Source organism: Crinia signifera, chromosome 19, assembly GCF_055691185.1.
Source record: "Crinia signifera chromosome 19, ASM5569118v1, whole genome shotgun sequence".
NCBI lineage: Eukaryota > Metazoa > Chordata > Amphibia > Anura > Myobatrachidae > Crinia > Crinia signifera.
The window spans coordinates 90,472,710-90,544,798 of NC_139226.1; the positions used below are offsets into that span (position 1 = coordinate 90,472,710).

At 44.2% G+C, this 72,089-nt stretch overlaps 1 protein-coding gene across 1 annotated transcript; it reads left to right on the top strand.

Annotated features, from left to right (window-relative positions):
- Positions 1 to 24,195: 24,195 nt before the first annotated feature.
- On the top strand, positions 24,196 to 53,705 carry LOC146041583 (nicotinamide N-methyltransferase-like). The gene is made up of 3 exons (XM_083161531.1): positions 24,196 to 24,346; positions 50,965 to 51,172; positions 53,276 to 53,705. The coding sequence occupies exons 1-3, from the start codon at positions 24,196 to 24,198 to the stop codon at positions 53,703 to 53,705; spliced, it is 789 nt and encodes a 262-aa protein (XP_083017657.1).
- The last annotated feature ends 18,384 nt before the right edge of the window (positions 53,706 to 72,089 follow it).

Genomic DNA, 72,089 nt, shown 5'->3' on the forward strand with positions numbered 1-72,089 from the left:
CGAATCGTCGGTAGTACCCGCAAAAACCCAGAAAAGACCTCAGTTCTCTGAGCTTAGTGGGTCTTGGCCAGGCTCTAACAGCTTCCACCTTTTCAGGGTCTGTGGCTATCCCTTCTCGACTCACCACATGACCTAGGTACTTTACCGATGCTTGACACAGAATACACTTGTCTATTGATAATTTCAGGCCTCCCTCAATAAGTCGGTCAATCACTTTCAAAAGGCGGTCATTGTGCTCTGGCAAGGTCTTCCCAAAAACAATTATGTCGTCAAGATACACCAGTACCTCCCGATAGTTCATGTCACCTATAGCTTTCTCCATCGTCCTTTGGAACGTAGCTGGTGCTCCTTTAATCCCCTGAGGCATTTTCAAAAATTCGAAAAAACCCAAAGGACATATAAACGCCGTTTTCTCTTGATCTTCCTTCCTCATAGGGATCTGATAAAACCCATTCCTTAAATCTAAAACAGAAAACCAACCACTCCCCTGCAAGCAGTCTAGGGCTTCATCAATCCGGGGCACGGTGTACTGATCAGGTACGGTGCGAGAATTCAAGGTTCTATAATCTACGCACATCCTTATCTTCCCCGTCTTCTTCCTAGCTACCACTATGGGGGAAGCGTACGGACTTCTGGACTCAACAATCATTTGATTTTCCAATAGTCCTTTAAGGTGTAACCTGACGTCTTCAAAATCAGCGGGGGCTATCCTTCGAGAACGCTCCCTGAAAGGACTATTGTCAGTGAGATTGATCTGGTGCTCTACCCCTATGGCTACCCCCAGGTCAGTGGCAAACGCAGGATTTTCAGAAGGGGGTTTCCAGAGGGGCAGAGCAAAGCACAGAGATGGACACTTAGGTGACCCAGTATATGCCGGGTCAGTTAAAGTATTATAGATAGACCAAATGTATATAAATAATAATTATATATATATATATATATATATATATATATACACACACACACACACACACACACACACACACACATATTTATATATATATATATATATATATACATACAGGGGCGTCAACAGCAGTGTAGACCCCTTGGCATAGCAATGTATTGGGGCACTTACCGATCCTCCAGCGGTAGGGGTGGGGGAAGCTTTGATGTCCCCTGGGTGGTAGGGGGTATTATATCAACCCCTCAGCATGTAGGGTCTGGATCAGTAATTTCCACTAATTACCCCTTTACTGCACAGATGGTGGGAGATGGGGTGGGAGAAGGGGGCATTGGGCTTAATGAAGGGGCCTGATACATAACTTCCAGGGTGGTAGAGGATGTTTAATATGCAGAGGAGGGGTGTATAGTGGAGTGGGCTTATTATTCATAATTTTCTGGTAGGAGGACAGCTTGCTTGACTGCAGATATCTCTAGTTCCCAGAAATAGATTTCTTAGATTTTAATGGAATTAAAAACAAGAGAATCCCACCTACCAAATGCTATTGGGGACTAGGGGATCAGAGTTCAGGAGGCAGAGCAATCTGCCAACGAGTATATAAACTACATACCAGGTGTGTGGAGCTGGAGCAGTAACCAGCTGCTGGAAGGCTGATATCTCTGGTTTTGGGAACAGTAGAGACAAGCTACTAGTGTCCCTCAAAGGGGGAGAGTCCCAGCTTTTGGAATATACCCTCAGAAAAACTGTAAGTCAGACAGAACCTGAAATATCTGACTGGGAAGAGCAATTAACAGGCTTGGATGGGGACCACTGCTTTGAAGTCAGATATCTCCAGTTCCCAAGGGCCGATTTTTAAAATTCTTGTACCCATGGAAAGAGGGGACCCTCAGCTTTCAGCCTAGTGCCCTTACACTCCTGGGGGGGTTTCTGGGTACTCAGAAACCCCCCCTGCGTGCGCTACTGCCAGGTCCCACTCTCCTTTGGAAAAACCCGACTCCTTTCCTTTTAATGCTTTTATGAGTACTTTCTTTTCCTCTCCGGTAATATCACTTCCGGTGAAACACGACTCAAATTGGCTTTGGTCTATTTCTCTTACAGCCACATTGAGTGACCTACTACATTCATGGCTGTCATATGTCTGCGTCTGTGCCTTACTGTCCTCCTCCGCCAAACACCACTTAGATAATTCCCTATACAGTCTGGTATTGGTACCTATAATAATAGGTAGTTCATTGGCATCTCTTCCCATCTCTGGACATATAAGGGCGATGAAAGGGACTGTTAAACCGTTCTCTCCGTCCCCTCCTAACTTTATCTCCACCTCCACATATCCTAAGTAAGGGTATTTTTCTACACTTAACCCCCATATAACTAATCCATTTAAAGGTCTTATGGGAACCTCGGGTATATATTTCTGATACCATGGTTCAAATATAATGGATACCTGCGATCCACTATCCAACAGTACCATACATCCCACCCCATTTATTTCTGCGGTTACCGATGGTATGGGTCCTAAGAGCCCTTCTGGGATCAAACTACTTCCATTCCACCAAATTTTCCCCATTACTTCTACTTCATTCCTGGGGGGGACTGAGAGGGGTTCACAGTCCTCCCTTATTCGTTTCCCTGATTCAATTCAGGGTTAGCCTGGCCACCATTATCACTGTCAGTGGTGGTTGGGACATTTCTACTTCTGTCAAACTGACCATTGATACACTCAAACGCCCGATGCCCTAGTCTGCCACATTCAAAACATCTCCTATTCGCACCCCTATAACCTCTCCCCATGCCTCTGACAGTTAATTCAGAATCCCGTCTCACATTGTTATTTTGTACAGTCAACACTTGTTCTATCTTTTTGTTTTGATCTTCTATCAACTTCAATATTTTGTCCTCAAAAGCATCCTTCTCTATTATAGTAGGCTTTATCACTTTTACTTTTTTTATCGTCCTGTCTCTCATTTCTATCAATACCTCCTCCTGTTTAATCTCTTTGAGCAACTCGTTGAATGTGGGCGGGGTGTCTTTCAATACCGAACACCTTAATTTCTGTGCTACAAAGTCAGTTGTCTGAGCCCCTCGCAGCAATTGTCTTATTCTGCTCTTGTCTACATCTCCTCTTTCTATCCCACTCTTTTCAACTATCTTATACAACAACTTATCTAGTCTTATTACATAAGTACTGAGTTTTTCCCCAGCTTCTTGAAAAGTATGATGAAACCTAGACAATAGTTCCCCCACATCTTCTAGTGTACCATATGCATAGTCTAAAGCCTCTAAATATGTTTCAAGGGTGGCTTGTGGGTTGCTTCTCCTAGCGGCTTGTACCACCCCCATCGCTGGTCCCCTTAGACTTTCTACTATTCTCTGTCGTTTAATTTTATCAGGGCACTGCCATTCCTCCGCTTGCTGTACCGCGGCTTCCTTCCAAGCCTCGTACGTTTCTTCCCCAACAGGAACGGGACTTATACCAGAGAATAATCTCAGTCTCCTATAACTCCCCTCATAATGCCATCTCTCTAACTGGGAAACCACTCTATCTATTATAGTCTCAAACTGGGTTCCTTTGGTACTGGCTTCAGCGTCTTCAGCGGCATCCCCATCTCTATCTCCCCTCGGTCCCCTATCATTACTGTCTTCTGTAAATATGGGAAAGCTTGCCGTCTCCCCGTCTAGGTCAACATTTATCGGCCATATGACCTGCCACCTTCTTCCTGTTTCCTCATCAGCTACCACCATGGACGGGAGTAAACAGCTATCCAGGTCTTTTTCATTCTCAATAAGAAAAGCGACCACCTTCCCCATGTCTCCTCTCCACCTATCTATGATCTTAGGTCGTACTATTCCATACAACTTATCAAGACACGCAACGACATCTCGATCTAGAAATTCTGCGAAGTTTCCCCCTATAGCTAAACACCTCTTCACACTCCTTCCCTTCCTAATGCACCACTCATATATGTCTTTTTCCGACAAAATGCCCCTATGCTCCATCTCAGCAGTGCCTCCACTTGTAACCCTCAGTAGTGGGTAACGATATTCTATTAGCGAAGTGCCTCCACCTAAACTTGTTTATAGTGTAGCTTAGGAAATCACTATTGACCTATTATGGTACTCGGACTGACTCTACCTTTCTCTCTTCTTTACAGCTTTAAAGGATCTATATCCCTCGGATTCACTGTCAAAGTAAGTATGCTGACAAGGGTTCAATAACATCCAAATTCATATACACATTTCATATATTATACATACACATTAAAAGCATTACAAAGATTCAGATACATAGGTTACAAATACAAACACCTACTTACACTTTAATCAATTATAGTCTAACTATTAACCTCCCTACTCAGAGTACCTATGCCCTTTTTCCTTCCTAGTTATTATATTCCCCAATAATACCCAATTCCCCACAACATAGCCTTATACTGTATGCAAATATCCTACTCTCTATATATTATATCTGGCCAGATATATACTCAATTGCACAGTTCAGTAAGTATGAGCTCTTATGTTGGCGCGCGTTGGGGCCCGTGTTCAATATTGCTAGTGAAAGTTATTCTGACTCTTGTTAGATAGTCAAAGTCATAGGGTGGATAGTTCCTGAGTAGTCACCACTATGGGTAGGTAGTATATGGGTTAAACGCTTATCCTTAGCGCGGGCGTATAAGGTAGATGGGAGAAATATAATAAATGTATATAATAGGCTCTCACCAGTTAGGTGTCCAATCTCTCAATCTGGAGTTCACGGCCAGGCTGCGAGGGGTTAACCGTCAGCTGTTTCTTCAGCGGTGTTTCCCAGCGCTGCTCTGTGATTGGGCGCACCCCTGTCAGCTCTGTCAGCTTGGTTGCCTTCTGGCTCTGAACTACGTGTGGCAGTGTGCGCTTCAGGCAGAGTGGCACCGCTGCGACGTCCTCCTCCGGCAGCTTGGGCACGTGAACAGCTCACCCCAGCCTCTCGCCGCTGTCTGATTACAGTAGCGCCGCTCTGCTCGGTTCTTCTCCGGCTGGGGCGCGTGGGTGAAGCAGCTGCGCTCCGGCGTGATGCTGATGCAGCTGGGCTCCGGCCTGTCGCTTTCACTGGGCTCCGCTTCCCCCACGATGGGAGGGTAAGCTTACCAGCCTCGGGTCTAAGCGGCTCCCAGTCCCTCGCCTATAGGGAAGTTCCGCTAGAGACCTAGCCTCTGCCGCCGCTGCTGCCTGCTACTCTTGCCGCTGTTTACCCTTTCCGTGCCGGCCGCTGCTGTCTCCGCTGCCGCTATACTGCCGCTGTCTCCGCTCTGGTACAGGTGAGATGAGCTGGTGAGAAGTTGTGTTTGCTCCGCTGTTTCTCCCCCTTTTATACCCGCTGTCCCAGTCCAGTATTTCCGCGTGTATTAACGGCAGGCATCCTCTCCTTCACGAGTCAGTACTATCCCTGACTGACTCGTGCATTATGCACCAGGTAAACTAAGCGACTCCAACGCTCCTATCTTCACCATAAACGCGCTCACATTGCATTACACATTACAAGTTAACACTTATAATAATGGACATAAGGTTACATGCACATGCAAAAAAATGTGCAAGGTTCATTGTCACCATTTGTCACAAAAAAATGTTGAGATGATTGTATTCGTTAAGGCCTTTAGGGGCCACGGACTCAAGGGTGTGAATCCAGCGAGATTCTTTCTTTAGAAGTTGCAAATGTCTGTCACCCCCTCTACGCAGTGGGGGGACCCAGTCTATGATCATATATTTAAGCATAGTGACCTGGTGACCATGTGCCACAAAATGTGCCGCCACAGGTTTGTCAGTGGAACCTTTCTCATAGGCCAAACGAATATCTGAGCGGTGTTGGGCCATACGCTCACGAAACGTCCTCTTCGTCTTCCCCACGTAGATTAAACTACAGGGGCACTGTAGAATATAAATGACGAAGTCCAACTGACAATGTAGTTTAAACTGTAGTTGTATCCTCTTTCCTGTTTGGGGATGCGGAAAGGAACTCCCCACCATCAGTGATCTGCACGTGGTGCAGCCGAGGCACCTATAGCACCCGTTTTTACGGGACAGCCACTCACTCTTCGCATGTTGTTTCACATCATCTGAGTTGGCATTAGTGCGGTAAAGTAGGTCTTTAAGATTTGACCCTCTCCTGATACCTAGGAGCGGTGGGCCTTTTTTGACCCTAGTTAGATCGGGCTCAGTTTTTAGAATGTCCCATTTTTTCTTAATTGACCTCTGTACTGTATTCAATTTTGTGTCACATTTGACACTGAAGAGCATCCTTTCGGAATTGGCTTCTTTCTTTTTTGTGCTTTCTCCACGAAAAAGAGCTGATGCCCTGGTGAGGCATTTATCAATGGACTGTTTCTCATAACCTCTTTCGCGGAATCTCGATTTAACCTCGTCGATCTGGATAGCCGCCAGGTCAGTCTCAGAATTATTTCGCAGGACCCGCATAAATTGCGACACTGGCAGGTTACTTTTAAGGGCCTCAGGGTGGTGGCTCGTTGCTGACAGCAATGTGTTTCTATCAGTCGGCTTCCGATAGAGTGTATGTGCCAACCTGTTGTCCTTTTTAAATATCAATACATCGAGGAAGTTCATCTCCTGAAAGTCAATAGACGCTGTGAATTTTATAGGCGTCTCAAGGCAGTTCAGGGCCTCAACCATCGATAAGAATGACTCTTTAGTGTTCTGCCAGACGATAAAGACGTCATCAATGAATCTACGGTAGTATCGAATACTAGAACCATATACCGGGAGAATATGTTTCTGCTCGTAGTCGTCCATATAAATGTTGGCATAGCCAGGTGCTAAGTTAGAGCCCATGGCTGTGCCTGAGCGTTGAAAGAAAAATTCTTTATCATACAGAAAGTGGTTACGTTCCAAAACGATCCTCAATAAAGATAATACAAACTCTATTGGCGGGCCTGAATAGGGACCTTTACATAAGCATTTCTTAACCGCCTCTACACCGCCATCATGGGGGATGACGGTGTAGAGGGAGCTGACATCCATGGTTGCCAGGAAGCAATTATCTGGAATGTCACCCAGGCTTTTGAGGCCCTCCAGGAAGTGTCCAGTATCACGCAGATAACTATCAATTCTGCAAACACATTCTTGCAGATAGAAATCGACCAACTGGGCCAATGGCTGTAAAACCGACCCGCGGGCCGAAATAATCGGCCGCCCGGGTGGTTCCGTAAGGCTTTTATGAACCTTGGGTAGCGTATATAGGACCGGACAGACAGGATGCTCAACGGTCAAAAAACCCGCCAACACCCTGTCTATCCAGCCCGCCACCAAGGCCATAGATAATAATGCATCCACCTCCTTTTTTACGCCCATCATTGGATTTGATGGCATTCTCTCATAGGTGGTGTCATCGCTGAGTTGTCTCCTAATTTCTTGGTCGTACTTAGACACATCCTGAAGGACCACTGCCCCTCCTTTATCCGCCTTTCTCACAACCAACGTATAGTCAGATCTTAAAGACTTCAAAGCGATTCTCTCATCGCCTGTTAGATTATCGAAAGGCACAATGTCAGTACAACCATGGGTTACATCCTCATCAACAAGTCTGAGAAAGGTTTTGATACTTGCATTATTTGAAACAGGGTCAAAGGTGCTCGGAGTCCTGAACTGCCTTTGCCCTGTATCAATAGTCAATTTGTCTTTTTTAGAAAAGTACTCATTTAATCTGAGCTTCCTGCCAATTTTGTAATGGTCAACAGTCCAATTGAACTTGTCAAACCTACAGGTGGGCACGAAGCTCAAACCTTTAGAAAGCAGAGATGACTCAGCCGGGGTTAATTGATGACTCGACAGGTTAAAGATTAACTCTTGTTCCCCCCTCTCCGGCCTCTTTGGGTGGCCTTTTTTGCCGCCCCTCCTCGGGTGCGGTCTGTTTTGTCTGGGTCTAGCTTTTGGGCTCTGGTTTTCACCCCTAAAAAAGCCCCAGATGGTGGTCTAGAACCAGCGGCTTCAGAATCTGAAGCTGAGTTTGAGGTGGTGGTGTCAAACTGAAACTCGCGTGGTGGCCTTCTCTGCCGGAGTCTTACGGGGCCTCCCCTTCTCTGATTACCGTCACCGGACAACCACTTGTATACAGTGTGGTTTTTATAGTCCTGCTCAACAATGTCAAGCTTCTTTCTTTTAAACAAAATTAATTCAGCCTGATACTTCTCTACTTGAGACCCGAGCTTAGTCAGCCAAGGTTCTGTTTTATCAGCAGCAAGAATAGATGAAAATTCAGAATCAAAAACCCTCATCTCTTCCCTAATTTTAGCGAGCTCAGTGCCTACCTCTTCAACCACAAGCAAAAGTAGATCTAACGAGCATTTATTAAGAATGCTACACCACTTACTACAAAAGGTCGGATTCCTCCTACCAATTGTGGGGATATTAGCAATCCTAAACCCTCTTGGGATTTTTTTAGAGCGAAAATACTTTAACCTGTCGAGTCATCAATTAACCCCGGCTGAGTCATCTCTGCTTTCTAAAGGTTTGAGCTTCGTGCCCACCTGTAGGTTTGACAAGTTCAATTGGACTGTTGACCATTACAAAATGGGCAGGAAGCTCAGATTAAATGAGTACTTTTCTAAAAAAGACAAATTGACTATTGATACAGGGCAAAGGCAGTTCAGGACTCCGAGCACCTTTGACCCTGTTTCAAATAATGCAAGTATCAAAACCTTTCTCAGACTTGTTGATGAGGATGTAACCCATGGTTGTACTGACATTGTGCCTTTCGATAATCTAACAGGCGATGAGAGAATCGCTTTGAAGTCTTTAAGATCTGACTATACGTTGGTTGTGAGAAAGGCGGATAAAGGAGGGGCAGTGGTCCTTCAGGATGTGTCTAAGTACGACCAAGAAATTAGGAGACAACTCAGCGATGACACCACCTATGAGAGAATGCCATCAAATCCAATGATGGGCGTAAAAAAGGAGGTGGATGCATTATTATCTATGGCCTTGGTGGCGGGCTGGATAGACAGGGTGTTGGCGGGTTTTTTGACCGTTGAGCATCCTGTCTGTCCGGTCCTATATACGCTACCCAAGGTTCATAAAAGCCTTACGGAACCACCCGGGCGGCCGATTATTTCGGCCCGCGGGTCGGTTTTACAGCCATTGGCCCAGTTGGTCGATTTCTATCTGCAAGAATGTGTTTGCAGAATTGATAGTTATCTGCGTGATACTGGACACTTCCTGGAGGGCCTCAAAAGCCTGGGTGACATTCCAGATAATTGCTTCCTGGCAACCATGGATGTCAGCTCCCTCTACACCGTCATCCCCCATGATGGCGGTGTAGAGGCGGTTAAGAAATGCTTATGTAAAGGTCCCTATTCAGGCCCGCCAATAGAGTTTGTATTATCTTTATTGAGGATCGTTTTGGAACGTAACCACTTTCTGTATGATAAAGAATTTTTCTTTCAACGCTCAGGCACAGCCATGGGCTCTAACTTAGCACCTGGCTATGCCAACATTTATATGGACGACTACGAGCAGAAACATATTCTCCCGGTATATGGTTTTAGTATTCGATACTACCGTAGATTCATTGATGACGTCTTTATCGTCTGGCAGAACACGAAAGAGTCATTCTTATCGATGGTTGAGGCCCTGAACTGCCTTGAGACGCCTATAAAATTCACAGCGTCTATTGACTTTCAGGAGATGAACTTCCTCGATGTATTGATATTTAAAAAGGACAACAGGTTGGCACATACACTCTATCGGAAGCCGACTGATAGAACACATTGCTGTCAGCAACGAGCCACCACCCTGAGGCCCTTAAAAGTAACCTGCCAGTGTCGCAATTTATGCGGGTCCTGCGAAATAATTCTGAGACTGACCTGGCGGCTATCCAGATCGACGAGGTTAAATCGAGATTCTGCGAAAGAGGTTATGAGAAACAGTCCATTGATAAATGCCTCACCAGGGCATCAGCTCTTTTTCGTGGAGAAAGCACAAAAAAGAAAGAAGCCAATTCCGAAAGGATGCTCTTCAGTGTCAAATGTGACACAAAATTGAATACAGTACAGAGGTCAATTAAGAAAAAATGGGACATTCTAAAAACTGAGCCCGATCTAACTAGGGTCAAAAAAGGCCCACCGCTCCTAGGTATCAGGAGAGGGTCAAATCTTAAAGACCTACTTTACCGCACTAATGCCAACTCAGATGATGTGAAACAACATGCGAAGAGTGAGTGGCTGTCCCGTAAAAACGGGTGCTATAGGTGCCTCGGCTGCACCACGTGCAGATCACTGATGGTGGGGAGTTCCTTTCCGCATCCCCAAACAGGAAAGAGGATACAACTACAGTTTAAACTACATTGTCAGTTGGACTTCGTCATTTATATTCTACAGTGCCCCTGTAGTTTAATCTACGTGGGGAAGACGAAGAGGACGTTTCGTGAGCGTATGGCCCAACACCGCTCAGATATTCGTTTGGCCTATGAGAAAGGTTCCACTGACAAACCTGTGGCGGCACATTTTGTGGCACATGGTCACCAGGTCACTATGCTTAAATATATGATCATAGACTTGGTCCCCCCACTGCGTAGAGGGGGTGACAGACATTTGCAACTTCTAAAGAAAGAATCTCGCTGGATTCACACCCTTGAGTCCGTGGCCCCTAAAGGCCTTAACGAATACAATCATCTCAACATTTTTTTGTGACAAATGGTGACAATGAACCTTGCACATTTTTTTTGCATGTGCAGAAGGTGAAAAAAATTTTTTTGGGCTTGAATTTAGCTTAATTATTTACCTTATAAGACCGGAGGTCCTGAACACATGTGTTTGTATTGTTTACCAATGTGGTATGATATATACTTGGAATGGGGGGCTGCGCCGCGGCTGCTGGTGGGGAACCCATCCTTTGATTACTGCATTTGGTTCTTTTGATTATTTTGTTTTTCTTGATTATGTTTTTTGTTTTATGTTTTTATGTATTTAATGTTTTTTAATTTAGTGGTCCACCTGATTGCCTGTCGTTCGTTGACCCCTATGGGTAAAACTTGTTAGTGCACTAATTGATGTGGCTGTGCGCACCACGTTAATGTGAATTGAGGTGTAATATGCATATCTCTTTAAGCAGGTACATAGGTCAAGATGGCCGTGCGTTCCACGCGTTGCGTGGGTGGAACGCACAGATCATAATGTCAATAGCAGCCGGAAATGGAGCGCATGATGACGCGCTTCCTGGCTTTGGAGCGCACGGAGACTGATTTCCTGTCTCTGTGCACCGCACGCCGGACCTAATGGCGGGGGTTACACGCTACATTGAGCGGCTGATCCCTGTAAGTACTTATGCTAATAAGGTTTTGAAAAGCCTACCAATCGGTATTGTGTGTGATTATAATAATGTATAGTGATTTGTTTGACGCTTGTGGGTGGCAACGGAGGTGGGTATATCTGGTGGTCCACTATTAGGGAATTGTGTGTCTGTCTCTGATGTGGTCATGATTAAGGCCACGTTCTGTGGCCGAAACGTCGACCTGACTTATCTGTACTAATGTATACCCTGCTGATGGAATAAAGACAGCAGTGAGAAATTGACAAAAGCCCTGGTGAGTGCTATTTTTTTTGTGGATATATTGTATGGCTCCGACGTGGGACCATTAGATTGTCACCCCAGGCATTTACACCTATACAAGAGAGTGCCAACCTGTTCCAGGATATATATATATATATATATATATATATATATATATACATACACATACTGTACACACACACTTAAGGGAGGCACACAACTTTATCACATGCAGCAACTTATACGCACTTACAATTGTGAAGAGACCCCCTTCAACCCCCCTGCATAACAGCATATAGAACCCCCATCCCAGATATAGATTTTTTTTTAATGGAGCCCACAAACCTCCATATAAATTAAACACATATAAAAAAAACATGCCAGTCCCTTACATTTTATGCCACTTCCCCCACTTCAGCGAGTCTGCCAATAGCCGCTCAGTCTTCCCATCCATGCTGCGGCCGTTCACACTTCTTAGTAGACGCTCTGCCTTTTTAGTGGGTGGGTGCGCGGTGACGCCACCTGCGCACCCGCGATCGACGATCTGCACTAAAAGAGCCGCGGGAGGAGCTGGGCAAATCTGAGGCCATCTTGACATCTGTGAAAGCCGCAGCTAGCCATGGCCATATTTGTTTTGGGCAGGTGCTGGATGCTGCGGCCGCTAATGGCTGTAGTCGCGCGGTCCGCGGACCAGCCATGGGGGAAACCGGCCAGTGACGTCATCACTGTGCTCCCACACCAGTACAAAAAAAACTTTATTGACTGCAACAAAGAAGCACAACATGAACAATGTGCTAGAGTATGGAGAGATATAGTAATGAAAAAACATATTCAAATGTATGCCAAACTGTGGCTGCTTGTTTATATATAAACTATAATCATCTCGTATATGTTATCAAGTTATTTTAGCTCAAGGGAATAAAGTGCAAATAATGAATCATAAAAAGCAATGCAAACCAAGAGTTTCATTAAGACCCTGAGGACTTAGTGGGTTATTCTAGTTCATTCTTTCTGACAAAATCCTTCTTAGATGGACAAAACCATGTGCACTGCGGGTGGGGCAGATGTAACTTGTGCAGAGAGAATTAGATTTGGGTGGGGTTTTACTTCAAAGTGAGATCTATATTGCAGTGTAAAATCATGCAGTCAGTATTTTCCCTGCACAGAAACAAAATAATTCACCCAAATCTAATTCTCTCTGCACATGTTACATCTGCCACCCCTGCAGTGCACATGGTTTTGTCCATGTAAGAAGGATTTTGTCAGAAAGAATGAACTAGAATAAACCCCTTAATGTCCCCAACCTAAAAATCCACTCCGCCTCGCGCTGTAATAAAAGCTTTGATCTGTCTCCGCCTCTAATGGAAGGAGGGACATGATCGATAATGCAATGTTTGAATGCTGTGGGGGAATGTCCCATCACAGCGTAATGTCTCGCAACTGGCTGTTCGCTTGCCCCTTTCAGGACAGCGGTGCGAATTGCCATGCGATGCTGGGCCATACGAGTTTTGAACTGACAGTCAGTCTTGCCTATGTAATACTTGCCGCAAGGACAAACTATTACATAGACAACGTACATGGTGGAAAAAGTCAGTCTAAATTTAATGGGAAAAGTGACATTACTGTGGGGGTGTTTGATGTTGTCCCCAACCCACATATAGCTGCACGTCACACACCCTGTACATTTGACACATCCAAGTTTGGGACTGCCAAGGAAGGACGTGTTACTTTGTTTGGTAAAGTTGGTAATATCACTATGTACCAACAGGTCACGTAGGTTTTTACCCCATGAGTAGTTAGTAACTAGTTTTTTGTTGCGCAAGCTGGGCAATTCTTTGTCAGTGGTGACAATGGGCCAGTATGTCCTGACCGCAGTATTAGCTTTTGAATTAGCTGTGTTAAATCTATTTGGCCAAAATATCCTGTCAGCTGAGGTTTTATGTGATTTGCGTTTGAGAGTTTTACTTCTAGGGAGAGCTAAAACACGTTTCTTGGTGAGTATTAGTTGATCATAATTATAACCTCTCTCAAGAAATTTATGAACCATCTGGTCCAGCTGAATATGCAAATCTTCATCACTGCTGCAGATTCTGCGAACCAGCAGCATTTGGGAATACTGTAACCCCTTAGTGACTGAGGCGGGATGAAAACTACCTGGGGATAACAGCATATTTCTATCCGTTGGTTTTGTGAATAAAGATGTTTTAAGCTGACCATCAATAAGACTGATGCGCACATCCAAAAAGTCAATCTGACTGAATGAATGTGCGCATGTCAACTTGACAGGACTATCACTTTGATTATTTCGGTCAATAAGGTTCTCAAGGGCCGACACAGATCCGTTCCACAACAGTATCATGTCATCTATATATCTTGCGTAATAAAATACATTATTGGAGATGACTGGATCTGAAAAGAAAATGTCGTTCTCAACCGCCATCATAAAGGCATTCGTGTACGATGGGGCCACAGAGGACCCCATCGCACAGCACGATCGCTGTAAAAAGAATTGGCCATTAAAGAAAAAATAATTTTTGGTTAAAACTAGCTCCAATAAATCACAAAAAAATCCCACATCGGGACCAAGATATTTAGGGCTGTTGGAAATCAGGCGTTTGGTAGCAGCTATGCCCTGGGTATGGGGTATGCAAGTGTAGAGTGAAGTTACATCTATACTGCATAACACACAACCAGATGGAATGTCACCTAGACCATCTAAAGCAAGTAAAAGTGCAGTGGTGTCCTGCAGGTAAAATTTTGACTCCTGAATGACCGGCTGAAGGTAGATGTCCAGATAGGCCGACACTGGTTGAAAGATGGACCCCCTGGCAGAGATGATGGGTCTGTCAGGGGGATTGACCAGACTTTTATGTATTTTAGGGAGGGTATATAAAAGTGGCCTCCGGGGAAAATCACAAGTAAGAATTTTTTTGATACGGTTGGAAATGACACCAGTGTCGGCAGCAATGGACAAGTACCCATCCAGCTCCTTTTTAAACAGGTTGGTTGGATCAGTGTTCAGCAACTGGTAAGTAGAAATATCGGCTAACTGGCGCTCGATCTCTGATCTATACGCCACCACATCTTGAATAACAATCGAGCCGCCTTTGTCAGCGGCTCGAATAACGATATCATGTCTGCTGCTAAGTGATTTTAATGCATGATATTCATCTTTGTTCAAGTTAGAATGTCTCATGGTGGCTGCCTCCTCCAAAGGATTGATGGATGCCTCAACCAGCCGTACAAACGACTTAATGGAGGCATTGAAGGATTGGGGGTCAAAGTTAGATTTAGGGGCCAGTTTGTAAAGTTCCGGTGGTAAAGGGTCCACGATAGCTAGACAGTCTTTCTTGCCAAAGTGTTCTTGCAATTTAAGTTGGCGGTGCAGTTTAAAAGTCTCTACTTTCCAGGTGAAAGGGTCAAACCGGGTGGTCGGGACAAAACTCAGACCTTTATGTAGCAGTGATTCTTCGCTAGCGGTCAGAGGGGTGGAAGATAGGTTGAAGATCACCTCTTGTTGCTGGGCGGCCCAGCATCGCATGGCAATTCGCACAGCTGTCCTTAAAGGGACAAGCGAACAGCCAGTTGCGAGACATTACCCTGTGATGGGACATTCCCCCACAGCGTTCAAACATCGCATTATCGATCATGTCCCTCCTTCCATTAGAGGCGGAGACAGATCAAAGCTTTTATTACAGCGTGAGGCGGAGTGGATTTTTAGGTTGGGGACATTAAGTCCTCAGGGTCTTAATGAAACTTTTGGTTTGCATTGCTTTTTATGATTCATTATTTGCACTTTATTCCCTTGAGCTAAAATAACTTGGGGCCTTATTTTGGTTCACTCTTTCTGACAAAATCCTTCTTAGATGAACAAAACCATGTGCACTGCAGAGAGAGTTAGATTTGGGTGGGGTTTTACTTCAAAGTGAGATCTATATTGAAGTGTAAAAATAAAGCAGCCAGTATTTTCCCTGCACAGAAACAAAATTACTCACCCAAATCTAATTCTCTCTGCACATGTTACATCTGCCTCCCTGCAGTGCACATGGTTTTGTCCAACTAAGAAGTATTTTGTCAGAAAGAGTGAACCAAAATAAGGCCCATGATAACATGTACGAGATGATTATAGTTTATATATAAACAAGCAGCCACAGTTTGGCATACATTTGAATATGTTTTTTCTTTACTATATCTCTCCATACTCTAGCACATTGTTCATGTTGTGCTTCTTTGTTGCAGTCAATAAAGTTTTTTTTGTACTGGTGTGGGAGCACAGTGATGACGTCATCGCCTGAGTCTGCAGCATGGCTCTGACAGCATCACTCGATGAAGGTTGTGCACATAAATGGTGAGTTAATTTTCATTTACTTGTATGCCCTGATGAAAATAAGATAAACTTATTGAAACGTTGGCTTAAGAGCGCCTGAGGCTGTGTCCTTCTTTCAAGTTCCTGAGTGCCGCCGGACATTGTCTATTTGTGGGGAGCGAGTGCTCCTAATTGCGGAGGGCAACAGGACCAGGATTGTGTTTATAGCGAGTGCCATTATCCATTTGGACTATATATATATATATATATATATATATATACATACACATACTGTACACACACACTTAAGGGAGGCACACAACTTTATCACATGCAGCAACTTATACGCACTTACAATTGTGAAGAGACCCCCTTCAACCCCCCTGCATAACAGCATATAGAACCCCCCTCCCAGATATAGATTTTTTTTTAATGGAGCCCACAAACCTCCATATAAATTAAACACATATAAAAAAAACATGCCAGTCCCTTACATTTTATGCCACTTCCCCCACTTCAGCGAGTCTGCCAATAGCCGCTCAGTCTTCCCATCCATGCTGCGGCCGTTCACACTTCTTAGTAGACGCTCTGCCTTTTTAGTGGGTGGGTGCGCGGTGACGCCACCTGCGCACCCGCGATCGACGATCTGCACTAAAGGAGCCGCGGGAGGAGCTGGGCAAATCTGAGGCCATCTTGACATCTGTGAAAGCCGCAGCTAGCCATGGCCATATTTGTTTTGGGCAGGTGCTGGATGCTGCGGCCGCTAATGGCTGTAGTCGCGCGGTCCGCGGACCAGCCATGGGGGAAAACGGCCAGTTCTAGTCAATTATGGACCGGCCCACCAGGAAATGGCCCGATTTCCCGCCAGGGCCAATCCGCCCCTGAAGGAATGGTAAAACTATGGCAAGGAATGCTACGATGTGTAGTTTCACCACAGCTGGAAGGCAGCAGATTGGACATGCCTGCTTTAAGGAAACTTACTAACATTTTCATTCAAATTATTTTTCCTCTGTTCGTAAGGAGAAGTAAGCCAAGACTTATTATTCTGATGGATGCTTCCCGATGAATTCAGCTTGGCCGCTGACATCATGTGACATCATCCTCCAGCCCCGAACAGGCATAGGTACACCTGCACTCACAGGGTTACGCCCAGTATTTCTATGGGCATGGACCCCAGCGATCATCGCTCCCTGGCTACCAAACATTTTGCGAACACGCCGGCGAGTGAAAAACTCACTGTAGCCGTTCACTCTGGGGGAAGTTCCCTGAACAATGTACAGGCAGCGGGTATTCTGGTGTACGGCCATCGTGACCTGCGGTCATCCAGCACCACCTATCCTCTCACTCTGGCACTTATCCTGACACTGTCCTAATGTGTCCATTTCCTTTGCCAAACCTGCAGATCACAGCCACGCTTACACCATGCCGATCCGGAAACTCCAATTCTGATATCACTTCTTCCCAGCCTATCAGCAACATCCTGACACTATAAGGGTGCTGGGAGAAGACATTATAGAAAAAATGACAAAAAAAATTATATCGGGTGTAATGGAGGAAAGGGGATACTAAAATGTCTACTTACCGCTCTGCATCCGAATAATAATCAGGTATACATGCACACTAATTGCATGTACTCCTGATTACTGCAAAAATTAGATTGTATTGTACAAAATGGAGAATTCTACTGAGATTATGTAGATCGCAGGTTCTAAAAGTCGGTCCTCAGGACCCCACACAGTGCATGTTTTGCAGGTCTCCTCATAGAATCAAGTGAAATAATTAGCGCAACCTGTGAATCTTTGAAAATGTGTCACTCAATAATGAGTGCACCATTTGGGTGACCTGGAAAATGTGGGTACTTGTTTCCTAGCACGGCGCCAGCGATTAAAATTGTATCCATCGGGTCCTAAAAAATCGCGTTGATTGCATCGCATGCAACCAAATCGCATGCGATGCGATCAACGCGATTTTTACCCAATGTAAAATGGTCCCTGAGACCCGATTTTACATTAGGCCCAATGTTAAATGCCCCCCAGACCCCAATTTTAATTGTATTCCCACCCTGATGGGTCAAATGCCCCCTCCATTGTTAACGCCACCCCACGATGAACGCCAACCCGAAGCGTGGCGAGCGTAGCGAGCCCCATGAGGGGCGGCGGTACGCGTCCTCCGACCTTTTCATACTAGTTAGTAACTAGTTTTTTGTTGCGCAAGCTGGGCAATTCTTTGTCAGTGGTGACAATGGGCCAGTATGTCCTGACCGCAGTATTAGCTTTTGAATTAGCTGTGTTAAATCTATTTGGCCAAAATATCCTGTCAGCTGAGGTTTTATGTGATTTGCGTTTGAGAGTTTTACTTCTAGGGAGAGCTAAAACACGTTTCTTGGTGAGTATTAGTTGATCATAATTATAACCTCTCTCAAGAAATTTATGAACCATCTGGTCCAGCTGAATATGCAAATCTTCATCACTGCTGCAGATTCTGCGAACCAGCAGCATTTGGGAATACTGTAACCCCTTAGTGACTGAGGCGGGATGAAAACTACCTGGGGATAACAGCATATTTCTATCCGTTGGTTTTGTGAATAAAGATGTTTTAAGCTGACCATCAATAAGACTGATGCGCACATCCAAAAAGTCAATCTGACTGAATGAATGTGCGCATGTCAACTTGACAGGACTATCACTTTGATTATTTCGGTCAATAAGGTTCTCAAGGGCCGACACAGATCCGTTCCACAACAGTATCATGTCATCTATATATCTTGCGTAATAAAATACATTATTGGAGATGACTGGATCTGAAAAGAAAATGTCGTTCTCAACCGCCATCATAAAGGCATTCGTGTACGATGGGGCCACAGAGGACCCCATCGCACAGCACGATCGCTGTAAAAAGAATTGGCCATTAAAGAAAAAATAATTTTTGGTTAAAACTAGCTCCAATAAATCACAAAAAAATCCCACATCGGGACCAAGATATTTAGGGCTGTTGGAAATCAGGCGTTTGGTAGCAGCTATGCCCTGGGTATGGGGTATGCAAGTGTAGAGTGAAGTTACATCTATACTGCATAACACACAACCAGATGGAATGTCACCTAGACCATCTAAAGCAAGTAAAAGTGCAGTGGTGTCCTGCAGGTAAAATTTTGACTCCTGAATGACCGGCTGAAGGTAGATGTCCAGATAGGCCGACACTGGTTGAAAGATGGACCCCCTGGCAGAGATGATGGGTCTGTCAGGGGGATTGACCAGACTTTTATGTATTTTAGGGAGGGTATATAAAAGTGGCCTCCGGGGAAAATCACAAGTAAGAATTTTTTTGATACGGTTGGAAATGACACCAGTGTCGGCAGCAATGGACAAGTACCCATCCAGCTCCTTTTTAAACAGGTTGGTTGGATCAGTGTTCAGCAACTGGTAAGTAGAAATATCGGCTAACTGGCGCTCGATCTCTGATCTATACGCCACCACATCTTGAATAACAATCGAGCCGCCTTTGTCAGCGGCTCGAATAACGATATCATGTCTGCTGCTAAGTGATTTTAATGCATGATATTCATCTTTGTTCAAGTTAGAATGTCTCATGGTGGCTGCCTCCTCCAAAGGATTGATGGATGCCTCAACCAGCCGTACAAACGACTTAATGGAGGCATTGAAGGATTGGGGGTCAAAGTTAGATTTAGGGGCCAGTTTGTAAAGTTCCGGTGGTAAAGGGTCCACGATAGCTAGACAGTCTTTCTTGCCAAAGTGTTCTTGCAATTTAAGTTGGCGGTGCAGTTTAAAAGTCTCTACTTTCCAGGTGAAAGGGTCAAACCGGGTGGTCGGGACAAAACTCAGACCTTTATGTAGCAGTGATTCTTCGCTAGCGGTCAGAGGGGTGGAAGATAGGTTGAAGATCACCTCTTGTTGCTGGGCGGCCCAGCATCGCATGGCAATTCGCACAGCTGTCCTTAAAGGGACAAGCGAACAGCCAGTTGCGAGACATTACCCTGTGATGGGACATTCCCCCACAGCGTTCAAACATCGCATTATCGATCATGTCCCTCCTTCCATTAGAGGCGGAGACAGATCAAAGCTTTTATTACAGCGTGAGGCGGAGTGGATTTTTAGGTTGGGGACATTAAGTCCTCAGGGTCTTAATGAAACTTTTGGTTTGCATTGCTTTTTATGATTCATTATTTGCACTTTATTCCCTTGAGCTAAAATAACTTGGGGCCTTATTTTGGTTCACTCTTTCTGACAAAATCCTTCTTAGATGAACAAAACCATGTGCACTGCAGAGAGAGTTAGATTTGGGTGGGGTTTTACTTCAAAGTGAGATCTATATTGAAGTGTAAAAATAAAGCAGCCAGTATTTTCCCTGCACAGAAACAAAATTACTCACCCAAATCTAATTCTCTCTGCACATGTTACATCTGCCTCCCTGCAGTGCACATGGTTTTGTCCAACTAAGAAGTATTTTGTCAGAAAGAGTGAACCAAAATAAGGCCCATGATAACATGTACGAGATGATTATAGTTTATATATAAACAAGCAGCCACAGTTTGGCATACATTTGAATATGTTTTTTCTTTACTATATCTCTCCATACTCTAGCACATTGTTCATGTTGTGCTTCTTTGTTGCAGTCAATAAAGTTTTTTTTGTACTGGTGTGGGAGCACAGTGATGACGTCATCGCCTGAGTCTGCAGCATGGCTCTGACAGCATCACTCGATGAAGGTTGTGCACATAAATGGTGAGTTAATTTTCATTTACTTGTATGCCCTGATGAAAATAAGATAAACTTATTGAAACGTTGGCTTAAGAGCGCCTGAGGCTGTGTCCTTCTTTCAAGTTCCTGAGTGCCGCCGGACATTGTCTATTTGTGGGGAGCGAGTGCTCCTAATTGCGGAGGGCAACAGGACCAGGATTGTGTTTATAGCGAGTGCCATTATCCATTTGGACTATATATATATATATATATATATATATATATATACATACACATACTGTACACACACACTTAAGGGAGGCACACAACTTTATCACATGCAGCAACTTATACGCACTTACAATTGTGAAGAGACCCCCTTCAACCCCCCTGCATAACAGCATATAGAACCCCCCTCCCAGATATAGATTTTTTTTTAATGGAGCCCACAAACCTCCATATAAATTAAACACATATAAAAAAAACATGCCAGTCCCTTACATTTTATGCCACTTCCCCCACTTCAGCGAGTCTGCCAATAGCCGCTCAGTCTTCCCATCCATGCTGCGGCCGTTCACACTTCTTAGTAGACGCTCTGCCTTTTTAGTGGGTGGGTGCGCGGTGACGCCACCTGCGCACCCGCGATCGACGATCTGCACTAAAGGAGCCGCGGGAGGAGCTGGGCAAATCTGAGGCCATCTTGACATCTGTGAAAGCCGCAGCTAGCCATGGCCATATTTGTTTTGGGCAGGTGCTGGATGCTGCGGCCGCTAATGGCTGTAGTCGCGCGGTCCGCGGACCAGCCATGGGGGAAAACGGCCAGTTCTAGTCAATTATGGACCGGCCCACCAGGAAATGGCCCGATTTCCCGCCAGGGCCAATCCGCCCCTGAAGGAATGGTAAAACTATGGCAAGGAATGCTACGATGTGTAGTTTCACCACAGCTGGAAGGCAGCAGATTGGACATGCCTGCTTTAAGGAAACTTACTAACATTTTCATTCAAATTATTTTTCCTCTGTTCGTAAGGAGAAGTAAGCCAAGACTTATTATTCTGATGGATGCTTCCCGATGAATTCAGCTTGGCCGCTGACATCATGTGACATCATCCTCCAGCCCCGAACAGGCATAGGTACACCTGCACTCACAGGGTTACGCCCAGTATTTCTATGGGCATGGACCCCAGCGATCATCGCTCCCTGGCTACCAAACATTTTGCGAACACGCCGGCGAGTGAAAAACTCACTGTAGCCGTTCACTCTGGGGGAAGTTCCCTGAACAATGTACAGGCAGCGGGTATTCTGGTGTACGGCCATCGTGACCTGCGGTCATCCAGCACCACCTATCCTCTCACTCTGGCACTTATCCTGACACTGTCCTAATGTGTCCATTTCCTTTGCCAAACCTGCAGATCACAGCCACGCTTACACCATGCCGATCCGGAAACTCCAATTCTGATATCACTTCTTCCCAGCCTATCAGCAACATCCTGACACTATAAGGGTGCTGGGAGAAGACATTATAGAAAAAATGACAAAAAAAATTATATCGGGTGTAATGGAGGAAAGGGGATACTAAAATGTCTACTTACCGCTCTGCATCCGAATAATAATCAGGTATACATGCACACTAATTGCATGTACTCCTGATTACTGCAAAAATTAGATTGTATTGTACAAAATGGAGAATTCTACTGAGATTATGTAGATCGCAGGTTCTAAAAGTCGGTCCTCAGGACCCCACACAGTGCATGTTTTGCAGGTCTCCTCATAGAATCAAGTGAAATAATTAGCGCAACCTGTGAATCTTTGAAAATGTGTCACTCAATAATGAGTGCACCATTTGGGTGACCTGGAAAATGTGGGTACTTGTTTCCTAGCACGGCGCCAGCGATTAAAATTGTATCCATCGGGTCCTAAAAAATCGCGTTGATTGCATCGCATGCAACCAAATCGCATGCGATGCGATCGACGCGATTTTTACCCAATGTAAAATGGTCCCTGAGACCCGATTTTACATTAGGCCCAATGTTAAATGCCCCCCAGACCCCAATTTTAATTGTATTCCCACCCTGATGGGTCAAATGCCCCCTCCATTGTTAACGCCACCCCACGATGAACGCCAACCCGAAGCGTGGCGAGCGTAGCGAGCCCCATGAGGGGCGGCGGTACGCGTCCTCCGACCTTTTCATACCCCCACTATCCATGTCGGCGTGGAGTTGATTTTATATAGTGTGGTGAGCGCATCGAGCCACCGAGCCCGAAGCGGACTCGCTGCGTTCGCCACACTTCGGGTTGGTGTTCATCGTGGGGTGGCGTTAACAATGGGGGGTCATTTGACATACAAATTACCCATCAGGGTGGGTATACAATCAGAAATCGGGTCCATTGGCCCATTTACATTGTTCCCTATGTAAAATCGGGTCCATTGCATCGGTCACATTGTATGCCATTATAATGGCATAGGAATTTAACATTGAATACAATGCATTCAATGTTAAATCGCGTCGGTCGCATCGCATGCCATTATAATGGCATGCGATGGACGCGATGGACGTGATTTTTTTAATCATCAGAAAAAGGCTAAAAATAGCCCAAAAATCGCATTGGTCGCGTCCATCGCATACCTTAACTTAAGGTATGCGATGACCCACCATGGGCGCCGTGCTAGGAAACAAGTACCAAAATGTGTACTGTGTAGGGTCCTGAGGACTGAGTTTGAGAACCACTAATGTAGATGATGCATCTTGTGTTGATTGTAAGGTTATACTGTCATTAGGTCGACACACCTAAGGTTGACATGCATTTGGTCAACCACTGAAGGTTGACATGGCTTAGGTTGACACCTGAAATAGGTTGACATGCTTAAGGTCCACATGGATGTAAGGTCGAAACAAGCATTAGGTCAACAGCCAAAAGGTCGACATGGGTTTTTCATTATTATTTTTTAGCCAACATGTACCGACAGGCGGTATTTGATGCCCTACCATCCACTAGGGCATGGAGGGAGAATAGAATAGTGCCCAAAGCATGGGGAGCACAGCAAGCCATGTGAGCCAAGTGATGTCAGAATTGGAGTTTCCGGATCGGCCACTGAAAGTCATGTGACGGCAGGCAAGATGGCACACCCATGTTTGGAAACTGGAGGGAAACTTGGCATGGTGTAAGCGTGCCTGTGATCTGCAGGTTTGGCAAAGGAAATGGACACATTAGGACAGTGTCAGGATAAGCAGAGTGCCAGAGTGACAGGATAGGTGGTGCTGGATGACCGCAGGTCGCGATGGCCGTACACCAGAATACCCGCTGCCTGTACATTGTTCAGAGCACAGCAAGCCATTACAACCTTTTGACTGTCAACCCAGCCATTGTCAACCTAATGCTTGTGTCCACCTTCCATCCATGTAGGCCTTGTCGATCTACCTAAGTCACGACAACAATGCATGTCGACCCATATCCAGTGAAAGTGAGCAGTACCGTTAGAACTTTTTCTCTGTTTTGGTCACAGGCAAAGCTTATTTTAAAATAAATATTTAAATGTTAAAAATGTAAAACATGTGAGAAAAAAAAGTTTGTTTTTGGAGATCACCATCCCATCACCTGCATTCATGTGACCAGCACCTGAAGGATGATACTCATCTTGTGATAATATTTATTAGCCGGTTCCTGATGAATATAAATTCCAGGGAATACAAACAGAATTCCTATGCCAGCAGAAGAAAAGAGGAACAAAGACGTGAGAGTCTGTGACACAATAATAAAAGATGGATTCCTGCTCCACTAAATACTACCATGTACATGGCTTTGATTCTAGAGAGCATCTGGAAACATATTTCACTACTAATTCAGAACTGGACTTCGAAGATGATTTATTAAAATTTCCAATGAAGACTTTACACAAATTTTTCAATGAGGGTATGTAACTATAATAGCAGAAAGCAAAAGACCTGCGCTATAAAGAATAAAGAGATATTAATAGGATTAGTGATAAAATATCAAATAAATGGCGGTATTCCTAACAGTGCTGCTGTCTTGTTTGGGGCTGCTCAATGTCCCAATACAGAGGAAAAAACAGAAGAAAGATACAAAACTGCGCAGAGTAGGAATACTTTAAAATAACATATTTAATAAAATAAAAAATAAAAAATGAAATATACAAAATACTAAATAATAAGCTAAATAGGTGGCCACTCTATTATATGCTGTTAATGCAATACAATTTAAAATACAGATAAAATAAAGCAATTAGTACAGAATAATAATGCCTAATTAGATAGAGGCCTTTAAGCAGATAATTAATAGTGTTTCTATATGGCAATTAATTCAGAAAATTGCACTAGGATTAGCATTTTATGATTAATAATACGCCTTTGCCAAAGATTATATACATGCAGTTCTTATGGGTGCGTATGCGTGTTAACTTAATCCTCTATGAAGTTTGTTATGAGTTAGTAGGTTGAGGCAGTTATTTGTTAGTAAAAAGCCTTAGGTTACCTTTGTTGATCATTCATTTTAAAGTCCTGACTTGCCAGACACAAAGTGTTAAAAGGTACCTTGTAACATCTAGAATGAGACAGATGCCTGTGGTTTTTTATCTCTTACGCGTTTTCCCGCCTGCTGTCAGCTTCAGCGGCTTTTTCAGAGAGAAATTGTATGCAGTGCAGTAAGCATTAACTGCCATCTTCCATGTATAAATACTGTCAGCGCTAATTCGCGTGTGTGCGTTTGCCATCAACGCACTTCCGGTTTCTGCTAATGTCCATTCCATTGTATTACATTGATGTTGAGATATTATGGGTGAGATTTAATAGGACTAGAGTTTCAGAAAGTGAGAGATTTGGTGAGAAATCTCCAGTTTTTTTTTAAGTGGCAATCATTTACATGGCAAAATCAAACTGGTTTAGCAGTGTAAATGATTGCCACTTTAAAAAACTGGAGATTTCTTACCAAATCTCTCACTTTCTGAATCTCTCATCCTATTAAATCTCACCCTTTCTGTGGGCTTGCAACATTTGTCCCCCGGTAACTCCGGCAATGTACCTCGGGTTCCGGAAGAGGTGTATCTTTAGATCTTCCCGGTCTTATGTTTATCTTTGATTTTATTCAATCTTAGGTGCCGGACATCTGAGGCTCGCGGCGCCATTTTGATTACTAGAAAACCGGCAATTTTATCTTATTAGAAGCATTTATATGGTACTTATGTACTAACTGGGCTGCCGATTTTGAAATCGGGTCCATCGCATCGCATCGCATCCGACCATATCGCATGCGATGCGATGCGATGGACCCGATTTTTCCATAGGATTCAATGTTAAAATGGACTGAGTCCATTTTAACATGGAATTCAATGGGAAAAGGGGTCCTTTTCATACCCCTACTATCCAAGTGGGCATGGAGTTGGATATAAACCTGTGGCGAGCGTAGCGAGCCACCGAGTCCGAAGCGTGGCGAGCGTAGCGAGCCCCGCGAGGGGACACAGAATATCGTCCCCTCGTGGGGCTCGCTTCGCTCGCCACGCTTCGCTCGCCACGCTTCGGGTTCGGTGGCTCGCTACACTTGCCACAGGTTTATATCCAACTCCATGCCCACTTGGATAGTAGGGGTATGAAAAGTTCCCCTTTTTCCCATTGAATTCCATGTTAAAATGGACTCAGTCCATTTTAACATTGAATCCTATTGAAAAATCGGGTCATCGCATCGCATCGCATGCGATATGGTCGTATGCGATGCGATGCGATATCGCATCACATCTAATTGTATGCCTTAAGTTAAGGCATACAATCAAAAAAATCGGCAGCCCAGATAATACATAAGTACCATTTATATTTAAGGGCTCGTTTTTGTACCATAATAAGATATATTAGAAGGTCATAAATATATTAAATGCTCTTATACGACCATATATCATTAAGTCTGTTGCTTCACAGTCAAAACTTAGTTTAAAGGATAAGTATAAAAACATGTATTTAGGCAGTTATATTTAATATGTACAAATATCAAACAGCTTTTTATTTGGAGAAGTCTGTAACTTTGAGTTATATATATGTTTTTTTTTTTTTTTAATATTTTAATTAATCACATCGTGATATAAATATATTTTTATCTTTAAATATAGTAATAGTTGTCAGTAATTTATTATAGAATATTTTATTGAGAATTTTGTTAAGAATTTTGATAAAAGATATCGACATGCATAGGATTTATTTTATTAGTTACAATATTGGCTACATCAATGTACCCAATCAACTAAACCACCAGTTCATATATGGATCACCGACTTTTCTTATTATTTGTCATTTTATCACTTTGGTATGTACCTTTTACACTGTATATTTTTGCGTATTCAGTGTTTAAGAACCGGGATACAAGACAGACTATAAATGTGTACAAAAAAGAAATTCAGCTTATATACTCAACAAAGAACATACAAAAAATATGACATATACCAAGAGAGGAGAGGATTGTTGTTAATTAATTTATTTTTGTTTATTTAAATTTATTATTCCGATACTATAATTTTTTCATATCTTATAACTATAACTTACTATAATAGCAAACCAGTTAGAAAAAAAAATGAAGAAAATCTATATTTTACTTAAACTTTAGAAATCTTCAGCCAGACCGGACGGGTTGAGAACCCATGGTTTGTTTGTTTTTTATTATATTTATTGAAGATTTTTCATATTAAACATGAACATAAACAATGTTGAGCATAACGGATACAGTGTTTGTGTTTCAAAATAATATACAATAATTGCCATCTCATCCAATGTTGCATATAATATAATCAGTTAGGGTATAACCCAATTAACTAGAGATGGAAGAACTTAATCAAATATTGGGTAACAATACTTATTTCAAGTAAAAGGAAAACCATCCCAAAACATTATCCGGTACTTGTTTCCTAGCACGGCGCCCACGATATTCAGTCGTATGGCATCTTATGCATTGTATCGATTCGCATTCCATATACCCGCATGCGATGCGATGTGATGCGATTTTAAATTGTATAAGCACCCTAATGGGTTTTTTCAATGTTAAATGCACCCCCACACCACCCCCACTATCAACGCCAACCTGAAGCGTGGCAAGCGCAGCGAGCCCACGAGGGGCGGCGGTACGCATCCTCCGACCTTTTCATACCTCCACTTCGGGCTTGGTGGCTCGCTGCGCTTGCCACACTATTTAAAATCAACTCCACGCCGACGTGGATGGTGGGGGTATGAAAAGGTCGGAGGACGCGTACTTTAGGCTGACGTTGATATAGGGGGAGGCGTGGGGGTGCTTTTAACATTGCAAGCACCCATTACCTTGCTTATACAATTAATAATCTTATAGGAGGACCATTTAACATTGAAAAAACCCATTAGGGTGCTTATACAATTTTAAATCGTATACCATTGTATATGGCATACAATGGCATACAATGCGATGGTATACAATTTAAAATTGTATAACATCGGCCGACATCCCGCAACATCGCATCGCATGCCATTGTAAGCCTTATGGTATACGATGCGATGGGCGCCATGCTAGGAAACAAGTACCCATTATCCAATACTCAACAAAGGATATAACAATAAACACTTGCCCCGACGTAAGGGGTATATAAAGAGACAAGGGAGAGAGGGAGGTGGGAGGGACATAGGAAAAGTAGGAACATCTACAGAGTTTAGTCAGTCTATTCAAACAATTTATCTCTCTTTCGGGCAGACGAATAAGGGGATTGTTCCATATACAAATTTCTTTGATACTAGTCAGGGAGAACAAAGTATGAGGTCAGGATTCATTGACTATGCGGTGGAGTAAAGCCCAGGATGTAGAGTCAAATAGCATCATAATTTTCTGTTGTTGGTCTGCATACAGTGAGTCTATTAATGGGCCCCATTTTTTGTATAAGCGTGGAACATTGGACTCCACATAAGGAAGGGTAGATTGTCGCTCCATATAAAGGATATAAAGAAGGAGGGTCTTTAATGCATCTAGTCTAGGGGGCTGCCTGATTATCCAGTTACATAGAATCATTTTCTTACCCAAAGTTAAGATAACATATTAGATAGGGAGCAAGTGTTTTCTATCTCTTGGGATACCCCACACTGCAAAATGCAGAAGAAGCATTGCTCTAAAGTTTAGTGTAAGGTTGAGGTGGAATGTAGCATTAATGTATCCCAGAACCTTGTACCAGAATTTCTTTATTTTGGGCAGGTCCAGAAACAATGCATATAAAGAGCGTCTGAGCCCCACATTTCAGACAGTTGCCCGTCTCAGAAGGGACCTTATGTTTTCTCTGTCCTGGTGTAATGAAAATTATATTCAGAAATTTGAAATGTGTTTCCTGTAATTGTACTGAAAAAAACAACACAAAAAGCAGCGCTCACAACCAATGATGAGTGAATCAGATTTCAAAATTCATATAACAATTTATTAAAAAACAATATTAAAATTGATTCATGTATAGCAGCACATTTATGACATGTAATAGATATATACAAGTGTACACTAATTGAGAAAAAAATGTTTTGGCCAATGAATCTGAAAAGGGGTTTAAAAAATGATAATAAGAACAATAACTGGTATCCAGATCTCACGTGTGTATGGATATCCCCGTCCGGGGTTGGAGGATTAAGGAACCCGCACTGTCCACACTAGTAGAAAGTCCCAATTCAAGTGGAGTCCAATAACGGCGATTTGTAATCCTGTAGGCACACCGAGGGAGTGGCTGATGTTGTGGTAGCCTACCTTCAACCTCGTGGCCGGGTGTCCTGGTTGAGTTGGTTAGATTGAGCCGTAGACTTCCAGAAATGGTGTGGGAAAGATGGTGGTCAGATGATTGAGCAGGTGGAATCTCCAAAGTGTTTATCCAGGATCTGATACCAGCTCTACCAACGCGTTTCGCTGTCCAAACGTCAGCTTTGTCAAGGTATACTGCTGCTTGATCTGAACCTGTATTTATACCCAATGCATCATGGGATTCATTTGCATGATTAATCTGATTCACTCATTTTATCGACAAAATAATCAGTAAATTCATTTAGTAACTAATGGAGACAGACCTTAGAACTATAACATATCCTTTATTTATACAAAAAACAGTTAATTTCACATAAAAAGAACCATATAATTGTGTATGCCCTTTGGGAATTATTTCCGGGTCAACTATGTGACCTCATCTCGTGCTGATTCCAGTCTCAGCTCACGTAATACAGTCATAAGGGAAAATATGGAGTTATATGCTGGTAATCGTCAATATTTCTTAAGAATAATTCAGCTAATATACATAAGGGGTATCCGACATCTATAAACAATCCCCGTTGTTCAGGGTATGAACCGGAATTAATTCCACTGTTTGTGTGCCATCCCCTTGGCAACGCTCCCGCGTCACCGGAAGTGACGTTCCGTTATACATGTTTTATTATTTCAGTCACAAAATGTCATTATTAGTTTGTAGATGGGTACATATATATACAGTATTGTGTAGCTGCTTCTGATTATTTCTGTCACTAGTGGTAGTGTATCACTTAGTCAGCCTGGTTTCTCTGATACGTATAGGGTATGGGGCTCGTGGGACTACAGTACCCATAGTCCTTTGTTGCACCGGAAATGACATTACGTCTTCTCGTCTCAGGATCCACAGATGTTATTTACAGATACAATGATTCTATCTACATTCTGTATTTCATATTAATCTATACAGTCTCCCACTCATTCACTGATGTTTCTCATAAATTATAAACAGGAGTGTTCCGTTATCGGAAGTGACGTTCCGTTATACATCTTTTACTCTCTCAATCACATAACGTCAATACTATTTTGCCAATAGACGTATCCACATACAATGTTGTGTTATTACTTGTTTCTGTCACTAATAGTGGTGTACCGTACGATCAATCCAATTTCTCTAATACGAGTTGGATATGGGGCTCATGGGACTACACTACCCACAGTTCTTTGTTACACCGGAAGTGACGTTACGTTTTCTCGTCTACATATCCACACATGTTATTTACAGATATAATAGCCCTATTTACGTTATGTATTTCATATTTATCTATATAGTCCCCCACTTATTCACTGATGTATCTCATGAGCATAGGCGTGCGCACGGGGGGTGCCGGGGGTGCACAGGCACCTCCTAATGATCGGCAATCCCCCCCCCCGCACGATTTCACAGGGGCACAAGCAGGGGTTAAAGTGAGCTGGAAATTCCGCCTCCGTCCACTCACTTCGGCCCTACTATTAAAGCACCATCAATAGTTGCAATGCATCATAAAACGGGCAGCGCCATGTCATTTAAAATTTGCCATGGTCCATAATCCAAATTCAATGTTTGGAGCTAGGAGCTCGCCAGCCAATCAGGCAGCGGCGGCTCCTGACTGACTGCCGAACCTCGAGAGCGCAGATTGGCTCGCGCTTCATACATTTCAATTGGCCACTGCTGCACTGCTGGGATCGCGGGAACTGAGGAGCGCAGGAGGAGAGCAGCCTTGGACGGCAGCTCCTGGGGAACTGGAGAGCGGCAGCCGGGGACCGGAGAGCGGCAGCCGGGGACCGGAGAGCGGCAGCCGGGGACCGAAGAGCAGCAGAAGACTGGGACACAGAAGACCGTGGAACAGGAGAGCCGGGAGGCCGGAGAATCAGAGAACCGCTGATTATAGTAAGGGACCAGCCTTCTCCATAACCCTCTTAACTTCCACCTGTCACCCCACCCTCTCTAACCCACCGTCACCTCATACCCTCTCACTCAGCAAATCATGCAATCTTGCATCCTGTCAGCTCGCCCATTACCTCCAGCCCTCTTGCCCCCCTATCGTCTGACCCCCTGTCCGTTTACCACCCCCCCCCCCCCGGTCATCTCCACCCCCCCCCTCCCCCTGTCTCCCCACTTGCTCTGAGGATATAACCCCTAGCAAAAAGCATGTAATCCCTGGCCCTGAGCACTGTGTACATAAGCCCTGGCCCTGAGCATGTAACTGCTGGCCCTGAGCATGTTACCCCTGGCCCTGGGCATGTTACCCCTGGCCCTGAGCATGTTATCCCTGGCCCTGAGCATGTTACCCCTGAGCATGTTACCCCTGGCCCTGAGCATGTTATCGCTGGCCGTGAGCATGTTACCCCTGGCCCTGAGCAAGTAAACATCGGGCCCTGTGCATGTAACCCCTGGCCCTGAGCAAGTAAACACCGGGCACTGTGCATGTAACCCTTGTCCCTTAGCATGTAACCCCTGGCACTGTGTATGTAACCCCCCCGGCACTGTGCATGTAAACCCCTGGCACCGTGCATGTAAACACCGAGCACTGAGCATGTAACCCTTGTCCCTTAGCATGTAACCCCTGGCCCTGAGCATGTAGACCCCTGGCACCTTGCATGAAACCCCTGGCACCGTGCATGTAAACCCCTGGCCCTAAGCAGGTAAAACACCTCAAAATTGTGTATTCATACACTAAACTTTTCGAAATTTGTTGTGAGGTGTAGGGACACCTATGAGTTGATCCCATCTGTGGCTGCATAGACATTTGCGCAGATAAGTTGGAGGTTTTCACGAAAAAAATTTCTTAGGTAAAACACCTGGCAACGTGCATGTAAACCCCTGGCCCTGAGCATAAAAAACCTGGCACTGTGCATGTAATCCCCTGGCACTGTGCATATTGTGTAATGGGCATTACGGGGCGTGGTACAATGTGTATTGAGCATTACTGTGTGTATAATCCCCTGTCCCAAAAAGCCATGTCCTACATTTTTTATGCACTGTTACCAGGGCCGAAACTAGGGTTTCCGGGGCAAGGCAGTCATTTGGTGCATTACAGGGTATGGCATTATGTAGAATGTCCATTAATATGTGTAGCATTATGTGTGATCTGGGCATTATGGTGTGTGGCAATATGTGTAATGGGCATTACTGTGCATGGCATTATGTGTAATGGGCATTACTGTGCATGGCATTATGTCTAATGGGCATTACAGTGTAAATACACCGCACCTTTGGCAGGCACAATCCCTGTTTCTAGTATGCGTGGGGGGCAGGGGGGGGATTGATTCATTTAAAATGCATGTACATTAATAAGTCACCTTCTATTTAGTTTGCACAGCCCAGTAGGCTGTGATGGACACGCCCAGTAGGCTGTGATGGACACGCCCAGTAGGCGTGGTGGACACGCCCCTCTAATGGTGCACCCCCTAAGGAAATGGCCTGCGCACGCCTATGCTCATAAGTTATAGGCAGGAGTGTAGAAGACTGCATAAGTCACGGTACCCATAGTGCATCTATTTAACCGGAGTTTCCTGTAATTGTACTGAATGCAATGCCTTACGAACAGTGGAGAGGTTTTTTGTCAGATTCAGAGGCGTTGTTGTGGGGGGCAAATCTGTCTCCCATCTATTTGTCGTAAGAGCCCACAGTTTATGGTCAAACCCTGTTAGAATATCCCAATAAAGGTAGCACGTTCTAAATGGGGAAATAGAAGTCAGGTTACATAATGAAGTAAGAGGGTCAGTCAGGGTGCCTAGCAGCAAGGGGTTAAGTAAAGTCTGTATATAATGTCTCATTTGCAGGTACATAAAAAATTCAGTCCGGGGTAGTTGGAATTTATTTGCTAGGTCTGTAAAGGACATCAGGTGGCCCCCCGGGTCAAACAGATCTTTGATGGAGGCAATACCCCACTGCTGCCACTGTTGGAACTTCACATTGTCCATCGCCGCAGGGAAGCATGGGTTGCCACAGAAGGGTATATATTTGGAGTGGGCTGGATTTCTTTTTAAGGATTTGTTCACTGACCACCACGCCAGTTATGTCCTCCAAAATAAGGGGTCTAGAGTGGGTTACTTGGGGTAATTTAGATTTTGGGGTATATAACAGAGCTCTTAAATCATATAGAGCAGCCAAAGATTGTTCTAAGGCATAGTTGGTGTAAATAGAGCGAGCATGAATCCAATCCAAGACATATCTAAAGGCTACTGCCTTGGTAAAAGCTGGAATATCTGGTACTGCCAAACCTCCCTTATCTTATCTTTATGTAGTTTTAGTTTTGTCAGAGCGATGCGTGGTCTTTTCCCTGCCCAAAGGAATTTTGTGAAGATTTTGTTGCAATGACGTAGGTTTGCTCTGGAGAGGGAATAGGGTAGCATTTGAATAAGGTTTGAGATCTTGGGAAAATAGATGATTTTCATGATGGCCACTCTTCCCATGAGTGAGATAGGAAGAGAGGACCATGCATCTAGCAGATTGGAGACTCTCTGGAGTACTGGGATATAAATGATATAAATATATATAAATGCCTAAATATTTTAATTTGGTGTTGTTTATTTTGAAAATAGAAAGTGTGGATGCCACCGGGTAGGAAAGGAAAGAGGCTGCAGTGTGTGACAAAAGCAGTAGTTCGGATTTTTCTTTATTTATTTTATACCCTGAGAATAAGCCAAAAGAGTTAATTAATTAAGGAGTTAATTAATTGTAGTATAGCTGGAATAGAAGTAAGAGGGTCAGAAATAAAAAGCAGCCTGTCATCTGCAAACAACGCTAATTTTAAAGTATGATGAGCAATTTTCACTCCTTGAAACTCTTGCAGTGAGCGAAGTGTGATTGCCAGCGGAGTTGGAGTGGAGGTATAGCATACGAATTAGAGAAATACGTTTTTCTGGGAACCCACATTTGCAAAGCGTATGAAATAAATCGTCCCAAGCGACCATGTCAAACGCTTTCTCAGCGTCTAAGGAGAGCAGATAGGAAGGGGGTGGGTCGGGGGTTGATTGTAGCCAAAAGGAAGCTGACATTACTTTGCGTATATTTGCTGATGAATGTCTGCCCACTATGAAACCTGTTTGGACTGGATGGATCACTGCAGGGAGAAGCTGTTTTATCCTATCCGCCAGTAATTTGGTGAGCAGTTTGTAATCTACATTCAAGAGTGAAATCGGTCGATAAGATCCCGGTAAATGTGGGTCTCTGCCGGGTTTCAGTATGAGTCTAATCACTGCATCAGTGAAATAGTTGGGCTTAGTACATTTTGAGATTATAGTGTTAAAAACTGTGACTAGAGACTCCACTATACGAGTTAATAATATCTTATAAAACTCTCCTGAGTAACCATCCGGTCCAGGTGACTTCATAGGCTTCAAATGTTTAATCGCAGACTCCACTTCACACAAAGAGAAGGGGGGTATCAAGCATGTGCCTGCCTCAGTAGGGATAGAGGGGGGTAGAAATAGAGGCTCAAAAAGATGTTTATTCTGATACCTCTCTCAAGGGTTAGGCGTAGATATCAGTGTAAAAGGTGTGTAGCATAGCGGAAATATCCTTACCAGATGAGGCGTAATGGATTCCATTAGGGTGGGAGGGGAGGAGGCCTTCAATAGGGTGGACAATAATCTCCCTGTTTTATTCCCAAATCGGTAGAACCTATGATTTTTATAAAACGTATGCTTTTCTCCCATAGATGCTAGTATAGAATCAAAGGATTGTTTAGCTTGTGTAAAATTCTGTTTGTTAATCAGGGTGGGAGTTGATTTAGAAGTCTGGTATGTGAGAGTCAGGTGTTGTTGTGCAGCTTTATAATTGGAGGTATATTCCTTTTTTTGTGGCTACAAATTGTATAATGCTGCCTCTAATTACTGCCTTAGCTGATTGCCAGAAAAGTATCGGATCTGATTCTAAGGTTTCAATATTATCGTTTAAAAAAAAAAGTTTCTAATTTACTACGGAAAGCAAAATGGGAGGGGAATCTCCAAAGTTTATATGACCCGACATCTAGCGTGGTGGTGAATGAGACCATTATAAGAGAATGGTCCGAAAGGAAAAAAGTTTCTATAGAAACATCAAGCATATTGGTAAAAATAGAGTCTGATAATAGGAGGTATTTGATGCGGGTGAGCCATGTGCTGCAGATAGACATGTGACCTCCCTATCGACAGGATGAAGGGCCCTCCATGCATCCTTTAGGGATAGGTGTTGGAGGAAAGAGGGTATGCCAACTCTCGGAGGGGGGCGTCTGGTCTGAGGGGTGTTGGTGTCCATAAAGTGTGAGGCCACTACATTGAAGTCGCCCCCCAGTACCAAACGCTCCGCTATGTAGGGAGTCAATTTGGTCTGTTTCTTTTGGAAAAAGGGAGTAGTATGTGAGTTAGGTGCATAGATGTTACAAAATATGTAACGTTGGGTATGAATAGTGAGGTCTACCAGTGGAATTTACCATCTGGGTCTAGATCAGAGTGGGTAAATACCACAGGGAGCTGTCTTTTTGCTAACAGGACTACACCCATAGCTTTAGAGGAAAATGGAGCTGCTGCCCAAACTTTCCAACCTAAGGTATTCAGCTTGTCTATTTCAGGTTGTAAAAGATGCATTTCTTGGAGAAGTACAATATCTATATGGAGCTTACGGAGACGTTTCTTTCTCTTGATTGGGGAGTGTATACCTCCCACATTCCAGGAGGCTAGCTTAACAGAAGACATAAGTATGCAATCAGCATAAACATAGTTGTGACTAAAACTCTAGAATAAGCAATGGGGAGAAAATAGAACCATGTTGGGAAGGAGGGGAGGGAAGGAGGGTAGGCACATAAAACAAGAAGTCCTATGGGCACTCCATAACAAGTATAGTAAACCACTTTGCCATTCCTAGACATGGAATAGGAGGAACAAAGTAAAGTAAAGGCAGTGCTCCTAGCCTAATACGCCACAACTGTGGGCACACTACACTGGGTGTGCAGAGCAATCATTAATAAACCCTAAGACCTATGCTGCGGAAAGAAAAAGCAGACAGGCCTAATGTAAAACTAAAACTCTAACAGTGTATAGATAGCGCATTCACCGGGGAATTACGGGATATGTACCGTAAAATATTTTGTCACTGAGCCTCTGAACTTATAACAGGTCAAAATACAGATAATAAACATATTAGAAAGATAATGCATCAAGTAACAGAGATAAAACAAATGCATATGAGCGATACTTCACCAGCCGGGATCATGTCCATCTTCAGCGTCAGAGGGAGTGTAGCAAAGCAATGAAGTCATTCAACTCAATGTCCCCAGCAAAGGGTTAGTAACATAATAAAGGCTAAACATGGTAGTTCCAAAAAGAAAGCTTGCGAAGAGAACCAGATCAGGAAACCTCTTCCATGTGCGAGTTGGATTGTTCCTCCAAATAGGCCTCCGCATCTGCTGCGGTGTTGAAATCTGAGAAGGATGAACCTTGGAAGATGCGAAGACAGGCCGGGTACATCAGGACGAACTTTCTCCCATCCTTGGCAAGCCGTGAGCATATTGGGGTAAAAAGTTTGCGCATTCTCGTGAGCTCTGGTGAATAATCCTGGAATATTAGTAGTCTAGAGTCATTCCACGTGATGTCTCTCTTACGTCTGGAGGCCACCCATATTGTTTCCTTGTGCACATAGTTAAGGCAGCGGAACAAGACAGCTCTGGGTCTGGTAGAGGTGGAGTCACGGGTTTGTCCAGTTCTATGTGCCCTTTCAATGACAAGGTATTGAAGTATGATGAACTGGTTACCTGAGAAACCTCCTGGTTACCACAAATGTGGAAATCCAAAATGTTTAACCTGTATGGGGGCAAAACAGAGAAAAACCCTGGAATTTGAATCATTCACAAATAAGGAGGTCTTCCAGATAAAATATTTCCTAAACTGTAGAACTGCATATGTAATATATATCATACAATGTGGGTGCGGTCTACAGTATGCCTTCATGTTAGGTACCTGGAACATAGGCGGAATATCCTGGGCGGTAGAAGGAGTCACCCTTTGTCGAAACATATATCATCATGTCAAGGTTCCTCATTAAAGAACATAGAAGTGAAAGCCATTGAACTAGTGAAAAACACGATGAGGGGAGGTGACAGGTTTAATAGACTTTGTAGTAGAGAAGCCTATTGGATATTCCGCCTAGAGACCATGGTACCGAAAGGTTTAAATGATACTATAGAGTTGAATAAAATATAAAGCTTGAATCCTTGTTGTCTTCTTCAACCCGCGGGGATTGGGGGTGGGAGGGGGGGTAATATTTCCTTTGAAGAGGAAATAGGGGTGGCATGGGGGGTAGGAACGAGGGGGGAGGAGGGGGGGACATATTTGCATTATAATATTTGTATTATGTTATTTCCAATATATTATTTAATATGAATAATGATGTTTAATGGTATAACTATCGATTATTATGTGTAAGTTTAAATAAAATTGTCCCCATAGGGGATAATATATGCAGAGGTAATAATGGTGGAATAGAACCATATATGACCAATTTCAATGATCCCGAAGAGAAAGAGATATATTTATGAAATGATCCCAAAGAGATATATATCCACATTATTCTAAAAAATAAAAAAGTATAAATGAATCAAAAAATTGTATAGTATATTAAACTGTCATTGGGGCTATATAGCACTGGAAATGTGATTAAACCTATAGAAATGAAACAGCAGCGTTCACACGGAGCTCCACCATTAATCCTTCCTAATCCTAAAATCCTGGGCCACCACTAGCCCTAAGAGCCTCCATACCTGTGTGGTATCCCCCCCTGGACCCTGCTGCCGCGATTCGGGAGTCCTCTGCAGCTGCGGGTGCCTGTCGGTGGAAGGTCTGGTGCTCTGGCCGGCTCCCTCGTGGCCGCCGCCATCTTGGAAGACGGAGGAGGAGGGACGCTGCTCCCTGTGCCGTCTCCCCTCTGCAACCGCCGCGGCCCGGACAGAGGCTGCGTCCATCTGCCGCTGATTACCTCTCCGCCCGCCCCTGTGACTGCACGCCGTGGCCTGGTGCGCGGCTACACCCGCCGCCGCCGGCGTGATCGACAACCCTGCGACTGGGAGACCCGGCGCCCGGCACTGACGCAAGCTCGCGTGGCCTCGTCCCCCCCGCCCGGTACTAGACACCAGGAGGCGGCGGGCTGGACGCGGGGACCCGGCGCCTCCCAGCTTCAGATCCATCGGGAGGTGACGGTCCCCCCCCCCTGGAGGCACAGCAGAAGGGGTGAGTCAGGCCGGTGTGTCCGGCAGGGAGTAATAGAAAGGCGCCACTCCATCCTATCTGCCTAGATACCCCCATCAGCTGCTGGGGCCACAGCCTGCTCCTCCACCACCCTCCAGCACCTGGGCTGCCTGCCCTGAGGACGCTGGGTGAGCGCTGAGGTCCCCTACCATCTGCTCACAATCTGTCTGCCAGCCCTGCACACACCAACTAGGTGCTGAACCCATAACCTGCCCATTCACCATTCCGCCCTTGAGACACCAACAGGGCATTGGAGACACGGCCTGCCCTTTCACCACCCCAGCCTCTCCATCACCACTCCTTCACTTAGCCCCCCTGGTGGGTGAGGGCACTAACAGTGGGCCCCTCTGAAGCCCTAAATGAGAGCTGCCAGCTCACGCGGTGCCACCACTCCCTCACTCTTTCTGGGACCCTGTAACTTAATACCAGTAATCCTAATAACTGCCCTTGGATGTAGTGACATTGTCCCTGGACACTGCTACTGTGAAATTGCCACCTGCTGCAGATGCCCCCTGAGGGACTGCCCTCTGTCTAAGTGACTTTGGCTCTCTGATATTGCACCATTCACTCTGGCCTGCGCTGGGAGATCTGCCTCCTACTCAGTGACTCTCTGCTCTCTGATATTGCACCATTCACTCCGGCCTGCGCTGGGAGATCTGCCTCCTACTCAGTGACTCTCTGCTCTCTGATATTGCATAAGTGCCACCCCCACCTGCTTTTACCCACATCAAAAGGGTCACCCTCTACCCCTGTGATTTGAGTGCTCTCTGAATTTGCTGCTGGGACCCTACCACCCCTCACTGCTGACATCTGCTGGGAACTGGTGGGATAGCGTGCCTTTAAGATCTGTGTCACAGGCCTCAGACCCATTACACCTTCAAACCTCTGCTCTGACCACACCGATACTCAGCCCCCTAGTGGGTACTGGTTATATCCGAGCTCTCAGTGGCCCTAACCATGGGAAAAACTGGGGGCGCAACTGCCGCGTCCAGGCTTGAGAAGTATGCCCGTGGCTCCCACCCCCCTCCCCCAGCGCAGTCTGCGCAATCCTCCAATTCCTCACAACCCTCGAATGAGGAGGAAGACTCCCCCCCTGCCAAAACCCCAGCCCAGTCCACCCAGCAAATCCTCATGGCCTTGGCAGCCACCGAGCAAAGAGTCATGGACAAAATGGGCCAGGTGCAATCTGATATTTCCCTTATCCGACATGATATGCAGAAGCTTCGTGAGAGGGTGGGGGAGGCTGAACACCGAATATCTGACTTAGAAGATGTGACTAACCCCCTAAAGGCAGCAGTGGCGGATCTCACCACGCAGATGGCATCGGTCAAGTCCAAAATGTCAGATATGGAGGGGCGCTTACGTCGCAACAACGTGCGCTTTGTTGGCCTCCCGGAAAGGGCGGAGGGCCCCTCCCCCGAGAAATTCCTCGAGAAATGGTTGCTAGAGACATTCTCCCCTGACGACTTCAGCCGACAGTTTACTGTTGAGAGAGCTCACCGTTTGCCCACTGGAGCCCCACCACCCGGGGCCCCGCCACGCACCTTCATTGCCCGTTTTCTACATTACAAGGACAGAGATGCTGTCCTCCGGCTGGCCCGAGAACGCGGCCCACTTAAGATCGACAACCAGGTGGTGGCGGCATATCCGGATTTTGCAGCTGACGTCCAGAAGACCAGGGCCCAATTTCTTCAGGTTAAGCGTAAACTACGGGACAGACAGGTGCAATACTCTATGTTATTCCCGGCACGACTCCGCGTGGTGGCGGATGGCACCACTCATTTCTTCAACACACCCCAAGAGGCCGAGCAGTGGCTGGACCGCAGACCACGGCACCCGAACTGACATCCGTATCGTGAGCAAAATGATACTAATATCCCACTGGTGGGACACCTAACCCTCTTTACTTTTCCTTTGTCTGGCTCTGTTGTTCTATAAATTTACCTGTTTAGCTCAGGATGTACTCCACAAAGGAGCTCAAAGTATGCTAGGAAATAGTTTCATTTTTATAGTAGACCGTTAGTCTCTATACCCCTTAGTTAACACAGTTATTAGCCTAATTGGGCAAGTTTAGTTTTAACTGTTATTGGGATCCAAGTATATCTAATGTTTGGTAGGTATACCGGGTGGGATGGGATGTTGGGATTTTTTTTGATTTCTATGTCTTTGTCTGTCTTTTACTGTACTTTCTACTCTCTACTTTCCTTATTGTCTATAAATGCAAGGTTGTGTAAGCTGACACGTTACCAAATTTCGATTGAATGTCTGTGCTGTGGCCGGGTTGATTTGAGGGTGAGGGACCGTGACTTTATCTCCACCAATTGTTTCTGGGACGGGTCGTGGGTGGGTGGGACCTTACTCCAGAGCAAGTGGCCGATATTTTGTATCCCCCCGCTTTGGCCGGAAATATGCGTGTCTGTCCTGTGTCCTGGTGATGGGCGCCCCCCCTCCTCCTTTTTCCCTGTCTCTTCTCTAACCTATGCCCCCCTCTAATACTGTAGCGGGCCTCCACATGCTCGGCTGGAACGTGCGGGGTCTCAACGAACGTATCAAACGCTCGCTGGTGCTGGCTGAGATCAAAAAGCATGGTGTGGATATAGCCTGTCTCTCAGAGACGCACTTGATGGGCACTAAAACGTTGTCGCTTAAGAAGCCCTGGGTGGGTCATATGTTCCATTCCACCTTTTCCAAAAACGCCAGAGGGGTTGCGATCCTAATTAAAAAAAACATCAATTTTCACCTCACCCATCATCAAATCGACCAATATGGCCGATATATCTTCCTTAGGGCACATATCAACCACACCACCATAAATATATATTAGCAATATACATACCCCCTCCTTACAGTAACGATGTCCTCAGGAAGGCAGTGGCATTTATTGCCTCTTTCCCGCCGGCCCCCACGGCCTGCATAGGGGACTTCAATAACATCCTTGACAGGTCGCTTGACAGATGGTCGGCTGTGGGCCGCTCTCCCCCCCCTCTGGTCCCTCGCCCACCCCGTTTGCTAAACTTACCACTGAACTGAACCTAACTGACGCCTGGAGACATAGACACCCCACTGACAGGCAGTATTCATGTTTCTCCCCGGGCCACCAGTCATTTTCTAGAATTGATCTCGTGATGGTCTCCCCTGACCTGCTTCCCAAAATCCTTGCTGTGGAGTACCTCCAGAGGGGGATTTCGGACCACTCTCCCCTATCTGTCACACTGGACTTGATGCCCCCTCGCGGCGCTAGCACCTGGAGGCTCAACCCCTTTTGGCTCACTCTCCTTACTGATAATGAGGTGCTGGTGGGGGAGTGGTCCGGGTTCCACGAGGACAATGCTTCATGCAGGGACCCGGTTGTAAGACACGAGACGTTTAAAACAATCATCCGTGGCTCCTTTCTTAGGAGAATAGCAAACATTAAGCGGGCTGGGAGGGAGGAGGAGGTCAGGTTGGAGGAGGCGTGCTCACTGAGTGAGGCTGCGTACCTGCGATCTGGTCTCCCTGAAGATAGACTTAGGTGGGACGTCACACGTAAACTGTGGACTGACCACCTACTCGACAAATCTAAACGAAAACTCCTCTTTTCGGCCCATAACAGATACTCCCAATCTGATGTAGGAGGTAGCTATTTGTCGTATCTCGCTCGGGATGAAAGATCCTCCTGCTCCATACAAAAACTATGTGACCCTCAGGGGGAGGAACATTACACCACGCCGGAGATTGCTCAAATCTTCCTGGCCTTCTACTCCTCACTGTACTCATCCCGGGCGACATACACCTCACAACAGCTAGTTCAGTACCTCTCGGGGATCAATATACCTCACTTCTCTCAACAATCGGTTGCCCTGCTGGAGGCTGACATCACATCTGCTGAGATCGAGGCAGCCATAACCTCCTTCCCTAATAAAAAAGCTCCCGGTAGTGATGGCATACCGATAGAGATATATAAAAAATATAAAGACTACTTTGTCCCTTATCTCCTTCAACTATATGGGGAGCTGGGGGGAGTGGGTGTCTTGCCCCCGTCTATGGCAGAGGCAATTATTGTCGTGATCCCTAAGCCTGGGAAGGATCCTTCCCTCCCAGACTCTTATCGTCCCATATCTCTCCTTGCCACTGATGTAAAAATACTCGCTAAAATACTTGCAACCAGGCTCAATTTGGTGGTAACCTCAGTCATACACGAGGACCAATCTGGTTTCATGCCGGGCCGCTCCACCACTCGTAACCTAGAGAAGATTATTCTGCCATTTACAAGGGGGCGGCGCGGACTGTTCGGAGGCAGTGGTGGTGTCCCTGGACGCTGCCAAGGCCTTCGACTCGGTGGAGTGGGACTATCTCTGGGAGGTCATGCGCAGGTTTGCCTTTGGTCCTAAATTTGTAAAGTGGGTGCAACTGCTGTATTCCTCACCGATGGCCCGTATTTCAGTCAATGGCTATGTGACGGAGGGGTTTCCACTGGGCAGGGGTACCAGGCAGGGCTGCCCATTATCACCGGCCCTGTTTGCCCTTGCCATTGAGCCCATGGCAATCATGCTTCGTGACTCCCCGCTGATCCGGGGCATCCCCCTGGGTGGTCGGGAAGATGTTGTCGCCCTATACGCGGACGACACCCTCCTCTTTCTAAACGACGCTGCGGCCTCCCTGAAAGAGATGCTGCAGATAATACAATTATTCGGCACCTTTTCGGGACTCCTCATCAAATGGGGGAAATCCAGTATACTCCCCCTGTCCGGCGTGATACCGGACAGGCCACCAACTGCCTCTCCACTTCAGTGGGTCCTCAGGTTTAAATACCTGGGGGTCTGGGTAACCCCTACCATTACAGACTTTGTAGACCTCAACATACATGCGGTCACCAGGGAACTAAAGAATAAAATACACCAGTGGAAAAAACTCCCCCTGATAGTTATGGGCAGAATTAACCTTATCAAAATGTCTATTCTCCCTAAGTATCTATACCTACTCCAACACTCCCCGATCTACATTCCCAAGCATGTATTCCTGGCCATCAACACGCTCCTCTCCTCCTTCATATGGGCAAACAGGCCTCCTAGGATCGCAATCAAGACCCTTACTAAGCCAAGGGTGGACGGGGGTCTGGGACTCCCCGATTTCAGGCTTTACTACTTTGCAGCCCAACTGGCACATATATCAGACTGGATAATGGGGAGATCAGGCCCTACCTTTGAGGGCACCTTTGCCGAGTGTGTGGGGTCCCGCCTTCCCCCCCTTCAGTTTCTTCTTTCCTCCCCCTTTAAGCCTACTCTGTCCCCTCTCTTCAGGCAGGCGCTACTCATCTGGCGCCAATCCCACAAAATATGTGGCTGGGATGGGGTGGATGGGGAGACTCCCCTATGGTTCAACAGGTCGTACCCAGAGTTCAAACAGCTCTCCTCTGATGGTTTCTGGTTGAGGGCAGGCCTCACATCAATCTCACAGCTCTTTTCCACGGGCACCATTAAAACATTCCAACAAATTTCAGAGGAGCTCCAGATTTCCAATAGATCTTTTTACAGATACTTACAACTCAGACATGCGGCCCGGACTCAGTTCGGTGACTCCCCCCCCTCTACCTCCGACTCCCCAATTAAAAGTCTCCTCCAGTCCCTGGCCACCACAAAGCAAGTCTCCACCATTTATAAATGCATTATCAGCCAAACAGACACTAATAGCCTTGACCACCTTAAAGCTAAATGGGAGCCCAGTATTGGGGAACTTGATGGGGAACAGTGGACCGAGATTCTAGACTCAGTCAGGTACGCTACCCCCTGTTTGAAATACCAGCAAGTGCCATTCTATATACTACATAGAGCCTATAGATCCCCACTCTCCATGCTGCGAGCGGGGCTTAGACCGGATGACGCCTGCCCCAGATGCGCGGCACCTGGCGCCGACTTCTGGCACATGTTATGGTCTTGCCCGACGATTTTGGCCTTCTGGGAGGCGGTCTGGGCAGATGTACTCCTCACTGAGCCGTCTCTCCCTTCCTTCGACTCTAAATACTGTATGTTTGCTTTGGGAATACAGGAGTCTCACTCGCCCCCAGTTTATAAATATGTCCTCTGCCTTACTGCCCTCGCGAAGGTGCTCATAGCCAGGAAATGGTTTGACGTATCATGCCCGAATATTTACCACTGGAGGGCGCTTGTCAATGAAGTTGTGGGCCATGAGAGGTTTACCTACAGGTCGAGGGGCTCGCTCATTCCCTATGCTGCCAAGTGGGATAGATGGACCTCCTCTAGGCTGGCCCTGCCCGCCGACCCCACGACATAAACAAACAGCTCGTTGATCATCCACGGGGGAGGTCCTGATGGTCCCCGCCCCCCCCCCTCCCTTTGTACCATGACCCGTGTCGCGGCATCCTCGTCTGCATTAGCACAATAAGAATGCCCCCCCGTCTGGGGCGCGTGATAAATATACCCTGCTGCCCTCACAGCGGTTGGCGTGCTACTTGCCTACACAACTATATCTTCTAGGCATACCTATTTTATTGTATTTTTTTTTGTAATCTCTCTTATTTTCTTTCTCTTTTTTCCTCTTTCTACTTCTTTTCTATTTGTTGGTGGGAGGGGAGATGGTACTCAAAGCGTGAGTACCGGGATAGTTTATTAGGGGAAAAAAATCTATTTGACAATTTCATATGTACATCTGTGCTACCATTGAACATTTCTCGATATTACCTATGGATGCTTAACCTTGCCACAAAGAACACTCAGAGACTGATTTATGTCGAAATGTTGGCAAGTGTTTTATTGTTTTTGCTGTCCATACATGTATAAACGGATGCAATTTAAAAATGACAATACTGTTTGCTAACTGTACAGATGTACATCCACTTTTATTTGTTTCAATAAAAACTTACCCAAATTAAAAAAAAAAAACCTATAGAAATTAAATGCTTAACTTTATCCTATGTCATTGCATATTGCACTGGTGTCGACAATATCTCGCTCTATACATAATTTGCATTTTTTATATATTTTATATATGTGTTTAAAATATTTTTATTTGTGTATGTCCAATTGTCATTGATCAGTAGAAAATCGGAACTGGTTAATAGTAGAACTGGAATGATGCTTTTTCCTATGGACTTAAATTAATGAAGACCTGGCGATTCCCATAGACATTTGTCTATTATACTGAAAAGTAAAAGGTCACTCTGCTCAAAAGCCTTTCTTTCCAACAATAAAGCCACAAAAGGTACTACAAGAGAGATCTCCAAAAGGAGGCTTGGTCTTGGAACGCAAAAAGGAAGTATCCTGTCCAGCAGACCGACACATGAATATGCAGCACAGCAATAGACACTGCTCGAGAACGAGGCGGGACCCGCATGACGTGGCCGCAGTAAGATTGAGCTATGAACGTAGTACCAGAGTGAGGCTTGACCCGCAGGACGCGGGCGCATGCGCAGAGTGAAAATCACCGCCATAAAAGGCGGAAATGCAAGAATAGCCACAACTGAGGAAGCCGCTGAGGGACGTAGGTGGAGAAACGCGTTGAGAGGGGACTTTCAGGCTGATATTCTATCCAGCAACCGGATTGGTCTCGGATATGACCGCAGTGTGGGCGGTCGGAGAAATTCGTCGCTGATATTACAAGCCACTGATACCCCTGGATTATAATAAGTATTACCACAATACTAATGTGCACATTTTGTGGGGACTTGAACTCTGACCTGTCTAAACCTACTAACTGGCTCTGCTAATGAGCAATGAAAGTCTGCAATTGCATGCATAACAAAACTAACCAGTTCTAACACCAAGGGGGGAGTTCTTGTTATATGTTTGTTTCTTGTGTGTCTATATTGGCCATAATATTGTATTTTAAAATGTGTAAATTTTATTAAATATTTCATATATTCAGTACAGCGCTGTTCCTATCTTTCTTTTTCTGGTTCTTTCAATGACAAGATCACGACAGGCTTCTTGGATTTCCAGCAGCTCAGGTAAGGTTTGCTTCAAAAAATTATATAGGGCCGGGCACTTGATGGATTCAGGGAGACCTGTGACCCTTATATTGTTTTTGCGTGACCACCAGACTTTTTCGCTAGCTCCTCCCTTCCTCTTCCTTTATTATAGACTAATTTTTTTTTATTACAATTTTAGAAGTTTTTATAATGTTGAATAAAACTACAATGATCAGCAGAAATTCCTATTAGGACCAGCTGCTCAAATTAATATTCAGATTGGGTATGTAATACAATACACCAAACAAATTAATATGTTTTATAAGAATGTGAATATATTATGAATTTACAAGTTCCCCTCTTCTCTTCTGTACCATTCCCAGTTTTACCCCTGATAAAGTCTTAGTGACGAAATGCGTCGGGTTTTTTCTTGCAATAATAAAAAGATTTTTCATAATCATTGCATAATCATTGTGAACATTATCAACATTGAATACAAGGAAACAAATTTGAGAAATGTATCTGTGATTTTATTATGATATATTGGGAGGTACATCATTGTATGTATTAGGTAGCGCACCTCAATCGTCCCCTTTCTTCTTCTATTTGTATACTGTTCCTCACTAACAGGAGGAATTTTGGTGGTGCTGCACACATTACTAAGCGCAATTCAGAGTCAAAACCCCCTATATAGATATATAGATATATATAGATATATAGATATTATAGGTGTATAGAGGCAAATTTCCAGCAATCATCACTCCAGTCTTCGAATGGGACATTGTGTTTGCTAATCGCATTAGAAGACTAATGGATGATTAGAAAACCCTTGTGCATTTATGTTAGCACAGCTGAAAATGGGCTTGCTTGTTAGAGAAGCTATACAACTGGCCTTCCGTTGAGCTAGTTGAGTATCTGGAGCATCACATTTGTGGGCTCGATAATACTCTCAAAATGGCCAGATAAAGAACTTTCATGTGAAACTCAAAAGGCTATTCTTGTTCTTACGGTAAATTACAAGAATACTAAATGCTCAACTTGTGTTCTGTTGTGATGTGTCCTGATGGTGGGGAAACAAAGAAAGAGGATAAAATACAAATGTGATGCAAATACAAATGCTCTTTATTTGTATTGTTATATGGTGCAAGTCCTGGGTTTATCACAGGAATAGGTTAGCGAAGTATTACTCTAATGGACCCCTCTAAAAGGGGCTTTAGGGTGTCTTTTAAGGACCTCTATACCCATAGGTCCCTCACTTTGGATTTATGTTCACGGTAAGTGACCGCAGCAGTCTCAAGTGGGCAGGATCAGGGAAAAGGGGATAAGTGCTCTAGAACTAGGGATGATGTACTGGGTGGGATAGATCTGAGGGCTCAATTCGATGGATGTTGGTGAAAGAGCCCTGCTTAATTGATGAACTGGTAGTCTCTGTGGGCTGTGTGGTGTCAATCAAGTCAAAGCAGACAGCGGCATCCCACTGTCTGCTGCTTACCCTTCTGGAAGTACTTCCACCGATGTTGACTGCGGTCTCAACTCCCGGCCGTGAGGAGGCTCTAACTGGATGTTGTGTTGATTCTGAGTCGATTGTGTTTCTGTGCTTGGCCCCAGCACGTTTCAGCCTAATGGCCTTTTTCTATGGTTATTCTTTTTTCTTAGAAATTAAGGCTATTACATGCGAGAAATTGCCAAGAAACTGAACATTTCTGGCAACAGTATGTACTACTCCCCTCAGAGAACAACACAAACAGGCTCTAACCAGAAAGAGAAGTGGGAGCCCCCAGTGCACAACTGAGCAAGAAGACAAGTACATTAGATTCCTTTTGATTACTGTATAAATAATAAAGAGACAGTGCTTGTTAATAGGTATCTTAATTAAAATCCAAATATTAATATTATTTATTTATTTATTTACAGTTCCTTATATAGCGCAGCAGATTCCGTTGCGCTTTACAATAGTAGACAGTGATAAAACAAACTGGGCAACAACAGACAGACTTGGAGGTAGGAGAGCCCTGCTGCAAGCTTACAATCTATAGGGATATAGGGAGGAAACACAAGGACAGGCACCCGTAATAGCATAGCAGTCCCACCAAGTTACAAGTCCAGAAGGGAAGCTATATAATACGTAAGTGCCTCAGAGGGTTATGCATGTAGAACTTAAATATGATAGGCTTGCCTGAAGAGGTGTGTTTTCAGGGAACGCTTGAAAGTTTGGAGGCTAGTGGAGAGTCTTATTGTGCGTGGAAGGGCATTCCATAGGATGGGAGCAGCCCGATGAAAGTCCTGTAATAGTGAATCCGAGCTAGTGACCTGTTCAGAAGAGAGACGCAAATCTTGTGCAGAGCAGAGTGGTCGAGATGGGAGATATTTTGTGATAAGTAGAGAGATATATGCTGGTGCAGTATGATTAATAGCTTTAAATGCGAGTAGAAGTGTTTTATATTTAATACGGTAAGATACAGGCAACCAATGGAGGGACTGGCAGAGCGAATAAGCATTCTAACCAGCATTCTACATACTTGGTCTGGGCTGCAGATGATTCTAACCTCTGTCATAGATTAATTTGATATTGTCATAGGTAACCAGCATTCTACATACTTGGTCTGTATAGATTGTAAGCTTGCAGCAGGGCTCTCCTACCTCCAAGTCTGTCTGTTGTTACCCAGTTTGTTTTATCACTGTTTTCTCAGTTGTTATTTCTGTCCTTCTGTTTCACTTCAGTTTAACGCCAGTATAACGCGACAGTTATATTTAAATTATGCCGCACTTTAAAAATGATGCACTTCAAAACTATTATGCACACAGCTAAACCATGCACACAGCCTATTTACTGATCTTTAAATGCATCTGCACTCATTAATTATTAAAAAAACATTAACAAATAATTATAAATAAATACCGTCCGTTGTTAACCACATACAATATTTTATAAATAAAAAAATGTCTTCTCCAAATCACTCCTAAATATTTTAAATACAAATTCCTTATCCCTCTTCTTTAAGGATCAGAACTTTTATGCTGACCTATCTTCAAGGGTGAATCCACTGGTCAGGCACAACATTGTCAGTCGCCACCTCCCACCTCCATCAGGTCAATGCTACCTTCACGTTGGGGCCTCCCTCCTGCCAAAGCAGCATCAATATAACCCCTCACCACAACCCTTCTAAGTTACCGACCATTGCCCCCTTCTTCCTCACCATTTGCAAAAGAAAAAATGCATCATGGAACTGAACAGAAACAAACAAAAAACAATATATAGTCATCATAAGGAATAAAATAAGAAAGAAATCATCATTGCCTTAGCAGGGCTCTAATGCAATTGATCAAGCTGTCACACACACACACACACACACACACACACACACACAAACACACACACACTCCCTAGCATGTGTTGCCCCAGGCATATGCCCCAGGTGCCTAGTGGGAAATCCACCACTTATATAGTAATAATTAAAGCCAGCTGTAGTTGAGCTTATTATTAGAGCTAAATAATGTTAGTAAATTGTCCAAATATGAACATGTATAATTGATAAGTAAACATGATACACATAGGTGGAGAAACGCGTTAAGGCTTTGGACTGAACAGCACCAGCTGGTTCAACTACGTATGGCTGGGACAACCAGCATTGGACAAAGCAGACACCATATTAAACTCCATATAAGGCTACAACGCACTATTAGCCGGGAAGTAAAGGTTTTTGCCCATTTCTGAGTTAAAAGTTTGCTACAATTGGTTCCAGCTCTAATGGAAAATATACATGAATGGTGCAATTTCATAAAAGATAAGCTTCTAACATTGCTTTTGTGATTTTAAAATCCTGTTTAACTAATCAAGTTATGTATATTGATTTGTGGACAGCTTACCAACATCTTATGAGCTCTAAGGATAAGTTCAATAACTAGAGCTTGGTCCAATTATTTATATATATTGGTATATAGGTTCTGATCCTTAAAAAAGAGGAATAATAAATTAGTACATCACAACCATCGCAGCTTACTGAACACCTGAGACGCCACCAGCTGTCAGTCCAAATGCCCTCCCCCAACCGCCGATTCCCCTTGGTAATATGGGAGGGGTTGTGTAATGAAATCACATCCCCTCGCATGCCTCTGCTGCAGGAGAAATCATTGGATGGTCGCCAACCATCCAATGATTTCTCCTGCCTTCACAAATAGAAGTCATGCGCCTGGAAGTAGACGGGGCAGGCGGCTGATGTACTGTGACATCAGCCGCCCGAGGCAGGCATTGTTTTTATTGGACGCCCATAAAATACTTGGCATTCCCATGGGGCCAATTTGTCCCATTCCAAATGAATGTGAATTAGGCTTGTATTTAGAGGAGAAACTGGTATCCCATTTTTGAATGAGGACGGATTAATAATTCAATAGCTGCCAAATAAAGGACATCTACAATCTGCAATGTCGAAATCCACAAAATCCACAACCATAAATCAAAGGGTGGGGAGCCTGTAAACAAAGAGCTTTGACCTACATCTCCGGCCCCTTAAATAAACAATAAGCAAACCCACGCCCCTGAACTGCTATAGGCTACTGCATTAGTGATCAGCATCCATGCCAGCCCACATCCTTAAGGTTTAAACCACCTCATTGTCATAAATTCATTTTCTCTTCCCTGCAGGTCACATTAAGGGCGACCTTTTGATTGACATCAGTAATGGATCCTTTATTCATCATCTCTATTCCGCCGGTGGATGTTTCAAACAGATCTGCGTGCTGAAGTGCGCTGAGAAATGCATCATGGAACTGAACAGATGGATTAACACACGTACAGGAGCGTTTGATTGGTCTCACATAACAGCATATATTAAAGGCCTGGAAGGAAGCAGGTAACATACAGTCTCTGCCCAAATGTTTATTTATAGCTAGACCCAGTTTCAGTAAACACTAAACTTTTAGTTTGGACTGATAAAACAGGTATACGAACCATACAGTTGGTCAACAGTGTCTAGTTAGATTCTGAATATGTCCACACCACATGGTCAACATGGACAAAGTCTATATAGACAAAACATTGACACAAGCAAAATGTCAACATGGCAATGTCGACATGGCTTGCCTGAAGCAAGCAAAGCGATCCATGCAAGGGACCGCCATACACTAATTTTGCGTCCATGTGATGAAATCTACAATTTAACACTAAATAACACAATAAAACCACAGTTGACCTTTTCTGGTGTCAATCATTTCCATATAAACACTTTGCTTGTGTTAACAGTGTGCATGTCGACCATTTGGTGTTGACCTATTGACAGTCATCCCAGACACTTTCGACCCTTTATATTATAAGCGAAAAAACATACCACCTGTTGTGCAGAACATGTCAGAGTTTGATCGAACATATATTGGATCTGCAAAATAAATAAAGCATCTTGTGCGCAGTTTGCTAGAAATGTTTGCGGCCATGAAACGTACTGCATCTGACCCGTGGCCATGTCTTTCGTGTCCGCCAAGCCAAACGCCCCCCCTTCCCCCCCCCCCCCGGCCGCATCTCCTCGGTACCATGTTAGGGGGGATGTACGCAAACACATCACTCACTGCGGTCGAAGGGGACAGAAATCATTCGATAGTCGCCGACCATTGAATGATTTCTCTTGGAAATAATACGTTGGTGTACGCTGAAGTGGGGGCGGGCACTGACATCATGTGACATTAGCCGCCCGACTGTGTTCACATGGGAACGCACAGCATTTTCATGGGGACACCCATTAAACTCTGGTTACAAATAAAAACATAAAAGGTGTGGAGCCCCCCTCCTTTTTTTTGGGGGGGGGGGGGGGGTGTAAGGGTCCTCCATATTTTAGAAACCAGAACAAGGCTATCCCCAGCATCCCTGGGTGGTGTATCCCGAGTTGATAACATTAAGTGTAAAAAATTATGATTATTATGTTTTACCTGTGGATCTACAGGTCCCAGGAAGCCTCCTCTTGTAGAATCAGCATGTGGGGCATTAAAGGGCCCGCTAATACCTGTTGTTCCACTTGTAAAACAAATATTACAATAAAGACAGAACACGCACATAGTGAAAATAAAAGTTTATTAAACATACATTAACATTCACATGCATGCATACATAAATACTTACCTGTATCCAGTACTATTTTTCTGAAAAAAATAGGTTCAGAAACTCCAGGTCTGTGGGTGGATCAATTAAATAAAAACCATATATAATAGAGAGAGGGAGGGAGAGATAGATGTATATATTGTATTTAGAAACAAAGGCACTTACAGGTGACTTTAAAATATTATCTTATTAAAAGTACATTTTCAGTTCCTGATGATGTCATATTTAATTAGAGGTTCAGGAACTGAGTTCCTGCTGGTTCCTGCTGAAAAATAGCACTGCCTATATCCCACATTGCCCTTCTGTCCTCTTGTCCAGTAGAATCCATAGAGGTACCTTTAAAAAAAATCTCACCTAATCTGGAGGAGATCGGTCCTCTTCAGTCCAAGTAGGCAACTAAGGGGTAAAAAAACCAATGTATACTCTTACCCTGACTGCTGGGCCTCCGGTCTGTCAATTGGAGACACAAGAGCCAATCGGGGAGAGCCACGTAGCAGCACTCACCTGATTGGCTGAGCTTCATTGAGTTGTCACTCCTACGTTTCTTTGGGGAGAAATCCCCATAGAAGAGTATCTGTGGGAACCTTGAGGATGGTGGTAAACCACAAATTCAATTAGGGCAGGCCAATTAATAGTAAATCTTTGTAATATATCAGGATGATATCCCATTGCTTTCAGGTAATCACATAATAATCTGTAATGAGATTGTGAGGTAATTTCTTACAGGTTGTGTCAGATGTTACACTATCAGTAAAATCTTGGTTTTAAGTAGTTAAAAAGCCTATCCCAGAGAATGACATCTTATTTCTCATATGGCTGCATGGGTAGACCTAGCTCCAAAGATACCTATTGTGTTTATATTTTTCAGTGACCAGTGTGAGGCCAAAGATATAACCTTGAAGTCAGCAATTGCAGAGATCGTAAAATGTGACATTGACAAAGAAAACATCACAGACCCCGTGGTGCTCCCACCAGCAGCCTGTGTCATCAGTGTATGGATGTTGGATCTCATCAGCAAAGACCAAGATGAATATGTGAATTATGTCAGGAAATTTGTGAAGCTACTAAAACCTGAAGGATATCTAATATTGGTGGGGTGTATTAATACAACTTATATGATGATTGGGACAGACAAGATACATGTGCTCAAATATGATGAGAACTTTGTAAGAAAAGTTCTTTCTGGTGAAGGGTTTATTATTGACCATTGGGCAGTCCAGAAAAAGACAGCAGTGAGTGACAAGACTTACTACGATGGGATTTTTGTTATTAAAGCTCACAGGGAGAAAAAAAATTAGGAAGCAAATGAAACATAAAAGGTCCATACATATTGGGTGACTATGCCCAGCGTGTATGGACAGCGATGATCGCTATCATCGCTGGGGGGAAAGCCGCTCAGTGCATACACACTAAGCAGCTTTCCCACTGCCTGGCACCGTCAGCTGGGAGAGGATGCAAAGCCGTCCTCAAAGCTGCTCATCTGCTGGTAATACTAGCAGATTAGCGGCTTTCCCAGAGATGATGCGGGAGTGCGCTCACCTCTAATTGCTGGGCCGTACACACTGGGCGGCTTTGAGCTGAAAGCCACTCAAACTTGCTATTTTGAGCGATTTTCAGCTCAAAGTCACCCAGTGTGGATGGGCCTTAAATGTTTCAAATCTTCCAATCAATTTGCAAATGCTGAACTTTAGTAAAAAGCAAACATATAACTTTAAATTTGCATTGAAATGATTTTATTGATTAACAAGTAACTGAAGTTGTCTATATGCAATTTAATGGACTTTGGTTAATTAAAGAATCTCATATTCATGTATTATCTGTAAATAGATCCTGTCAGCTCATCATGTATCATTGTCATTCGGTCAGCAAACTCCTAATTACTACCCATTTAGTATATCATACCCCTTTTAGACATTCTACCCGGGATTTTGGCCAGGTTTACCCGGGATTTTCAACCCAGGTCACTCCCGGGATTTTAGTAACAGACCCACACTACACTTCAAATCCGGGAAAAACCCGGGTACACCCCTTTCACACATACAGTAAGCCAGGCTTTTCAAGCATTTCAGTGTTTCATCATTAAAATGGGACACGCCCCGGCAGCAAAAAAAAGCAACATCACATGTTTAAAACTGAAAAACCCGGGTAAACCCATTCAGACATAGGCCGGGTATTATACCCGGGAGTTAAATACCGGGAAAAACCCTGGTCAATTGCAGCTGCTCAGTATCCGGGAGTGAAATCCCGGGTATACCCTTTCAGATATACGCTAGTCCCGGGTTTGGGCGCGTTCATGTGAAAAAAAACCGGGATTTTCATGTATGTCTGAAAGGGGTATAATTCTTATTATATCACTTACTAATTTCATTGACAAACTACGGAGGGTACAGAGATCCTGGATGAATTTTGGGACTATGGGCCTAATTCAACAACATTTGGAACTGGGTGAATTCAGCTCCGTTCCGATGGTAGAGGGTCTGCACAAGCCAGTATTTGCAACAAGCAGCTTCGGTGAATTGCACACTCACCAGGGTGTTTGTTGCTGGGTACGCAGGCAGGCCGATGTCTGCCGGGGGTGGGCGGCTGACATCACAGGACATCAGCTGCCCACCCCGTCTTCATCGTAGGGCTTACAAATAACAGTTTGTTTGTCTATTTGTGAAGAAAGCAGAAATCATTTGATGGTCGGCGACCAGAGGCATACGAGGAGATGTGTTCTAATTACACATCCTCTCGCACGATACCGAGGGGAATCGGCGGAGGCGGGGAGCAGGTGTTCAGATGGGCGGCCTTTCAGGCACTCGGTAAGCTGCCATGTTCACAGCTTACCGGGCCAACCTGAATCAGGTCCTATGAGGGTTATTCAGAATTGATTGCTGATGAGCACATTTGCAATTCGTTTGATTATCGAACAACTGCGCATGTGTACAGATCGCGGCACGCATGTGTGAGGCAAAAAATGCTTATGCAATCCCCTCACTCACTATTTAACTGACAGAACGCCTGCGTTTGTGAGAGGTAACCATCTGTTTTCTGGGAGGGTCGGGATAAATGCAGGCGTGCCCAAGCGTTTTCATGGAGGGTCTGTGATGTCAACTCCAACCTCGAGCAGACTGATTCGGATGCACCGTCGTGGAAGGCCCTGAGTTATTCACATTTGCACAGACTGGGAAATCATTCAATGTTTCGTGAATTGCATATGGAATTGCGGGGAATAGCGAAAAGCGACCCATAATTCTATGGCAAACTTGCACAGGGTAGGCCTTTCTTTTTGTCTGGCCAGCGGCTATTTACTCACAGTCATCTGCAGATTTTCAGGTCTGAAGAAGGCTTTATGAGTGGTTTATAAGACGCCCTCTGGTTGAAAAATAGCCCCAAAATAAAACTTTGATCTTTATAAGTGACACCCCAATCACAACAGCCTACATACATTTACCCCAAGACCACCTTATTTCTGATAGGTCATAACTTACTGGGCTTCTGGAAGTCATGCATGCCCACGACGATCAGGACTACCATGGATAATGTAAGTAACTTTTTTTTGTTGGCTGCTAGTTAACACATCTACTGTCTACTGTCTACTGTCAACATCTACTGTTGGTTAGTAAAAATATGGCACATGCATGCATTAAGTACATATTTTAAAAAATATATATCAGCCCCATTTGGCTAATTCTGTTAGCCCTGCAGAAAATCGCAGAAGGTGACCTCAATTGACTTTGTGGTCAGCCTGAATTGCCAGTTTTAACATAGATACCAATGTTAAGACTTTAACATAGACGTCTATGGTGGGAACTTGGCCTTAGACGCCCATGTTAAATTCATAACATGCACATCTATGGAGGAGTGCACAGCCTATGAGGTGAGGAGCCCGCTCCTTATAGGCTGAGGGAAGTCCCAGTGATTGATGTCACTAGAATTTTCCGCAGTATTAGGAAGAAGCTGTGGTGTAGCTAGGTGCCACGGTGCCCGGAGCAAGGGCATGTTTCGCGCCCCCCCCCACCATTTGAAGTAGGTGAGGCTCCTGCGCAGTGAAAAGTGGGCACGAACCAACATTATACCACACACAGTAATGCTCATTGCACATTTTAGTGAACTTTGTAATTCCAATTACACATAAGCCCACACATGATGCCCATGATATACTATATAACACTCCGCAATGCCCATGACATACTATATAACACTCTGCAATGCCCATGACATACTATATAACGCTCCGCAATGCCCATGACATACTATATAACACTCCGCAATTCCCATGACATACTATATAACACTCCGCAATGCCCATGACATACTATATAACACTCCGCAATGCGCATGACATACTATATAACACTCCGCAATGCCCATGACATACTATATAACACACCGTAATGCCCATTACATACCATATAACACCATAATGCCCATTACACATTTGACACAAAAGTGCCACTTACCTACATGCTCAATGCCAGGGGCTTCATGCTCAATGCCAAGGGGCTTCATGCTCAATGCCAAGGGTCTTCATGCTCAATGCCAAGGGGCTTCATACAGTCACTAATCCCACATGGATGCACTGCTGCCCTCCACATACAAAGTATTCGCATAGTTGGGGGGTGAGCGGCATGCAGTAAGTAGGAAAACTGTATAAATAGCATTTAACTGTTTACCTATATGCAATGCTGCAGAGGTAATGCCTGTGAAAAACAGCATAGTATAGGATAAAAAGAGGATGAATAAAAAAGTTGCTCTCATTCTGCCGATGTTTCATTCAAATGTGCCTATATTGAAGACTATAACTTTATATGGAGTCCGCATTCATAAAGGAAAATAGGCGGCTATGGTTATAAACAGACATGCTGCAGGATCCGCTGTCAGCGTTAACGGCTGCTCACACTCAGAGCATTTTCTCCCTGAAGGAGAGGGACAGACGCCAGTAAGTCTGTTGCTTTTAAAGAATCAGAATCATGAGCACATGGACTTGGTGCAGCGTTGCTGTTGTTATTGCATGTCAGGGCCGTTTCTAGAGGCGGACAAGCCGTGCAGCCGCCCGTGGCGCCGCACGGCTTGTCCGCCTCTGTTTAGCAGCCAGGGCGCCCGCCAGCTTCCCCCACGCCGCTGTCCCCCCCGCACGCCCCGTCCGCCGCCCCAAAAAGATGATCTCTCTGGTGGACTTGGAGGGGAGAGGAGCGCATAAGTCTCTCCTTCCCCTCGCTGTGTCACTGGGCTGTTAGCCAATCAGCTCGCGGGCCGGCAGCCAATAAGGAGCCAGCCCGCGAGATATGATTGTCTGACAGCCGTCACAGTGAAGGGGAAGGAGAGTTGCGCTATGCACTCCCCTCTCCTCCCCTGGGAAACAGAAGCAGCGGCGGCGGCAACGGGATTCGGAGACCCGACTCTGCTCTCCCCAGCAGCAGCAACGGTAAGTTGTGCTGCTGCTGGGATATTATCCTCTGGCACTGTGGGGGCATATAGGTCTGGCACTGAGGGGGGCAGATGTGTGGCACTGTGGGGGCATATTTGCCACTGTGGGGGCATATATGTGGCACTGTGGGGGCATATTTGGCATTGTGGGGGCATATGTGTGGCACTGTGGGCGCATATGTGTGGCACTGTGGAGCATATTTGGCACTGTGGGGGCATATGTGTGGCACTATGGGGGCATATCTGGCACTGTGGGGGCATATCTGTGGCACTGTGGGGGCAAAGCTGTCACTGTGGGGGCATATATGGGTGGCACTGTGGGGGCATAGCTCTCACTGTGGGGGCATATATGTGTGGCACTGTGGGGGCATAGCTCTCACTGTGGGGGCATATATGTGTGGCACTGTGGGGGCATAGCTGTCACTGTGGGGCATATATGTGTGGCACTGTGGGGACATATGTGTGGCACTGTGGGGGCATATCTGCCACTGTGGGGGCATATATGTATGGCACTGTGGGGGCATATTAGTAAACGGCATCAGTTGTGCGGCAGCGGCGCGTTGGACATAATGTGTAATAGGCATTACGTTGTGGGGAGTATTGTGTACTTGCCATCATGGTGTGCGGCGTAATATGTAATGTGTAATTGGCATCACGGATAAAAAAGTGTATAATGATTTAAGTAGCCTGTCATTGTTTTGCCTTGATCTGTGAGGCATACTAGGTAACTGTGTGGGGCTTTATATTTTTATGTCACCGTGTGGTCTTCAGCCCGCCAACTTAAGTGCGGGAGGACAATGACAATTCCTGCGGTAACCAATGTCTGGACATGCAGGTTGCAAAAGTGAGATGTAAGGTAATTGTTTTGCTGCTAGACCACGCCCTTATTTTAATCCACACCCCCTTTTAAAATAAACCACGCCCCCAATTTCTTGTATTTCATGATATGTATTTGGGGGGGGGGGGGGGCGCATTTTTATTTATTTGCCCTGGGAGCTAAATTGTCTAGAAACAGCCCTGTTGCATGTAGAGGGTGACATCACTTCAGGCGGCTGACCCGAGGTCACAGGAGCCGTGGATGACACAGAGCCAGAGATACACTGAAGAAAAAGGGGAGTGCACGGATTGTGAATTTTATTGGGACCTAGAATATCTCCCTAAAAAACAAGAGAGGAATCTCTTTGATTTATGATCCATAAACTAGTGTAAGTTTATTTTTGCTTATGCTCCTCCGAACATAGCGCTCAAGACAGTGATTTTTTCCTTTGTCTATATGTTTTGAAGTTTTGATGTAACTTTCATTCAGTGTCTAAGCTGCTTTGTTTTTTGCGCAATTGTACAAGATTGCTCCAAAATCTACTGCTCACACTCTGCAGCAGTCTGTTTATAGCCATAGCCGCCTATTTTCATTTATGAATGCGGACTCCATATAAAGTTTTTAGCTAATGCCGGGTGGGGAAACGCACAGTGATGGTCGGGCGGCCAGGGCTGGAGGCTGTGGGGTCAGGAGCGGCCGCTGCTGCGGCGTGATGACGTCATGACATGCAATATGAAAATGACATGGCGGGGAGGTGCACAGTGCACAGTGATTGACAGGGAGGCAGCTGGCTCAGGTGCACAAAAAAGGCCATCCGCCCTGTGCCGAGCCCTGCTCCCCGCTGTGTCCGGGAGAGAGCCGTGCTGCTATTTAAAATTCATATCTCCCGCTGGACCTCTAGCCAATAGGTGCTTGCGCTCCAGCAGCCACCAGTTGATTGACTGCTGGACCGCAAGCGCCCATTGGCTAGCGGTCCAGTGTGAATTTTACATAGCAGCACGTCTCTAGTCTCTCCCGGACACAGCAGGCTGGGCAGGTGAGCGGGGAGTGGGATAATGGGCGAGCGGGGGAACGGGGGAGCGGGCAAACGAGCTGGCGGTGCTGGTGCCAGCACAGCTCAGGCGCCATGCTGTCTACCGGCGCCTGGAGCTACGCCTCTGGGGAGAAGCTGCTTGTGTAAACAAGCAGCTTCTTTGTCTGCTCTGTAAGGGTCTTGGCGGTTTTAAATTATTAACCAGTGGATGCCTACATGCACCAATCTGCACCAGAGATCGTGATTACAATTTTTTTACAGGTACACTTTGGATTTCTACAGGACAAGAGGATGGAACCTTCGTGGCCAAGAGAGGTGAGTATGGATGGGTTTTGTGTGTAATAAAGTTATACTTTAATCATGTGTGTGTGCATTTATTTAGGTATTGGTTCTGTGGTGGGACTTCAAATCCCAGATAGCCCGGTAAAGCCCCGAATGCTGGGACTTGTGGTTCTCCAAGTCCCTGAATGTGGGGAGGCTTGCTGAGAATTGTAATTCCACTACAAAACTCAATATATATTTATTTATTCATTCTATTTTTACACTTTAAACATCTGCCCGGCACCCACCACTCAGGGGTGCCAGGGACAGCCCCAGGTTTCAGCCCTGGCCAGGGTATGGCCTGTGGGGGGTACCCTTTATTGGGGGGTCCCCAATCCCCCCTGGGACCTGGCCAGGGCTAAATAGTAATGGTTGCAATAATTTGGCCGGGGAAGTTGACACTGCTGCCTGTTGAAGCCCGGTGTTGGTAATAATAATATGGGGCCCCCATGTTTTTGTAACCAGGACAGGTCCAAGACCCCGGTGCTGGTTTCTTAAATACAGGGGGAACCCAGTTAATGTTTCACCCATATTTGGGAAACCAGGACCGGCTCAAAGAGCCCGGGACTAGTTTTGCTGGGAGGATGACCCCACGCCATATTTTTTTTAATATTACCGAAAAACCGCACCATTACCAAAAAAAAAGAAATCACCAGAAATAAAAATTGCAAGAAAGGCTAGCCTTTGGCTTAAGGCAGCTAACTGTTATGGGTGCGACTTTTACATTTGCGCAGTTATCCATGAGCCTCCTGCAAACTAGACCTTCACCACTAACAGCTGCATTTCCTCGGTGGATTATGTACAGTGGCGTAACTACTGTAAGGCAGCCCCAGCTGCCACTTGGGAGAGAAAGCCACAGTGAGGTCTGTGTGGGCACCGGCACCCGCTCAACGCACTGATATGCTGCTGCCTGTCATTGCCCACAGTCAGCTGCGGCGTGGGTGCGGCCATGGCAGAGATGACAAATCCCTCCACTGAATCAATTGACTGTACACAGAGCCGACGTTTGGCTACTGTGCTGCAAGAAGAAATTCTAGAGACGACTTAAAGGGAACCCGACAAGGTTTTTTGGGGCACACTTGTAAATGGTATGAGTATGACATGGTGTTTATACCATTTACCCTGTTGGAGGCATATTTTGGTCTTTTCCATAACGGGAAACCACAAAGGAGATAAGAGTTGGATCATAACTGGAGTATAAATCTCCCCAAATTGAGCAATACATGTCTACTTGATTGGAGTGAACAAAAATATAGGGTACAGTTCCAGTATATACCTCCTTTCTTTAGTAAATGGGGATATAATGGATTTACACCATAGGTGTTTTTCCTTTCTTTTATACAGTATGCTGAGAGGGAACGTACCTTCACTGTGAAAAGAACATTCCTGGTAGCGAGGATTAAAGCTCCATCCATTAAAAGCTGAAATTGTCTGCTTCTTAGGTGGCATATTCCCACATTTAACGTGGATTTTATTTATAAAACAGGTTACACTATTGTGGTTTTCTCCATTTCTTTCATGTTATAAGCCACATTGGGAACACATCAGAGCTTTGCAGCACATTTTTTGGGAGCGCTGGAAAAACTGTCAGTATCCCCCCTTTTTCTGTCGGTAGCAAGTGACTGACTGCATTCACACTTGTGGGACCTTACTCAGTGCATGTCACTTGGAGCCTGGCAGACGACACATCTGGACTGCACCGCTGTCTCATTCCATCTCCGCAGGCTCCAAGTGCCATCCAGGGTAAGAAACTGGCTTCATCTTAATGTTGAAGGACCATAAATGTGCCACATGTGTTATATGTGAATGTAATTTTTAACAAATATTTATATTCTGATCGTAATTATTAAATTTATGCTATATAAATATATTTCTTCATTTTGTGTGAATTGGGGTATGCTACCATTAGAATTTTTCATTACTTTTAATAAAGATTCCTTGATACAGTATATCTTCTGTTACACTTAGGATGGTGAGTGAGGTACGCTGTGAAAGTTAATAGCCTCTCCCACCAATAAATTTTTTTCACATTATTGTTATAAGTTTATCACGTCACGAAACAGATATACACTTTGGGTATTTTTTATTTTTCCATACTGCGAGCACTTCATTGGGATAATAGACCATATACCGTAGTAGAATAAACCATCAGTTGATGAAAGAAACCTTTATGAGGGCAGTACGGATGGTGTAATGGTTAGCATTACTGCCTCACAGCACTGAGGTCATGGGTTCAATTCCAACTCTAACTGTGTGGAGTTTGTATATTCTCCCCGTACTTGCGTGGGTTTCCTCCGGGTACTCCGGTTTCCTCCCACAATCCAAAAATATACTGGTAGGTTAATCTGCTCCCAACAAAAAATTAACCATATAATATCTGTGTGATAGCATGTGGTAGGGAATATAGATTGTAAGATCCACTGGAGCAGGGACTGATGTGAATGTTCAAATATTCTCTGTAAAGCGCTGCGGAATATGTGTGCGCTATATAAGAAACTGTTAATAAATAACTAATAAATGAGCTTGAAGACATCATAACTTACCGCTAGGTACACCCATCATCTGTTTCCACAACTGTGCCTTCCCCCTATAAATTGGGGAAAAAACATTAATACAATTTGTATTTGTTTATAACTTAACTGAGGTACCATCATCTTGAGTAACTCTCCTGGAAAGATGTGAAACTATTGAAAAAAGAATCATCGTCGAAAAGGAAAGTTTTATGTAAACTGTATATTCCTCTTTATGCTCCTTGAAATGTGTTCTCCTCACTATTTAAAGATATATTTAAAACTTATCTTTTTTTAAATAAAGTTCACCATCACAATTAGGACAATGTTATATGTTTGGCGAGATGTAGTTTTTAGTTTTTTTTTTTTTAAAGTGTCAGTCATTTACAAGGTATGATTTTGCCTTGTAAATGATTGCCGCTTTAAATAAACATCCGAGTTCTGCCGGCTTCCCACACTTCCGGTGGACTCAGATATTTATTACACCCATGGGAATATTTCCTACCATTATATTTACATACTTTTGAAATAAAATACATTTTAAATGAATTCAATGCACAATTACATTTTTATACAATTTCAAGTGTGGCACCAATATAAGTTTTGCACAGGGTTGCCGACTTTTAAATGCTCCTCTCCGGGAGAAGCCCGGAGAGGAGACTGTGCCATTTTAGCTCCGCCCCCTCCTCTGAGACCCACGGATTGCGGCATTTACATGCTGCAATTCGGGGGGCTCAGGGGGTCCCCCAGATTCCGGGAGGGTTGCCCACCCTTCCGGGGGGCCGGGAGGGGGACCCGATTTTCGGGAGACTCCCAGGAATTCCGGGAGGGTCGGCAACCCTGGTTTTGCATCTAGCAAAACCCTTTGCTTTTCACATATATTTTAAGGGGAAGAAATTTTAAATTCATTACAATTTGGAAACTTTTAAAAACATCCACATTTTAACCTTGCCAAATAAAAAATGCAATTGCTATGTAATGATGCCAGGATATCAGACTAGTCCAAAATTAGCTGCTACTCCAAAAGTCTGTAGGTGATAATTAACAAAAACTGTCAAATTATCTCAAATTATCAATAATGATGTTAACTCCTGCATTTTAGTTGGCCTTGTATATGGTTTCAGTTGATCTTTATGCATATTTAGCACACTATATATAGTGAGTTTGCTTGGATGAGTTATCTCCAAAAATGTACACTCATGCTGTAGTTTGCGATAGCGCAACCTGTATCTATGTGGCATACAGTACTAATCAAATCTTTTTTTAATCCTTGCTGCAGGATTTGTTTTACAGGTACTTGTGTATTATCTGGGCGCCCGATTTTTTCATCGCATGCCACTACTTAAGGCATGCGATGCGATGCAATTTTTCATTGTATAGACCCGATTATTAATTGTATAGTCACCCATGGGTGATTTCATACCCCCACTATCCAACTACGCATGGAGTTGATTTTATATAGTGTGGTGAGCGGAGCGAGCCACCGAGCCCGAAGTGTGGCGAGCGCATCAAGCACCGCGAGGGGACGCGGATTACTTTACATGTATTCTGCGTCCGCTCGCCATGCTTCGGGCTCGGTAGCTCGCTGCGCTCGCCACACTATATAAAATCAACTCCATGCGTAGTTGGATATACAATTAATAATCGAGTCTTTACAATGAAAAATCGCATTGCATCAATTGTATGCCACTATTATGCATGCGATGCAATGCGATGCGATGCGATGCAATACAATGAAAAAATCGGGCGCCCAGATATTACACAAGTACTATTTTACATTTTTCAGATGTTATCTATGTTTTCATCTGCCTAATAATCTCCATTGCATATATATATCAATATTTTTAATAGTGAGCCCCCCCACCCCCACACATTAGCTGCTTTTACAATAATATTATATATTTATTATATTTTAATTATTTGAAGACTTTCCTTATGATATAGTCCACATATTTTTTTTCTTTCATCGATTCTTTTATAATTCAACATCATGCAATACTAATTTACTAAATGTTTTCTTTAATGTAAGTAGGACAGAATTTATTTTTCTTATGAAGCTATGTTTCTGTGTATGCACCTCTCTGTTATTGTTGATTACATTTTAATTACAGCTTTAATAAAGAGACTATATTTTTCTTTTAATATTACCAAACTTAAATGGAATACTTTAACATTTTACATTTTTTTGTTTTATTTCTTTTTATAAAGCAATATCCTTTCTAGATTTTTTCTTTCTTTTTTATTTCATTTAACTCTATGTTTAGCTCTTTTTTATTCTATTTTCCTGTTGATTTTTTCTATCATTAATTTCTATTTGATGTATTTCAGCTCCACCTTGAAAAAGAAGAGGACACCTCATCTCTTATGGGGAAAAAACAAATGTATTTTTCTTTATTACATCTTTTGGAATTGTAATTATTACAATATCATCTGTCTGTAGTAATCTTTCTATGTATATTTTAGGTTTCTCTCTGTGCATCAAATGTCCTAGTAGGTATTTTTAGTCATCTCTTCATTAGGAGAAGGGCAGTGCTTATTTTTCTCTGTTTAACTTTTTTTCATTATTACAAGTGTTGTGATAATCAGACCTTTAAATGGTATTTTCCTTTATTTCTGTTGTTATGTCATATAATATGAATGTTTTTTTAATATAAATTAGTTGCCTATTCATTTTTTCATTAATTCTTTGGTGTTTTGCTTTTGGTAATTATACATTTGAAAGAGTTTAAAATGGTTGAAAGAACCTGCATTTCTTCATTTAGTGTTCTCAAACTTCTTTCTTTTACAATTAGTTTGATGACTGAAAAATAATATACATTTAGAATATTTAGCAATTATTTTTAAATGTCTGTGTAGCTTTGGTAAATTATGGTATTTTCTCTCTTTAGTCATCTAGGCTTATTCCATTTGCCTGATCTCCCCTTGCTATACATGGATTTTCCTAAGGTGTACATTTTCCAATTTGGGCATAGTCCCACTCATGCTTAGCAATAAAGGGCTACAGTGTTACTAATATATTTGTACACATGTTTTTTTTAACTGGAAATATTATAATGATATACTGTATTGTTCAGTTTAATTACGTAAAAAATGGAAAGTAGATACTATGTTAATGTATGTTACATAAACATGTAGCCTACATTTCCATAGTAATTAATGTATTGCATGTACTATTATTATTGCATGCATTCCCATGAACAACTCATTTAATAAAGAGATGATTTTCTTCTTTTTAATATTACCAAACATAAGTTGATTAATTTTTCATTTTCAATTTTTTTTATTCCTTTTTATAAAGGAATATCTTTTCTAGATTTTTTTCTTTCTTTTTATTTTATTTAAGTCTATGTTTAGTTCTTTTTTATTGTCTATTTTCCTGTTGATTTTTTTAAAAAGTAATTCCTATTTGATGTCCTTCAGCTCCACCTTGAAATAGAGGAGGACACCTCTTATGGGACAAATAAATGTAATTTTGCATAGTTTTTTTTCTTTATTGCATTGTTTGGAATTTTTATTATTTCAATATCATCTGAGTGTATTTTTTAGTAATCTTTCTTTGTATATTTAATAATTTTCTAGATGCATTACATTTCCTAGTTGGTATTTTTATTACTCAGCTCTTTATTAGAAGAAGGGCAGTGTTTTTCTCTTTTTCCCAACATTATTAGAAGTGTTGTGATAATCAGATCTTTAAATGGTATTTTCCTTTATTTCTTTGTTTTTCTATCATATAATATGAATGTTTTTGATTAGTTAGTTGCCTATTCCTTTTTTCATTAATTCTTTCATGTAATTATTGGTAATTATAGATTTACAAAGGTTTAAAATGGTTAAAAGAACCTGCATTTCTTCATTTAGTGTTCTCAAACTTCTTTCTTTTAAAATTAATTTGATAAATGAAAAATAATATACTTATAGAATATGTAGTAATTATCTTCGAATGTCTGTGTAGCTTCGGTAAATGGTGTAATTTTTCTAAGGTGTAAATTTTCCAAGTTAGGCATAGGGGTGATTCTAATCTTATCGTATTGCTGCGAGTTCGACCCTGTCCTGATTGTTGTGAGACTGCACACACACATGGTCTTTTATATGCATGTGCAGGCCAGGTTCCCTTCATGAATGGCTTTGGTGACTTGCATAGTCGCTGAGCTGTTTGCTGTGGGTGGGCCAGGGCAGACGTCGGCAGGGTTGGGGGTCGCCCATGGGAACGCAAAGCATTTCTTGGGTGTCCCCAATGAAAATACTGGGCATTCCCATGGCTACACGGGTGGGACGATGTGTGTGGGGGCGGGTGGCTGACATCACAGGATATCAGCTGGCCACCCGGTCTTCGTCCCAGCACTCACATATAAAAGTCAGTTCCCTGCAGTGCAGACATGCTGGGGGATGTAACAAATCCCCTTGCATGGTTGCGAGGGGAATCGACGGTGGGGACAGGTATTCGGTGGGTGGTGGGCTTGGCTATCATTGCAGCTTGTCAAGTCAACCAGAAACAGGCCCATAGTCCCACTCATGCTTAGAAATAAAGGGCTGCAGTGTTACTAAAATCTATGTATACATGTTTTTTAACTGGAAAAAAACATAATGATATACTGTATTTGTTCAGTTTAATTACATTAAAAATGGAAAGTAGATACTATGGTAATGTATGTTACATAAACATGTACAAAAAAAGGGGTAATTCAAATCACGGGCTTTGCAATCGGACCAAAGTCGCACTATAGACTGAAGAATGGTCACCAAACCACTTTAACAATACTATACATAGCAAAGACAGTCTCACATATATTTAAAGTGAAAATTACAGGAATTACAAAAAATGGAGACAGGAAGAGTTCCTCATTGAGACCAGAGGGAGATAGGGTATTCAGTTTGTATATCCACTGGCATTCCATATGCATAAGTAGCCTATGCCTGTCACCCCCCCCCCCCCCTCCTTTGCAAGGATGGGATATGGTCCATCGGTATAAAGCAAAAATCCTGTAATGTGCAATACTCATTAGAAAAATATCATGCCACTGGATGAGTATTGGCATCTACTGCATATTGATCCTTTCCTTTAGCATCCTGATCATATATATATATATATATATATATATACGCAGTTAGCGTAGCGTCCCTGTCAGAATAGGCGTAGTGTTCCCGCGGCCAGCATAGGCATCGTAGACAGTGTAGTCAGCGTAGTGAAGTGTTCCCGTCCGCTCGCAGCTAGCCGGAGCTTACGTAGTTAGCATAGTCAGTCAGGCGTCCCTGTTAGTATCAGCGTTGTGTTCCTGCCCCTTCACGGCCAGCCGGAGCTTACGTAGTTAGCGTAGTCACTCAGCGTTACGCAGTTAGCGTAGTCTGCCAGCGCTTATTACATTGTGTGGGAACCATTGACCATTTTAACCTGGCTGACATGACAGGTGTGAATATGTTCCTAAAACACCCCCACTATCCACGCCAGCCTGAAGCATGGCGAGCAGACGCGCTACGCATCCTCCCGACCTTTTCATACCCCCACTATTCACGTCGGCGTGGAGTTGATTTTATAAAGTGTGGTGAGCGCAGCAAGCCACCGAGCCCAAAGCATGGCGAGGGGACGCTGAATACATGTAAAGTAATCCGCGTCCCCTCGCGGAGCTCGGTACGCTTGCCACGTTTCGGGCTCTGTTGCAAGCTGCGCTCGCTACACTTTATAATATCTCCACACCTACGTGGATAGTGGGGGAATTAAAAGGTCAGGAGGATGCCAGTATGTAACATGGAGCACTGGCAAATGCCTCCTTTATTGTGCATGAGACGCACTTGCGTCTCAATATATATATATATATATATTAGAACAAACAGCAGCGGCACTCAGAAGGCTTCATAATAGTAGAAAGCGGTATCTTTATTCCTCCAACAGGCCTGATTGGTGGAGGTGGGGCTTGCTGGGGTCCCTGATGACAGGAGAAATCTCCCGAAACATGTTGGAGGAATAATGATACCGCTTTCTACTATTATGAAGCCTTCTGAGTGCCGCTGCTGTTTGTTCTACTACATGTGAACTTTGGGTTTACAGAAGGCACCTAAGCCATCCACTATATTGGTCAACACAGGTGTGTGCTCGAGTGCCGGGATTACCCTATATATACACAACAAGGGAGGTCCCGGCACTCTGACACATGGAAACAACAACTCCTTTCTAGCCCAGCAGGGAAATGAATAGCAGAAAACAGCAGAAGGCACTCTGGAGATGCTGCACGGCGGCAGTGAAGAGAGTAAATGTAGACAAGACACAAGTCTAGTGCATCTACGTTTCAGGCATACAGTATGGCCCTTTATCAAGACATGACAAATAATCAAAAAGGTACTTACATATATATATAGGGGAGTGTGGGGGCAGGAGCACCTAGTGCAGCCATCACCAGCACGGCACCAGGCGGGCAATGGATGACGTCATCTGTGCCACATGTCGGGGAGATCGGGGGTCACCAGGGGGCGTGAAAATGAGGAAAATCACCATGGGAACCAAGGACACTGTGTGAATCGTCTCTGTCAGTGAAAGTGCGCTCCAGCAGCTGCCTGCCATGAGGGAGCGGAGGAGAAGAGAACGGAGTCGCGGGGACTGAGATCCCAGTGCCAGCTCATGATGCCTGCATAAGGGCATACGGGGACCCAACCGCACCTGTATAATACACAATATACAAGAGATGTGTCAAGCATGATAACAATGTGACATAGGAAATAAATACAATCAACTGCCATACAGAAAGCAGCATATCTAATGAGAGAGAAATAAAGTAACACCAGTGAGGTTTTACTGTTAGCCTACACATATCAGCGTTTATGTCCGGAAGATGGGCTACGGCCCGAAAAGTCGTAGGCTAACAGTAAAACTTCACTTGGTTATTAAGACCCGGAGTGACATCAACCTTTCATTATACATGCATGCAGGGAACTTCGCCCTGAGTGACAAGAACCCGGGCAAGCTATGCTGTCACTTCTGTGATTCACTAAACTAAAAATGCCGTAAAAACCCAGTTTTCAGGATTTTTACCGCATTTTGATATGCAGCAAAGCCCCACCGCCGGGGCTTCGCTGCGAGGGCTTATGCCAGTTCTAGATGGCGTAACCCCATGGAAGTCTATGGGCTTCCCTTCGCGTCCCCCGCCGCCCCGTGTGCCCCCCCCGCCGATTCGCGACGCACCCCCCTTACCTGTGTCCGGGTAGCCTCCTACTGTGCTGTCCGGACCAGTGATCTCCTCCCTGCACAGCTTCCGAGTGCAGGGAGGAGGAAACGGAGCCCTCACACAGCCATGTGAGGGTTCAGGGAGGGAGGGGGGACCCGCAGCACATCGCCGGTCTTCCCTGTTGAGTTGATAATCGCATATGTTACTGCATATGCGATTATTAACTCTGCGAATGCCGGCGATGTGCTGCGGGGGTTATTAGAGAATCCCACCCATAGTGTTAATTGTAACACTAATTTAGTTGTGTATCAAATTCTATGCCCCTGTGGGTTATCGTATGTTGGCAAAACAGAATGTAAATTCAAGGAGCGCATGACTGCCCACTGTTCTGCCATCCCAAAAACACTGGCTGCTGGCACAAGTGAGCAGCCAGTTGCTAGACATTTTGCACAAAATAAACATCCTTTAAACTCTTTAAGATACAGAATTATTGACACGACAGAGGGGGTAATAGAGCTTTACGATGACTAAAATGTGAGGCAAGATGGAGCTTTAAATTAGATGTAGTATCACCCAAAGGATTGAATGAAAGCATATCATATGCCTGCTTTAGATAAATGGTATATATAATGCTCTTTCTCATATGTTATGTAGTTATGGTATTATTGTATGCATTCTGGTCCCTGCAGTTCTATGCTGTTTCCATGGTGATGGTAAAACTTTCTGCACCTAGGATGCTCGGGCGTGTAAGCGCGCTGACGTCATCAGAGGGGGCTGTGGCCGGGATGGCAGCTCCGTTCAGCGACGCCAGTCCTCACTTGCACGGGTGATATGTCTCTGTATATAAGGTATGTTCAAGAAAATCCCAGCGACTACTCGACAGCTTTCAAGGAATTCCAAAGCCTCCCTTCTTAATCCACTCCTTAATGTAAATTACGGCACATACATGTAGGGAGAGAGTACAGGGAAGACGGACTAGTGCAATATGTTAAACACAATTTATTCACACCGCAAATGACACAAATTAAAATCCGTACAATATATAAAAGCAAAGTGAGCTTATCTGGTGGTGATGCACACACGGTTGTCATCCATCCATCACACTAATAATAGCAAATGGTCCCTCTCAACGCGTTTTATCCCTCTGGACTTCTTCAGGAGAGTGTCTGGTGGGGGCTCCCTGCCCTCCTTTTATACTAGTGGTATCTCATTCCTAATTAGCATAAGTTTCCCGCACTGAACTGTGCCCTGACTTCCGTTTCCACTCTGTGGAACGCATTATCCCCTACTTCCGGTTTCTATGTCTCTCATGACTTCCTTATCACGGAGCACATAGTGTATTTACAGGTTATGTTAAAGAGAAAAAGGAGAACCCAGCCTACATAGGTCGCTAGAACATCAGGAGTCCTTGTAGTTTTTTATTTTTACAACCGATCGTCTGTATTCGCTCCTTCAGGCACCTCCGTCATATAAGGTGCGTCACTTCCGTGCCCTGGAGCGCACACAGCTTCCGGCCGTGAGCGCTCGTGGAACGCAACAGACTTCCTGTTGCGGTCCCGTGTCATTCTGTTTCATTCTGCTACCATGGTGATTTCTGCTATTGATCACCATGGAGACTAGTCCAAACGGCTGCGCTCTCTATTCGCACCCCGGACCTCCTACTGTTACTCTGCATATAGGCAACTTGTTGTTTCATTACCATGTAGATCTCTCTCACCGATCTCCATGGCTATTTCAGAGGTAAAAAACGGCTGTTTTTACTTAGTATGTTCTCATGGGCACCTCTAGTTTTTTTACTCTGTCAAGACAAGAGTGGTTAAGTTCATATTATTTCCACATGCATAACTGCACACTTCATTATTATTGTTAGGTGACGTGCATATATCCTAAATGTCTCATTTAGTTAATAGGCTGTATGACTCAGCCAAGTTTAATAGGTGGAAAACCTAAAAAAAGCAACATTAATTGCTCAAGGGAGGTCAAAAGATGTGGGTATAGCACACACATAGTCTATATGGTCACAGTGCCTAACCATATGTGTGCTTCCCCACCCCCGGCCTCCGCGGAGATGTCAACAACCACACGGAAATATCATAAGCTAAAAAACTAAAAACAATTAGGCTATTCATTTCTACTGATGAAGATAAAAGGCATATAAGCAAGAGAGGTATAGGTGTTTACATATTAATAAATAGAAGAGGCTAAAAGATCATCATAAAAAATCATCATGAAAAATCATAAAAAAGGGGCCAGTTCATAATTGTCATTAAGGCCGTTCGGTGTTAGTGTCCCTAATTCGTGGATCCAATACATTTCTCGTCTTGACAGGAGGTTCTCCCTGTCTCCTCCTCAGGGCCCCAGTGTCACATGTTCAATGAATTTGAATTTTAGGCCCTCTACATTGCTCTCATGTAGTTGTTTGAAATGTCTGGGTA

Bases quoted from the DNA above. Each gene is read 5' to 3' on its own strand.
- LOC146041583 (XM_083161531.1), top strand. From the start codon at position 24,196: ATGGATTCCTGCTCCACTAAATACTACCATGTACATGGCTTTGATTCT. The intron at 24,347-50,964 runs GTATGTAACTAT...TCTTCCCTGCAG, and splicing joins ACACAAATTTTTCAATGAGG to GTCACATTAAGGGCGACCTT. The intron at 51,173-53,275 runs GTAACATACAGT...TATATTTTTCAG, and splicing joins AAAGGCCTGGAAGGAAGCAG to TGACCAGTGTGAGGCCAAAG.